The 72,089-nt window shown below is 37.4% G+C and overlaps 2 protein-coding genes across 2 annotated transcripts; both read right to left on the bottom strand.

Moving 5' to 3' along the window:
• Positions 1 to 975: 975 nt before the first annotated feature.
• On the bottom strand, positions 976 to 8,055 carry OSB1 (Primosome PriB/single-strand DNA-binding protein). The gene is made up of 4 exons (XM_010256831.2): positions 7,429 to 8,055; positions 4,678 to 4,816; positions 2,649 to 2,766; positions 976 to 1,508 (listed from the first exon to the last, which is right to left on the bottom strand). Exons 1-4 carry the CDS (start codon positions 7,758 to 7,760, stop codon positions 1,231 to 1,233), a joined length of 867 nt encoding a protein of 288 aa, XP_010255133.1. The 5' UTR covers positions 7,761 to 8,055; the 3' UTR covers positions 976 to 1,230.
• Positions 8,056 to 22,303: 14,248 nt separating this feature from the next.
• Positions 22,304 to 25,819, bottom strand: ASL1 (ASYMMETRIC LEAVES 2-like 1). Its single transcript, XM_088887026.1, has 4 exons — positions 25,472 to 25,819; positions 25,272 to 25,311; positions 23,289 to 24,246; positions 22,304 to 22,573 (listed from the first exon to the last, which is right to left on the bottom strand). The coding sequence occupies exon 3, from the start codon at positions 24,242 to 24,244 to the stop codon at positions 23,339 to 23,341; it is 906 nt and encodes a 301-aa protein (XP_088743152.1). The 5' UTR covers positions 24,245 to 24,246; positions 25,272 to 25,311; positions 25,472 to 25,819; the 3' UTR covers positions 22,304 to 22,573; positions 23,289 to 23,338.
• Positions 25,820 to 72,089: the final 46,270 nt, after the last annotated feature.

Below are 72,089 nucleotides of genomic sequence, written 5' to 3' on the forward strand. Positions count from 1 at the left end.
GGGTTAGCCACCTCGGGTCCTTTGACATTGATTCTTTGCAGGTCTCTAAAGAACGATGAAGCTCAACAATCAATCCAGCTCTCCAACAGGCAACTCGGCCCACTGGTCAGCTCAGCACCTAATAGGCAGCCCGACCCTCTGATCAGTTCGTCACCTAATAGGCAGCTCGGCACTGGTTAGTTCAGCCCCTAATAGGTAGCTCGACACACTGGTCAACTTAGCACTCTAGTCGGCTTGTCACCTGACCTGCCTAGCTCGGCCAGTCAACTTGTCAACTAACCTGCCTAGCTCGGCCCAGTCAATTCGGCACCTAACCTACCCAACTCAGCCCAGTTAACTCGACACCTAATCTGCCCCCAACTCAGCCTGATCAGCTCAGCATCCAGGTCCTCATCCAACAAAAATTCACTTCGACTTCTGAGCCATCGGCTATTTGGAAGCAGACCAAATGACGAGGTACTTGGCACAAAAATTGATACATCACCCAACTCAGCAAATCTGCAATATATTTCAAATTTCTGACGTGGAATGCAGTGTAGTTATCCAAAAAAAAAGAACTGTTTACATCAATAAATACTCTAAATAAATACTCTAGAAGTAAAAAGTCACCCTAGGAATAGGAGAACGATTTGGTGATATTGGCCCAAGCAGCTGAAAATCGATGATTTACTAGCAAAAGATTGATTACTAAAAAAATCTAAAATAACAAAAAAAATGTTAAAAACAGAGAAGGGTTATTAACTCAACCATTTGAACCGTTGCTGACCCAAACCATCAAACCACTAACCTAGAACCGGCGGCCAAAGCGGTTCCCTTTCCGGAATGACCCAGTTCTTAAAACCTTGTCAAGATGTATCAGAATGACCCAAGTCCAAAGAAAATAACAGGAGGAAGAGAACAAGGCAAACTCTGAAATATAAAACAGGCGGATGACACTCAACACATCATCTCCGATTAATCAACGGCTCAAACAACTTTTGTGACATAGAAAATAGGATTTATATCCGAATGGTTAAAAAATAACTTTGTACAATAATTATCTACAAGAAGGAATAAACGGTAATATGGGACAAATCATAAGTGGTATGGAGCCATATCCTGCAACAACAGAGTCCAAACTTCAATACTGTTACCATAAAGATATTGTTCCATAATTTCTGTTTTTCATTTGGTAGCCAAGACAACGGATAACTATAGCTGAACCGTTTATTTCAGCAAGATAAGCTCCCACTATTCAAATTTCCACAGTGTCATTCTGGGCCGACGATTCACCAGTTCCTGATGCCCTCGTTCTAACATTGTAGAGTCATGCAGCTGGAGCAGTCGTTTAACCCAGGGAGGGTCCCTTTCATCGATCCACAGGACCTCACCAGTATCTTTGTGCTTAAAATCTGGACTCTTAGAATTGGTTTTCCCACGCCTATTGTCCCACCATTCGTAAGTATTGGCAAAAAATACTTGCCACAAATAAAGACGGTCTCTCTTCTTCTGTTCCACGTCTGAAGAATCTAAACATAGCATCAACCGAATGAACATTTACAATATTAGTTCTTATCTCTCCCGTGTTTATACTTTATACCAAGTTTAAAAATATGAATCATAGCATGTCATATGATATGTGATGTTTTCCAGGGTCACCAATATGCTAATTTGTAAGAGTTTGGTTATTTTAATATCTGATGTGACGTTCCAACTATCATATTATCAAACAAAAAAAATAAGAGAATCGATTGAAACAAACTTTTGATACGCTAAGTTTTCATATCAAGACTCAAGAGTATCGGTACTTCGAACCATGGTTTTTACAAACAAATCATGAATTTGCTAGAAACACGTACTTGAGATGAAAACAATACACCACAATGAAGTGTAAAGCATAGAAAAAACTGTCACCAATGCTTGTACGAAATTGGTCTACACCAGGAGGGATAACCATATGAATACTTCTATTTGGGTGGTGGAGTAGGGTGAAGGCACCTAAAAGAAGAAGTGATCTGTTGCAAGTTGAAGGGACAAAGGCTAGGGGTAGACCAAAATGGACATGGGTTGAAGTAGTTAGGAATATAAGTGCCCATAATTTAACAATTGATATGGCTTTAAACAGAATGGAATGGCGAAACAGGATTTATGAAGCTGATCCCATATAGTTGGGATAAGGCTTGGATGATGATGATGATGATTAGGATGAAAGGCATATAAATCTGTGTGTGTAGGTGTACCTGAGATTAGGTCCTAATCCATTCCACCCTTCCCAAGATCCTAGATTGCTGGGACCTACATTGGTGGGCAGTTTATGGTCTCATGTCCATATCTGGAACTCCAGAGACACTACCAGTTTGGCAGGCTGGAAATCCTCAAAATTTCTAAAATTTCTGTTTTAGACAATGCTATAATGCCATGGAGCCGAATGCTGGAGAAGGTATATCGAATGAAACTGATTTTAGTTAATCAGTCTATTAACAAACTAGTTCCTCTGCTGATGCATGCCTATAATTGAACCGAACCTATTCCAGCTAAATTGGAAATTAGGATGTTAAGAGGTAATGGCTTGAGAAATTATGAATAATGAGTATGCTAAGGAATTTCAACTTGGAACTTGAATTAGTCATATATTTTAATAGAGAAAAACACCAGCAACAGAAACATACTCTTATCAGACATGCTAGATGTGGAGATTGTTTCTTCTTTTGGCCCTGATTTCTCAGGTTTCTGGCAGCATTGCTGTCGACCATTCTGTGCTACATAGTTTAATTCCTTTACAATTACCTGTGAGAAGTTAATAATATGAAAGAGTATTAACCTCATGAAAGCCATTTTAGGGAAAAATCTACAAGAAAGAAATGGAATCTAATGCAATTATAAGTTGAAACTTTAATTTGAACTTAATAACTCCATCTATCACACACAAAACAGGCTCATGCATAAACCAATGTCAACTAATTAAATAATTCTTAATATTGGCAGATGGATCGGAAGAGAGATGAAGTACAAGAAAGATGAGAAATGTTGGCAACAGATCATTGTTCCAGGGGGTTTATAAGGTACATCCAGAAAGACCACTGCAGACCATGACCTATCATTCTCCAGCAAAGTGTTATCCTCAACCACGTTGGAATCCAATAAACATTTATGAAAAAATTTGAGCAACAGAGGTTATATGGTAAGGCTCTTTCCAGCCTTGTGAACCAGCAAGGCTATAATATTCTGGGCAATAATAATTATTACAAACATTTTAGGACTTCATTAAGTGACAAATTTAACTAAGTGCAAGGAGTGGGAACTGAAGCATGGAGCAGAATGAAAAGATTGGAGTGAAATTTGAAAAGCTCAGAATTTTTGTAGTGGTGAAGAGCATATATATGTGCATAAACAGACATCTATGTATGTATTTTCTTGTAAGAATATAAATGTTAGTGTTGTCAAATTGATGGGTCAATGACTAGTTGTTTGGGCCTTGCTATGTGATGAATCAACTAGTAGGGACCTGGATGCAAGGTTCAAAGTATCGATAGGATACATTCGATACATATCATATCATATCTTGGGTTCAGCAATATGCTTATTTAGGGGAGTTAAAAGATTCCAGTTTTTTTTATATGATAAAAGGTGATTTGATAAGACCACTGTGAAAAGATATGGCAAGATAGATAGATAGATAGATGGTGAGAGAGTTTTAGGCAACACAAACTCGCAATACACACACAAAAAAAAAACAAAACAGAACAAAAAATGCATATCAATATGAACCATGCCTGGATGTTAAATAGTTGATTGTATGAAATAACTTTATGATCAGAATGATGACATGGGGCTGGTAGTCTTGTCAATCTACAACAGAATGGTCCAAATGCTTATAGTTGTCTTGGTTTTGGTGTTTATGTGCAAATTTTTTTGATGGATTTATGTGCAAAAATAATTAAAGGAACAGAGAGAGAGAGAGAGAGAGCATTAAGCATGTCATATGTTTCAACATACGGGCTATAGACAAGGTGGAACACTTTTCAAAGGTGGAACGCATTTCAAATTTTAAACCATCAGGAAATTCTATTTATGAACTGCAAAGTAAGGATTCTAGAAAATTCTTCAGAGACAATTCCTTTTCAGAACACTTGAGTCACGGATCAAACTAACTTGGCCCCTCATGTTGGTGGTCCCGGTCTCTAAGGATTTGGTCCACCATCATGAAAATGAGGATTTATCTCAGCAAATGCACATGTTCAAGGCAACTTTCTATGGCCAGAGCAGGCAGTGAATCATTAGGCTCATAGACTGGCAGTTCACGCTTCAATGTATTTCACTCTGGTTAAACCACCCAAACCTCAAGAGTAATAAGAAGACAAGAAAACAAAAAGAATTGACAAAAACAACACAGACAGCCTAACAAAGAAAATGGGCACCCTATATTGATTTTCCAAAAAAAAAGTTCACAGATGTTTAGTCTGTATGAATTGTTTGAACAAGTACTGCAGATAACCAATCAAAGAATCAAAAAAAAAAAAAAACCAGACAAGACTGAGCATGAGCCTAACCTAACCTAGGGAGTATGTCACATCTGAACACTTGGACAATCAAATTTGACGAAGGTTTTGAAACTCTAGTTCAAGGTACCCATATGTTGAATGAAATATAAATTCTAAATAATAAATGAAACAGTGAAAAATATTAATATTTGTTAACCTTGTAATACATTTTGAGCTCTCCATTTGCATCAACCTTTTTATAAGAACCTAATTGACCTGAAACATAAATAAGATCATTTCGTCTCAAATGTTTGTATGATGTTTCTCCCATCTTGTCCCACATACTCAGTAAAATCCTGTTCATAAACTGTACAAATGTTAGCTTGTTTTGTTGCAGCAATTGCAGACTTAAAACATAAAGGAAACCAAGTTCAAAGAAGGGATCTAAAAATACGGTGTATCCTGTAAAAGATGTAGGGAAAATATAATGGCATGTCACAGTCAATTGAAATTTGTACAAATGTACCAGCGATGATAATCAAGAAAAAGAAAATTCCTAACATAAGATAAATCTATGCACACTTTCAACTTGATGGATCTATTGTATGCCAAAAGCAAATTTGTAAAAGATGAAAAAGCATCCTCCCAGATAGTCTCAATATGAAGCTCAAGGAAAATGCTTCAGACCTCAAATCAGAAACTTACACCTTAAGGTATTGCACTTTTTGAGTTCCTTACAGAAATATACCTTAACCATTAAATAAATAGAGCTCTCATCATAAGATTGGTAGTTGCTTTTCTATTTTTTAATTGTCTAACAAATCAACAATTTTACTAATTCATTAGCAACAGTTATATATTTGAAAACCTTTGGGCTTCCCCAAGCTAAGAGTTTCTTCAAAAGGATTTCAAGGGTTTGAAGTGCAAACAATGCAGTTTTCCTCATGACTAGTTTCAACAATTTATTGAAATCAACATTGGCAGTTTCTATTACTTATAATATAACCAAATGATAAAACAGAATTGTTCTCCAAATTTTAGAAAAAAATGGAATGCTACTCATTATTCAGGCATTTCCTGCAGTTTAGCAATTGTTTCTAGTCTTTTATTTGATGGTTGGATCATTTAAAATCTTGAATAAATATATGGTTCCCCATTGCTTTCCTTGATTATACTATGTCTTCTCACTTTAATTCATTGTTTATTCTTGAAAAGAGATCCCATGAAGTTAAGTAACATATTTTCCTATTAAATAGTGGTCAAAACCTCAGTATTGCACTTTAATCTTCAAAATTTTCTTGCCCTAGTGTTGGACGGTGTAGAAAACTAGAAACAAGTTAGTAGGAAATGCAAAATAACCAAGATGATAAGCGCTCGGAATAGAGAAACCAAGACATACAATGGACAGATGGGGCACTATAAACAATTAACTATGAAAGAACAACTAATGATAACCAAATAGGAGTAATAAGTGATCAGTATTTGGTCACAACAGAGTATAAGAGTAAAATATTGTGTACCCAACAAATTATGCTCAATTTGAGAAACCACATCACACCTTGAACCTTCCCAACAACAAATTTTGATCACATAAATATTAAACTTAAACTGTGTAAGCATGCTGCCCTCTGTGGGGCCCAGGTTATCTTAAATGCCCTATGATACCTGGAAATCTATAAATAGATGTTGCATAGTTTATGAGATTAGATGCATAAAGTTGTTTGTGTGATAAATAAAACAAATTGCAAATGATCTGGTCAAGTCACGAGTAGATGGTTGTGATTAACCAGGAAAATACTTGTGGACAAGCTTGTTTCTGCTAAGAACTTTTTTTTTTTTTGAGAAAAGGTAATGCATTTCATTAAAACAACTGAGAGAGATCACAGACTTGCCCAATAAGTCACTAAGCAAGATAGGAAAAAAAAAACAATTTTATACATCCCCAAAGACCACTATTTATAACTCATACAAAAAGAGTGGTGTACTCAAAAAAGGAGCTGTAAGGACATTGTACCACAAAAAGGTCACTATCCAAAGATATTTATTCGGAATGCCTTGAGATTATTGAAGAATTTGTGGAGGTTCTCCCTCATTTTGTCAATGAGCTCAGCAATTCTTAAAAGATGAAAAAAAAACATTAGAAAAATGAGTGTGTGCCCTTGCATAGACTTAAAAAAAGACTGACCGTTTTAAGATAATATATTGTGATGAACGTATTTATTTCAATCCTGTGAAAGATTCCACTGCTATTAAAGGGGAGGGCAGGAAGTGAACACCTAAACAACTAATTTAATCAATCAATCACATTGAATTCATATATAATATATGAGGAAAAGAAAACTCAACTCAGCCTTAGACCCAACTATTTGGAGTGCTAAACAAATCCTGTCCTGCCATTATGTTCTATCAAGAGCCCTGTTTTCTGCCAAATTATAAGTCCATGAATCACATTTTCTTCAGTCTTCCCCTTGCTCTTTTAGAGCTTTCTACTTTCATTAGATACTCCTTACTGGTGCAATCATTGGTCATCTTTTACTTTTTTTATAAGTCATTGGTCATCTATGAACATGACCTCATCAGTCGACTTCCATCATCTTTTTGCTATTTGGAGCCACCTCCAAGTCCTCTCTGATCCATGTATTCACTTCTGATTCTACCCATTCTAGTCATTGCTACTCATCCATCTTAACATCCTCATCTCAGCTATTTTCATTTGTATAATATGGTATTTCTTGATTTTCAAGCACTCTGTCCCACGCATTAATGCTGGTCTAATGACTTTCTGGTAGAATTTTCCATTTACTCTTGTTTGTCACTTAGAGATAATCTCCAAGCTTGGCACTTCGAGCATATGACAAATATAAATAAATCAACAAATCGACAACTAAATAACAACTAACAAAGCATGCAATAATTATAACGGAATACGGCAAGAATGTAAACTAAAATTTGAGTAATGAGAAATCACCTGAATGAACGTTCCGGACAACGGGAGGATCTGACTTCGAGGAAGGTACAAACACCGAAACGATCAGGAACACAGATCTTCTTCAAGGGAAAAACGACCGACCCAATAAAGCTAACAGAATTATAGAACTGTTCCCGCCATTTGATCGTCGTCGGACGCTGAAACCGAAGCTTATGGCGGTAAACGGGGCTCCCACCGTCGGGATCATCGGAAAAGTAATCAGAAAACTTAGGCTTAACCACTGAGGAGGAGGATGAAGAGAAGGGGAGTAGCTTCCGCAGAGAACAGGGAGCAGCGTTTCTAAGTAAGGTGGAGAAACGGGACAGCTCCATGGCTTTGCTACGAGCGAAAACATTTTAGGGTTTCTTCTTCCTTAGGAAGAACCCATCGCTCCTTGAACGGTGATTTCCAGCGGTTTGGATAAATTTCTCGGCAATATTCGACGTCGAGAATTTTGGCGGCATTCTGCTGGGAAAGCAGTTGGTGTAATGGCCTTTCAAATGTCCGTTTATTAATGGAAAAAACCGAAAAACAGCTGGGACGAGATTCTTGTCTCTTGATCAGGAATTAGGGATTAGGGTTCTCATTTTCCCCGGCTTTTGCTAGTTGCTACTGTGCGGAGTGCCCGGGATCCGGAGTTCTCGGTATATTACATTCATCACCTTCTAAACTGGATTATTTACGTCTCTACCCCAGCGACAACGAATAATGCCCAAATCAATGGTTATGGTTTTAATGGGATGGGCCAGTTCGTAAGACTTCAGAACCCAGTTTGATATAAGGCCCATCTAGATCTAGTCTAGGTTCATAAAAATTAAATCTAAAATCTAAATAATAGTATACTTGTGCACTTCACCATATATCCACATATCTCGTTGTCCAATGGGGGTAAGGGATATATGACCTTTCTATAGATTGAGTTGGGTTGGAGGCCCGACATGACCAGTCCAAAATTCTGACCAATAATAATTATTTACGTTGTAATTTGTTCAAGTTGAGTTTGGATGGATTAAATGATTATTTTTAAGTATAATTACATAATAGGGGAATATGTATTTAGAAAAAAAAAAAAAAGAGAGAGAGATAGACAAATATACCCAGGTACGAGAAGCTGAATGTGATTGAAACATACACGTCTTGAGACTTCCGTTGTCCACGTCTTGTTACAATTTATATTAGGTCCAACACATACATGGTCCATTGAAACCCATACTTATATTCTGTTAATGGACCAGATATTGCTTCAATCTAACCCAGTCCAGTATAAATTCATCATGGATGGATCAGGTCCAATCCAATTCAATAAATATTTTGGAGTATTAAGTCTGGACTGGTCCAATTCAAAATGTCTTACCAATAAATTCTATAGGATTAATTTAGAAATAAAATGTATATCGCACATCTGAAACATCTTCTGTACTTGCATGTTTTTATTCATGAGAAGTTGTTCTGCAAATGCTTTGACGGTCTTTTTGGTCACAAAGGACAAGCCATGGGAGGTTGCCAAACGTTGATTATTTAGGTGTTTGGCAATTTTTTTAGACAAATCTTTTGATAATTAAGATGGTCAAAAGATGTAATGAATTTTTGGGGTTTTGTCTTTAAAAATTAAGATTGTTTGGCAAGTATTCGTCTATGTCTACATAACTCTTAAATGAAATATTTTAGATGCAGAAATACATGAAGTTTCATTTGAAGCTTCTATACTGTTTGGTCTTCCAAGTTTTGAAAAGTTAGAAAGACCACACGAAAAGACTTAGGCCTCATTTGGTACGTTTCTTCGCGCGAACTGTCAGTTTTTTAGAAGCTCGGCAGCCTGTGTTTTTGTCTTTTCTTATTTAGTTAGGAGAAAATCTATCCGACGAAAACTGAAGCCCATTTCAGGCTATTTTTGTGAAACTCCAAATGGAGCTTTTCGCTTTTTTTTCAATTTGTCTTAATGCAGAAAGATGCACGAAAAAACGCGTCTTTAAACAATTAAAATCTTAATGTAAAAACTCACATAATCATTTTGATTATCAGGTCTGCCAAAATCTTAAAAGCCTTGCCAAATGGCCCCTTACTAAATGTCACTTAATTAATTTAAAATGGTGTTGCAATTATTGGAAGATTGTAATTGATAACTGGATAATTATAATATTATAAAACAAGAGACGCATCATGCCATTTCTAATAAAATCAAAGTCATGTATTTAATGAGAGTCATCCCTATTGTAAATGAGAAACTGATTTCTACTTACAGCCACCTAATTCTAGTGGTAATCTTTTTGGTATACTTTCACTTATTAAGTGGCACGTGGTTTGTAAGTCTGGCAATGAAAACTTTCTAGATTTTCTCTTCCTTCAACTTTTGTCAAAAATAAATGTAAGTTAATATTTGGAATAACGAATCCAAGGTCACTGAGTTCTACTTTAAAATAACTCAGCTGACAGCTCAGATTATAATATCATGGTCTATTTATAGTTCATTCCTCTCTGATTTTTTTTTTTATATGCAACCCCCCTCCCCCCTTGAATTGTGATAAATCCCCCCACCCCCTGGTGGTCCGGTTGCATTAACTGAGGGACTGAACTGAAAAACTATAATAGAATAGGGACAAAATAAAGTGCAAATAAAAAGCTGCAAATAAAGAGTAACTCCACTTGAACTTGATGGATCCGACAACACTTGAACACAACTTTGGACTTCACAAAGATGATGATACAATCCGAATTGGGCAGAACCTTGTTGGAGGTTTTGATAGCCTTCCAATAAAGTGAATAATTTTGTTGGGGAGGGATTTGTGACTTCTGCACATTCCTTTTTATAGGCGATTGCCACAACGTCTCTCCTATGAAAAAGGAGATAAGAGCCGTTGCAAAAGATTTACTCACCAACACTTATCTTGTTCTATCCCTTCGGATTGAGACAAGTGTCTCAATGATCAAGGTTTTAAACCACATGATCACTCAGCCCATTCTAAGCCAAACATCCTCTTGCTGACTTAGTCAAAAGCTGAAATGGATCCAACTTAGACCCAATAACCACCCTGTGAACAAGTCAATAACAGTTTACAGAAAACAGAAGTATTTTTTTTTACTAGAAAATAAATAATAACATATAACAAAAATTATAATTGGTGTGTGTTGTATTGTGTTCACAGAGATGATATCATTAAGCTACTCCATCAACATGTGGCTTTTCACATGGCCAGTGGATTCTCCTACACGTTGATGATTCCAAATCGAGGGCCTATGGCCACCCGTTCCAACATCTCCCACCTGGCCAGTTAGGCCCGAGATGTTTGGTTGCTTCTCAATCCCATTGACACCACGTGCCTTTCAAAATCACTAACTCCAATGGGCTTTGTCAACGGATCAGCAACCATATCATTTGTCGGCACGTGCTCTACCAGGATCTCATTCCGTTGGTAGATATCATGAAGATACCGGCATTGCAAGTCAATGTGCTTTCCTTTTGGACCAATTTCCCCATTTTTTATCGTCTTGATGGCCGCTTCATTATCATTGAACATTCTAATAGCTCCTTCAGGTGCACCTGGTATTTTTAATTCTTCCAATAACCTTTTTATTCAAATTCCTTATGATGCTGCTGTGCTGCAAGCTATGAACTCAGCTTCCATAGTATATTTGGCTATACAACCTTGCTTTTTGCTTGCCCAAGAAATGGCTCATCCTCCCAGAAGGAAGATGAACCCGATAATAGATTTTCTATCATCCGGGTCTCCTGCAAAATCAGCATCACAGTAACCCATCAATTCTAATTGATCACAAGAGTATGTTAGTCTATAATCCTTGGTTTGTTGTAAATATCTTAGAATTCTTTTAATGGCTGACCAATGTGTAGTTCCTGGATTACTTTGGTATCTACTAACGAGACTAACAACATAAGACAAATCAGGTCTTGTACATAACACTGCATACATTAAACTACCAACTGCTTGTGCATAAGGAACATTCTTCATGTAGCATACTTCTCTTTCATTTCTAGGTGACATATCCTTAGACATTTTAGTTCCTTTGCAAATAGGAGTATCGATTCCATTACAATCTATCATGTTAAACCTTTTAAATATCATTTGTAAATAATTTTCTTGTGAAAGAGATAATGTTTTATATTTTCTGTCTCTTTCTATTTTTATTCCAAGTGCATAACTAGAATCTCCCATGTCTTTCATTTCAAAATTAATACTTAACCAATGTTTTGTTTCATTTATCATAGATATATTATTACTAGCTATTAGAATATCATCAACATATAAGGAGGGTATAATAAATGAACTCCCACTATTCATTGAGTAAACACAATGATCAAATGGATTTGGGATAAATGCAAGTTTTGTGATGGAATTATGAAATGTATAATACCACATCCTAGAGGATTGCTTTAGTCCATATAGAGACTTGTTCAATTTATATACTTTATTTTCCAACCCTTCTCTTATGTATCCTTCTGGTTGTGTCATATAAATTTTTTCATTTAGCTTTCCATTTAAGAAAGCGGTTTTTACATCCATCTGACATAACTCTAAATCAAAATGTGCAACTAAGGACATTAAAATTCTAATGGAAGTAAATTTTGCTACCGATGAGTAAGTTTCATCATAATCTATACCTTCAACTTATGTATATCCCTTTTCTATAAGCCTAGCTTTGTATTTTTCTATAGAACCATCTACTTTTAATTTCTTTTTAAAGATCCATTTGCTTCCAATTGGTCTTCTATTACTAGGCAAATCTATCAATTCCCACACTTGATTTTTATTTATTGAATTTAGTTCTTCATTTATGACTTCTTTCCATTTTTCTTTATCGGGTGCTTTCATAGCCTCCGAATAGCTTATTGGATCATCTATTGATTCTTCATTTAAGAAGGTATAATAATCTTTCAATTTGGAAGAGGGAAACCTTTCTCTTTGAATTTTTCCTAATGTATCATTCTTTGTTGTATATGTTTCTTTTTGTATATCTTCCTTTTCTACTTCAAATAATTGAGTCAAGACACTATCATTTTCATCTTTTATTTGGTCTTCTAAGAACATGACATCCCAACTTTCTATGAATTCAATAGATCCATCAGCTTTATGGTTTATGAATTTGTAACCTTTGTTGTTTTCTGAATATCCTATAAAGGTGCATCTTATGCTTTTGTTATCTAGTTTGTTTCTTAGTTGACTAGGAGTTCTAACATAGGCACTAGAACCCCAAATTTTAATATTATATAGGTATGGTTTTCTACTAGTCCAGATTTCATGAGGTGTCAATTTATTCACTTTAGTTGGTATTTTGTTTAGAATATAAATTGCTGTAGTAATGCTTCACCCCAGAAATGTGTTCCTAGATTGGAGTGTGATAACATTGACCTTACCATGTCAAGTAGAGTTCTATTCCTACGTTCAGCAACTTCATTCTGTTGTGGAGTATAACTCATGGTTAATTGATGTTTTATCCCATTTTGTATTCAAAAATCATTAAATAGATTAGATATATACTCACCACCTCTATCACTTCTTAATATATTTATTTTTCTTCCTAATTGGTTTTCTACCTCTAACTTATATTCTTTAAATTTTTCTAATACCTCATATTTTCTTTTAATCAAATAAGCACATCCATATCTAGAGCTATCATCAATAAAGGTCACAAAGTATTCTATTCCCTTGTGTGTCTTAACATTTAGTGGACCACAAACATCTGAGTGTACAATATCTAACAATTCTTCTGATTTTCTTCCTTTATTAAATGGTAATCTGGATAATTTTTCACTAAGACATGGTTCACAGTATTTAAAATTAATTTCCATCTTAGGTATTAAGCCACTTGAAGACATCATCATCATTTTGTCTTTATTAATATGGCAAAGTCTCATGTGCCATATATAGGCATTTTCATCAACGTTATATACACAATCAAAATAAGCAAAAGAGACATTCACTTTATTAATAGATAAATGATACAGACCATCAGACTTAGTTCCAAACAATAAGACTCTCCCATGTTTTCCAATTGACACTTTTCCTCCCCAAAAACGAACTTCAAAACCTTTTTCATCCAAAAAGGGTACAGACAAAAGATTCTGCCTAACACTAGGCGCATACATTACATCATTTAAGATCAGATTTGTATTTTCATTGATGACTATTTTCACTTTCCCAACACCTAGTACATCACAATAGGTATTGTTTCCCATGAAGATCCTATGTTCGCCAGGCTTCATTTCCTTCATCTCCATAAATAGTTCCTTGGATTTGCATACATGGTGAGAAGAACCCGAATCAATGCACCAATCAACATAATCAATATCAGTAAGTAATGATTCAGAAACCACACAAATGATATCTTTCTTTGCTGATTTATTATGATTGTTATCTTTATTCTTCTTGTTTTGATAACAATTATATTTGGTATGGCCTGGTTTCCCACAAATAAAACATTTGCCTTTAGTTTTCTTGAACTTCTTTAAAAAGTTAGGTTTATTATGATACTTCTTTCCTTTACTTTTATAGTTCTCAGTTTTTTCAGTAGTTTTATTAGTTTCAATTGGACTAGTGGCAACTATCAATGATGATGATTGAGCCTTTTTGCTCTTTCGTTCAGCTTCCAGCCCTAGCAAGGTTGGTAGGTTTTTCATATTAATGTCTCTTCCAGAAAGATTTAAGGCAACAACCACATTATCCCAAGAGTCTGGAAGACTATGCAATATAGTAGACACCTGAATCTTTTCGGGGATGGGATTCTCAGTTGCTGCTAATTATTTTGCAATAACATTCATCTTATTAATATGATCTATTACTGAATCTCCATCTTTCATCTTACAAGCATAATAGTTTTCTATTAACATTTGAACATAAGATTCAGTTACCTTTCCATAAGCTTCCTTAACTGCATCAAATAATTGTTTAGCATTCCCATATTCTTCAAACAAGACTTCAATGTCCGGTTCCATAAAAGTTAACAAACAAGAGCGGGCTGTTTTATTATCTTTTAGGTATTTCTTATAGGCTTTTCTAACAGCCAACGGTGCATCATCATCAGGAACAGAGGGAACATCTTGTTCTAATATGTATTCAACATCTTCTTGATCTAGTATAAGTCTGATCCTACGTTTCCAGAGAGAAAAATTACTACCGTTAAGTTTTTCAGTTTTGCTTAATTTATTTGCTATTGCAGATCCAACCATTATGTCTATGAATAAACAAGGAGGCTGCAAGCAAAAATAGAATGAAATTTATAGTGTAATGGTAAGCTAATATGAGCAAGCAGCTATTTTCAGTCAAGAAAATTGGTGAGATCTAACTATGATTAACAGTTAATTGAAAATCATAAAAAAAAATTAGCTTTCTTAAATTTTGCTCCATAAGAATGAGATTAATATTTTACCCAAGATAAAGCTAAGAAAATTTATAGAAGCACAAAATAAATGCTTAGCCCACAATAGCGTAGAATCGACTTCGGTAGATATATCAATCATACCAAGCAACAAGTATTCAGGAAAAAAAAATTATTAAACACTACCTGAATGTTTTCTCAAAAAAAAGGGTTGAAGCCCTAAATGTAAAGAAAAAGTTTAGAAAATACCCGGATAGATCTCTATAATAGAGATCTCAAACCTTTTATGCTTTCACCGAATCTCGATGTCGTTTCAGTAGACCGGATGTTGGAGTCGTAAATCAAATAGGGTAAGTTTTGTCCTTATTGATAACAAATATTTTCTTTTGGGAAGACAAATGTGTAAGAGTAGTGAAGAAGAGAAGACTCTTTTTTTGGGGTCTAAGAAAGAAAGCTGTTGAACCACTTTTGCTCTTTCTTTTTACTTGCCCATAGTCCCTTTTACTTTAAAGGACTGATATGGTGTAGCACATGCACATGCACACCATAGATAACAAAGCTCTGATACCAATGAAAAACTATAACAAAATAGGGACAAAATAAAGTGCAAATAAAAAACTGCAAATAAAGAGTAACTCCACTTGAACTTGATGGATCCGACAACACTTGAACACAACTTTGGACTTCACAAAGATGATGATACAATCCGAATTGGGCAGAACCTTGTTGGAGGTTTTGATAGCCTTCCAATAAAGTGAATAATTTTGTTGGGGAGGGATTTGTGACTTCTGCACATTCCCTTTTATAGGCGATTGCCACAACGTCTCTCCTATGAAAAAGGAGATTAGAGCCGTTGCAAAAGATTTACTCACCAACACTTATCTTGTTCTACCCCTTCGGATTGAGACAAGTGTCTCAATGATCATGGTTTTAAACCACATGATCACTCAGCCCATTCTAAGCCAAACATCCTCTTGCTGACTTAGTCAAAAGCTGAAATGGATCCAACTTAGACCCAATAACCACCCTGTGAACAAGTCAGAAACAGTTTACAAAAAACAGATTTATTTTTTTTACTACAAAATAAATAATAACATATAACAAAAATTATAATTGGTGTGTGTTGTATTGTGTTCACAGAGATGATATCATTAAGCTACTCCATCAACGTGTGGCTTTTCACATGGCCAATGGATTCTCCTACACATTGAGGATTCCAAATCGAGGACCTATGGCCACCCGTTCCAACATATCAACACAAAGGATTCCAAATAAAAACCCATTATTTCTTTTTGGAGGAAGGAATGGATAAATATAGGTTAAATTGGTTTAAGCTACATACTTATACAATCCTTATGGTTTCTGATTGGACTTAGATCTCCCCTATCAATAAAGTATATGGTCATATTTAACAGATTCAATAAAATAATATTTGTGCCCTTGTTTGCTCTTTAAATTTTTAAAGAAAACCACCAAACTGTAATCAAAGAAAAATACGAGACAGAACAAAGAAAGATAAGATTTACAAATCCAATGAGAAAATCATCTATCTTTACTAACACTTCCATGATGTTCTGAGAGATTAGGATCAAATACATGTCTTTTGATTATAAATTTTGTCGACGCTTCTGTTGCTTTAAACCAAGCCTGTTAGTCCATTGTTCAGAAAATAGAATCTTCTCATTTAATGGTGGTTTATTTCATGAAATGACGGCATGTTATTTTCTTTGATTGTTTTTACATCTTTACTACTACTACCATGTCCTGCAACGATAATTCTAATTCAAGTATTTATTTATTTTGGTTTTTTAGGTTTTCTGTTATCAAAATTAAGTTTAGAGACCTCTGACCCACCAACCAGTCCATTTTCTGAGAAATAAGCAAAAGAATTAATGCAATATGGTATAAGGTGGCCAATGTTAATCATCCGATCTTCTAGTTCCACCCATACCAACCTTAGGTTTTGGTTCGGTGAAGCGCCCTAGATTCAAGATTTACGCAATTAGCATAGGTAGAGTGTGATGCAGTCCAACTGGTTGGGTCCTCCCCAAAAGTTTGGATCAATTACAATACCTTCTATGAGTGTGAAGATGATTTGCTTGATGTCACGTATGAATCTACTAGCATCTCTGTTTCAAACAACGTTTTGGAACCATGACAAGGTTCATGATGATCAACTTTCTTTCTATAATTTCAATGCGTTCAAGCCGCTAGAACTCCAAATATAAATATTAGAATTTGAAACTGAAGGATTTGCTAATTATTTTGTTTAAGACAGAGTAGCACCACCATTGGCACATATGCAAATCATGGAAGATGCAAGAGGAAATTGTGGATAGATAAATAAATAGATAGATAGATAGATAGATAGATAGATAGATAGATAGATAGATAGATATAGATATTGTTGGAAAATGGGGTCACTATAACTTTGGAGGAGAAGCTCTTAGGCGCGTCTGAAGACACTGTCTTTACAACGTTATTTGTCCCCACTCAGTTTCACCGAGTTTGTTGTTGGGTTACAGGCAAATCCGTTCCCAATATACAACAAAGCCTTGGACGAGAATCTGCAACCAGCAAAGTTGAAGAATTTTCAAAAAACCTTCTATGAGACTGTAGCAGACCGGACTGAGAGAGAGAGAGAGAAAGTGGATTTCGAAATTGTGTGTTTTTGGAGTGTGATTCATGCTCCTTAAATAGTTTAAAAAGTAGTTAACAGTTAATGACTATTAACTTTGAATTGTGACTCTTGATCACACCTAATCGAATCATGGCCGTTGATCTCATCAACGGTGATCAATGGTTAGCATCACACCAAAACCAAAGTCACCCTTCGCGATCCACGTGGGTGCGCGAAGGACACATGCGTGTGTGCGCATTACGCAGTATCAAACCCCCATACTCTAAATCAGTTCCTATGAAAATACTGAAAACAAAGCTTATAATTTTCCAATGTGAGACAAGATCAAAACTGGATTTTGTAAGAGAAAAGTTAAATTTTCAATCAAGTGTGTAGGTGCAATTTCTCATGTAATTGACCAATCAAACCCATTGGATTTAATCCAATAGATATAGATATAGATATAGATGAGCAAAATTGGGTTTTGAAAAACAAAATTAACCAACACATAATGTGATGCACAAGCGGATCTTGATGGAGTGTTAACGGAAGGGAAGTATTTGTCCAGTGACATCATCCAATGAGGGAGGTCTTAATCCAATTTGAAAACACAAGAGATGTTTCAGTATTTAGGAGAAACCTTTAATGTATGAATGCAGTACCTAAGGGGGACTGAACAATAAAAATCTATAATTTCTTTTTGGAGGAAGGAATGGATAAATGTAGGTTAAATTAATGGGTGTTCTTAAAATTGTTATTTTAAAGAGGGTGATAGCAGAATCAAACCTTAGAGTTGGGGGTAGAATCTTGCCTTGGAGCCCATGTAGGAGGGATTTAGTTTTGATTAAGGGGGAATTTGATTTCTTAGTTGAATGAAAGTGCACATCAGCTTTGCAGGATATATATATTTTTTTAACCAAATATAACTTATAGGCTTTCTTTGTAGGGTCTACCTTGCAAAGCCACAAAAGCCATTGGATGGAAAAGCCCTCCCAAACAAACACCTCATGATTCTCATGTTGCTTAATAGAGTTTAGATCTATTGACCACAACACTGATGCAACTCAAATAGGATGAGAGAATGTGAGAAATTTGCTCAAAGAATTAGATGAAAGAAGAAGATTGGACGAAACTCTATTAATATGAGGCTACAAGGTTGGTGCGAATTTTCCCATCCAAGGGAGTTGAGGACTCATTCACCCAAAGAGAGGAGTCTCTCAACTCTCAAAGAAAGCTCTAGATTTCTCAAAACAAAGAAAAGAATTTAATGTCTCTCTAGCTTGAAACTACTAGGTTTTATATAGAGAACAAAATCTAATAATTAGAGCATTTAATGTAAAACTAGCTGTTAAAAAATTTAATGAATTAGCTATTAGAAGTCCAGTAACGAATAGAGTCATATGATTTCATGTTTCACAGACCATGATTATGGATTGCATCAAACACATCGATGGCCATGTTCGCCCATTCAAACATTGGAAACATCTCTTATACTTTATATTGCTAATATTCCCAATGTGTGGCTGGGTGCATATGACCAGCAATGTATTGTAGTCAGCACATCTGAATTCAGCCTAATAACTAGCGAGCCATTTGTGTATAGGTTTCTTTATATCCTTTTTGTTTTTTTTTTCCCTTTTTCTGGTCAACTTATCAAGCAATTTAATATTTTTATTAGCATTTGTACCATTTTCAAGTGCAGTCTAAACTATATTTGATATGGAAATTATTTACTTGAAATGTTTTAAGTTGATTAATACAAATTGATGAAAATATGTATTTTTTTCGAGAAATATGTATTGTTACATCACATATGAGAGTTGCTTCAATTAAAAAAAAAAAATGCATATATTGGAGCAGTTGTTGACATTTATTGTTAAACCATCAAGTTTTGATGTTTCAAGTAGGACCAACAAATTGTATTGATGAACCTAAAATGTAACATTTCAGGCAGAAAAAAAATGTCATCTTCACAAAGCTTATACCATTCAACCCAACATGTATGCATTAGGTAGAAATAACAGTGTTTCCAAACACAACAAAAAAATAAAATAAAATAAGCTTTGAACAATTGAAAAAAGAGTAACACATTCTTGCAGATAGAGGACAAGTCAACAATTATTAATGGGTAAACTTTTTGTACCCGCCCATTTATTTTGAATTTATTATAATTGTTGAAACAAACGAGCAGCCAACTGAGTCATCAACTAGCAGCTTCGTTATTAGACCAATCATGCAGCTAAAGGTCTTTCTCACAACATTTGAAATCTAATGCAGGACAGCTTCACGGCAGCACCGAAGGGATCCCATCCATTGGTTGGACTTGTTCACGTAGATGAGAGAGAAAGAGAGAGAGGTATTTTATTTTTTTCAGAGCATTGTATGAAGGATGGATGGCTTGGATTGGCCACACCCTCCTTTAATTGAGAGAGAGAGAGAGAGAGACAGACTTGTCTTTTTATTCGTTTGCGTTGCGTGTGGATGCACTTTAGCATGCAATGTGTGTTCATGTCTTAGGAAAGGAGTCCTCTTTCCTGTCTGCCATTGTAATTTGAAATTGATTTACGTTACAGTGTGTAGGCATATAGGGTTGACGCGGACCAAAAAGTCCAACCCAACGCACTGGTACAACTCTCTTTTTCTGCCCAGCTCAGCCCAAACAAACATCGTCTGACAAGGCCCATGGGTTGGGTCTCATCCCTCCGTGAGGCCACAGAAAAAAAGGATTCTATTCTATGGCCCATCCATGCATGCATGCCTTTTCTGATTGGAGTTTGCATCCTTCATATTTTGTATGTTTGAACAGACTACAGAGGATAATGGGATATGCCTTCACGTGTAGGTGGTGTAGGTGTAGCAACTTAGCACCCTTGATGCTTCAATCTTCATGATGTGTTTTTGCTAAAAGACGGGCCACTGAGGCCGAGAGCTCCACAGCCAATGCCAATCTCGTGTACAGCTTCAAAACCCAATTGGCCTGTCATCACCCCTGGCCCAGGCCCTTCTGCATGCTACGCTTTTGGACTTCGGCTCACGCTTGCTAGATGCTACTTGCTATCTCGGTTTTTATTTTATTTTACCTTTTCTTAACTTTAATGAGTTTATATCCCCGGTGGGAAAGAAATGCCGAAAAGACAGAAGTGAAAGTTTATATATAATAAGAAGCTTCCAACATGTCAGAAAGCTGGTGTGGAGTCATAAGTTCTCCTTTTTTGTCTCTACTGCCACCTGACATCAATTTTTTTTTTTTGTTCCATCATGTCCATTTCGTCTTAAAAACTTCGTTTGTTTACTAAAGCGATAGCATGTATGCAACACTCGTTTTGACTTTGTCTCTTCTTTCTTTACTTTCTTTCACTGATTTGTTGTGGAAATCCGTGCAAAGAAGCAACTCCAAACAATGGCTCTGTTCTGCACTCCTTTATATAATATAGGGGTTTTTATTGTTCAGAGATAAAGATTGAGAGAGAGAGAGAAAGAGAAAGAGAAAGAGAACCATCCCTTTCCCTTTTATAAAATTCAGTATTCCTGTCGTATAGTATAATACATCTTCGTCGTCCCAACTCCCGACCCTTCTCATATGCTTCCCAACTGGTTCCTCATTTCCAATCCACATATGCTGCCTCTTCCCATCGCAATTGCACTGCATTCGGTGATTATATAATACAATAAAAATATATAAGCGGCAACACCTGTGCCTTCTTAGTTTAATATATATATATATATATATATATCTATGATCCACTCCACAGCGAAAGAGGGGCTATAGATCGTATGGTAACAGCTTGGACCGTACAGTTAGTGCACATGCTTTGTAACTGCAGGAGTAATGCTAACAATAGACCGCTGGGATCAAAGTAACATACCTCGATGGCATGTTACCCAAGAAAGTAATAGAAACCAACGAAGTGTGAGACATCCTTCGCCATACGATCAATTGACTAGTCAAACATGGGCTTGGAGTAAAAACTAAAGTTGTGGTCAAACATGTACCAGCAAATTAATTACATCACATGGGCTGAGGTGGATTTAGAACATAGTGGTGGTTGTATGCTTTGAAAATTTTGCACTAACCCATGCAAAGGTGGGATAAGAAGGGATTGTGAGTTTGTGACTGTGACCTACCTATGTCTGCGGTAGGGGGTGACGGGGTGTGGGTCGGTGCCAAGGCATGGTACTGGGAAACAACGCACTTGGTAATATAATAGTGAAGTGTACTATCACATCATTACCATTTCGGTTTGCCATCCCCGGCCGCACATTTTTGAAATGATTCCAACCATCGCTTCAACCCTTGTCAAATTTTTATCAGGAAAATGAAGGGCATCAATATTAAAAGAACGCAACAAAATTCCACGACCATTCACTCACCGTTGCATGCTTTTGCCTTTCTGGGCTTTTATCTTTTTCAGTTTCCTTCTCTTTTTCTTCGCTAATACCTTCCTCTAATATATAAACATAATTAAAAAAACGGCATCAGCCATGGCTCGGTGCACTGTGCATACAACCTGCGCGCGTCTCTTAATACTAATCTAACTGAAAAGTGGAGGCAGACAGAAAGAAGATTTGCAAAAATTGTAACCAACTACAGATTAGAAGTGTCCAGAAAAAGAGACTTTTGTAACTAACACTAACAAAATCTCTTATGATGATCATCGATCAAAAGAAAAAGAAAAAGAAAAAAAAATAAAAAGGGGTGGTGAGGTTAAGGTCTAGTCTTCTTTAAAACAATTAAACAACCATTCAAAAAACCTACACGAGTCCATACGATATATAATAAAAGAAAAAAAGCAGGACATAAATAATGAAAAGAGATCCGCCGGTGACGTCAAGGAGAAGGGAGCGGCTACCATTCAAAGATGAGAGAGATTAAATTAATGAACGAATAAATAAAGGACAAAAGGATAGTAATTGAGATTGAGATCAGAGCAAACAAAGTAATTTTTTTTCTCTTTTAAACGCGTTTTCCAAGATATACCCTTCTTCTCCTCCTCCTCCTCCTTCCTTTCTTCAAACTGGTCAAAGAGAGAAAAGAGATATAATTATAAAAAAAATATATGTATCAATAGCCAAAACTCCAAAATATGCCTCTTCTTCAGAAGTCCAGCAGGATTCCGTCTTCATTGTTCTCTCTGTTCTTCCTTTGCTTTGATTTGTCCCTTTTGCCCCTGGAGCTGGGAATGTTTAATTTTTAACCTGTACCAAAGATATACAAAGTACCAGTTTATGTAACAGTTCCCATCAGATTCTTTAATTTACACAATTGCATATTAAGCCAAAAAGGAAATTCTATTAATTTGTGGAAATGGAATTTTATTTTGGTAGAAGCGGGTAATATCACTTTTTGAGTGTAGACGTGGAAACAATAAACACGTTTAGATCTTGAGAAATCAAGAGATATGGATTACCATGGTGTACTATTCCCTGATCACCACCACGTTTCTGCGTTTTAATTCTTCTCCTGTTTTTTCAAATTCAAAACTCAGGCAAGCCACAACAATATTGGAGTTCTTTATTATCTCTTCTTTTTTGGGTAATGATGTTATTTCTGAGATCCTGCTTTCTCGGTCTGGCATCTCATACTCATTAATCCTAAAATTCTAAACCAGTGAATATCGTGGCCCATCCCAAAATAATATTGGATTGGAATTTTATATTGGAAAACATTTTTTTCTCAGGAAGGGGTGCCCTGTTTGTGTAAGGAAAAAAAATGAAAAAAAAAAAAAAAGAGAACAACACCTTCAGGCTTCAGGGCATTCTGGTCAATTCATTGAAATGACGCACACATGCAACGTCCCAATTTTCTAATACCATCTTTTTTTTTTCACAGTGCACAAGGGCGGCGTAGTTGCAAGTGCAAGGGCAAGATTATGGAATCAAAAGAGTGAGAGTTCAGAGGCTGAGAGCATACCGAGTAGGGAGCAGATTTGTGAAAGAGGTTAAACCATGCTTCTGCTAGATTCAAGATGAAGGACCAACGCTCCTACCCTCATCGCTTCCAGTTCTGTGCTGTTGTTGTTGCTGTTGGTATTGCTGTAGGTGCGGTGGATGCGGTTGCTGTGGGTGCTCTGGTTGCGGTTGTTGAACCTGAAATGGGTTGTCAAACGGAACCAAAGCTAGTGAAGAGGGCAATGCCGCACTCATCTGATTATATCCACCACCACCAACCCCACTAGGCACGTCGGTAAAACCACCACCACCACTACCATTGCTACTACCCGCGCCTCCGGCCCCGGCGGGAACATCAAAACCGCTGTTAAACCTTACTAGGTCATGCTGTTGTTGTTCAAATCTCCTCATCATCTCATGCTGATCTCTCATAGGCATAACTCCTGCCAGTTGCTGAGCCTCGATCATCTGCTGTTGCTCCCGTATCAGAAACTGGGCCTGTGCCGAAGGACCAGGAGGCATGCCCATGCCAACCGAGGACATCCCGAACGGGCCACCCATGGACGGAGACGGGTGTTGTTGGTGGTGGTGCAAGAGGTGGTGATGATGTTGATGAGTGATGGGGAGCATCGCGGAGGGGCCAATGTAGTTGGAGAGTTCCTTCTTGGCATTGTAGAGGTCGTGTTGGACCTGTTTCAGCTTCTGTTGAAGGACGGAAATGAGGCCCACGCAGCCGTACACAGGATCGCGAAGACGAGCCTCCGCCTCATAGGCCAGCGAGTTCACGGCGTCCTCTCTCTGGGTTGTGCTAAGCTCGTTGAGGAGCTTAGCAACGTTGCTTGCTCCGAACACCTTGTGTACATTTGCAAACTTCTGAGGATTGTCAGGGGGAAAATAGGGGGCAAATACGCACTCCTGCGTACATTTGCGCCTGAGGAACTTACAGGCGGCACAGGGCGAATTTGACGACGACGCCATTGCTGATTGTTCAGGAGAAAAAATAAAACAAAAAGAAAAAAAAAATCAGTCCGAAAGACAAAAAATAAATTGGATAAGACTGTCTTCCCATTCAACAATCTTGTCAATTAGTCAGGTAGAACTTTGAGCGAGCAGCAGAAGAAATATATATATATCAAAAATTGCGTCTGCATACTTGCACCAGAAAGGTAGAAAATCACAAAACCCAATGTAAAGAAGTGCCATGGATAATCGGCACACACAGACACAAATGCAGAGTTGCAGACATTAAATAGTAAGAAGTTTTGAAGGAAAGCTTCATATTTTCTAGGTTTGAAGAGATTTATGTACCAATTTTAGCAAACCGAGTAGCCAAGGGTTTCCTATTTCCGACCAAAGAATTTTTGCCAAATGCGATCAACTAAATTACGGGGAGTGGAAGCGATATAAGAGAGCCGAAAAAACTCACAAGAATATAAACTTCTAAAGCACTAAAAAACAAAAAAAAAGAAAAAAAAAACAGGGCAAATATAGATTTTAGAGAGAGAGAGACCACGATTAGAAAACGAATCAAAGATGGCTTATCGGTATTAAACAGCGACGACGCTGGCCCTTTCGTGTATGATGTGGTGTTTGACGAAAGATCGTACATATCCCTAAAAACCGTTTCTTTGTAACAAATTTTTTTTCTCACCCACCTCTCTCTATCTCTCTCGCTCCGTGTCTGTAGAAACTCGCAAAGACATCAATTGAAAAGAGTAAGATAATATCGAAGGGCCCAGCTGGGAGATGTTTTTCTACTTCAACAAACCTCGCTCAAAACCTAAAGTTCGTATCTTTCTTTATATGAAACCTTGTTTCAGGATTGAAACGAAGAAATCATCGGACTCAAAAACCTTATCCTGTAAATTGAATTTAGAAATCACCGCCCGTAACTGAAATCAGATGACATATTTCCGTATCATATATGTTTCTCTCTGAAAATCTTTTATTTCATGCATCGTCGAAAAGGAAAAAGGAAAGGAAAATATCAAGATCTTCATCTCACCTCCTAGATCAAACTCTTGCTTCTAATGCCCCGAGAACATCTGCAATACAAGAACAAGAAATTCAATCCTACCAAAAATTCTAGAAATGAAAAAGTATATACAATAATTCCAAAGAACCTATTTTCATCCCAGATATCTCTATTACGAATCACTAATACGTGGTTAAATCTTCATCAAATAAGAACTGAAACAAACTAACAATCGATCTTTTCCCGGTCCAAAGAAAGTGATAGAGTCTGCGTCTCTTGATGGATTGAAAATGGCCTTAGATCGTCGCCTTTGTGTTCGTGCCGAGAAGCTTTGGTTCCGCAGAAGGAACGTCTTCGATCGGATCTTCCTCTTCGCCTCCTTTGAATGGAAATGGATTCAGACTTTAAGGATCCAAGCACACGAGAAGATGAACTCATCTAAAAAAAAGAAGGGAAAATGAAAAAACTCAAAATGAAAAAAAAAAAATTACAACAAGGTAAAAGAAAATGAGAGAAACGAAAATAAGAGAGAGAGAGAGAGGAGAGAGAGGAGAGAGAGAGAGAGAGAGAGCGAAGTCTTGAGCATCGAGTAGACGTCACTTTATATCTTGGTGACCTGATGTGGGACGCCAAAGTGCGCACTATTGTCCCTCGTCCAGATTTGCAGCGAGTCACATGGGCCGTCCGATTAACACCAGTATCTCCTATTTTTACGTCCTCCGGTACTGATTTCTGAGCATTTAAATGCGTGGCTGAGTTCCTAATTTGTCCCTCAGTTGTTCTGCTGCACAATGGCATAACTGCCCCCCCTCTAGGATATGTTCTTATTGCCTAACTACTGATTGTCTCAGTAGCCGTCTATTGCTTTGTGTAATTACCAAAATATCCTCTCTGACTCTCACCCCTAATTCACAATTCCTTACCCTCTGCGCGTGTGAAAGATTTTAATCTTTATCAACCCTTTGAATGGTGCAGGAAATTCTTTCATTGTTTCTTTGAGAAGCCTTAGTTTCTTGTTACCCAAGTAATAATTATCCACTTAATTTTAGGCTTATTTCTTGATATATTTAGGCTAATTAGAGGAAAACACAAGTGTCATAGTCACATGACACCCATTGATTAATTTTGATTAAAATGTTTCTTCTGCAACCCATTGAAAAGAATTCTTCCTTAGCAATTAACTTAGAAGCTTGTGGTCCATCTAATACTTAAAGTTTGTTTTATTAATTGCTTGCTACGTTTTCAAGTAAGTTCTCAAACCTTGACCAATAATCAGAAATTGTTTCCAAATGAAATCATCTTGAATCAAAATCTGCATATGTCATGATTCTCATTTAAGTCGACTTGAGAATTCATCTCTCCCTTGCTTTTTCATCCAAATTTGCTCTCTTAAGAAGATTCCTAGGCATTCCAAATACAAATAAATCTCATTGACTTTGCAACTTATGGCATCAGAGTGTCCAATAAGAGAGCCTAACACTATTGCATGCCTTAGAAGATGAAAGACATGCTTACTTAAAATACTTTGTAATGATGAAAGAATTGATGTACATATTTGCTAAATACTTTTCAAGTAAATCATCAATTTTTATATACAATAAGATGATTTGTTCACAAGCATATAACACCATCATCACTAAAAATAAGGTTTCTTTTGGTGCATTTTTTTTGAAAAGATCTTGTGGTAATTTTTATATGTAAAAGATACATTGAGTTTTTGCATGAAGATCTGAGCAGCCCAAAGCACATTTGGCAGATGTGTGTCTTTCCGCAAGAAATTAAAATGCAAAAGACGTAAGAAACTTCATTTGGAGCTTCCTGAAATCAGCCCAAAATGGACTTCTCGAATCTTTTCAGTATTCCATCTTTTGGCGATTAGATCTTTCGCGTGCCAAATAGAAATAGACAAAAATCGGCCTTCGTGGCTTGTAAACAGTCAAATGACCGTGCAAAAAAAAAAGCACCAAACGGGCCCTAAATGATTTGTTACAATTTAAAGTGGTTAATAGGGCTCGGGGTGGACTTATATAAGTAGAAATAGTAATAAATGCAGGTGAACGAAATATGATTAAGATGATGATGATGATGATGATAAAATTAATTAATAAGCACTTGGGTCCGAGAAATAATGTTAAATTTGCTAAATACTTATCTAAGAACATTTCATTCATCCGTCTGAGTTAGTACATCAGATGCAACAATGCATGCTAGGAAATCAGGACAACTAGAGTAAGTACAAGGTCTAAAAAAAGTAGTAGCAATTCTAGCTAGACAATGTGCAGTTCTATTAGCAAATCTTAATCTTCGATTACAAGAAACCTAAGGCTAGTGCATTAGCATACTGTAGTAGTGTATCCTTCAAAAGTCACATACTGTTGCGACAACTCCACCGAAAACTTCACACCATTAGGGTCCTTCAAATGATCAGCTGCAATTAGTATGTTATATAATGTTTCAATGGATTTTCTTTAACACCTTATATTTGCACTTGTATGGTGTAATACTTGAAGGGCTAAATGTCTTTAAATTGCAATCTTTCATGAAATTAGTAAGTTTATTATCAGTATAGGGCATTAACCAAAAAAAAACATTGAAGGCATAAATAAATTAAAAATTTATTATCATCTTTTTCTTATTGTATAATTCTGATATCGTCTTTAACCTCACATTAAATGGAATAATCATCTCCAAATTTTGCTTGTGTTTAGTAAGAGTGCAAATGCATAAGCAAGGTGAATTTATACTTTGATTTTTATTGCAATTGTTTGGTAAGAATAAATCTTTATATTGAAAATGAACGCTAATTTTTGTATTCAAAGTTGGTCAATATGAAAAAAGTACATTGTATAGGTAATGATGAGGAGCGATTTGGCCATCCAATGACATGATAACACATGGCACCTTAAATATCTCACACCCGCCTTGATGACCTCAGCATTATTTCGATAGGCCAAAATACGAATGGCCTAACGGCCTGGCAAGACATTAGGTCAGTGTAAGAGGCAACCTGCTTCTATCGACCTGACTCAAGTTCGGTTAGCAACCTATCTAAGTGCTGGATGACCACCTCCACGAGTGGGTTATCGCTTTCGACTTTCTCGGGATCACAATGCCATAATTGGAAGAACTGGTTATCACCATGCCTGTTTTAGGTGCAACTGAATACGCATTACCCGCTTACATAGAGTCCATCTTTATGCATGAAACCACCTCCGAACTAAACGGGCCAGAGATCTTGGACGCTCTTCGTGAGCCTCATGACAGTTAGCCTATATAAGGGCATCACCATTCACAGAAAAAAGGTAGGCACAATTTAGCTCTCACAGACTTAGGGGCGGAGCTAGGGGGACGCAAGGGAGCCATGGCCCCCTATGGTTCAGAAAATCTCAACAATAATATAGTGTTCTATGTAAATTTTCCCCTCTCCCCACTCTCCACCTGAATGGTTGCCCCCCCTCCCCCCTTCATACTTCATTTAGGTTTTGGCCTCCTTATAAAAATTTCTTGTCTCCACCCCTGTACACACTCTAACTCTTTTACATTCTTGCAATCATCTTATTCGTTTACTGAATTAAGCATCGGAGTGTCCACCCCAAGTAAAATAATTCGAACACTCTGATCACTTCTTTCTCACGGTGTAAGCAAAATCAATATAAAATCTATCAATGCAAAACTAATCCAAACTTGCATTTACATTCAAAAATAACCTTTGTGACACAAGCAGAAAAAAAAACTTTAAAAATTATTATGCTCGAAACAACAATAAAAAAAGGCAACAAAATCTACTCAAAAAAAAAAAACGAAACAGGAGGGTATTTTGGTTATTTAACCAACCTTAAGGGTAATCAATCTCCCTCATTAGGCTAATATCGTAATTAGGATCTGATAGGCTAATCGTCTGGATCCTCTTCCGAGGGGGAGAAGGGTATTTCGGTAAAATAGTCTGACATGAGCACATCGTTTCACGGTTTCGTCCATTTTGATACAATAATACTTTCCCCTTCCCCAGTTCCGCTTCCCCTTCGCCTTCCCTCTACTCACCACCAGCGAGCGATATATCTCATGCACGGATTACGAAGGACATAGAAGAAAGTTTAGTGGGACTTGAGACCTGCTATTCCCGGTCAGAATCCGTACGGACAGACAATGAGTACCGGTTCTTTTTGAACACCTGCGAACAGTCTCTTTGATTGACCTGTTTCCGAGCTGCCTTTTCATTCAAGTCGAAGTGACAAAACCTTAAGCTTCCACCCTCCTCACTGGGAAACCCGTAGCCGTCAGGTCTAAACACCACCACCCCTACTACCGGTTAGCCTTTCAGCATTGGGTCATTGGGTGGAGTATATATTTTCCACCAAGGATCCAACTAATCGCCGTTTCCGGTTTTTTCTTTCCTTATTTTTCTTCTTCAGTTTCACCACTATAACGCGTCCGACTTAAATGCCACGTGTTTCATCTTTCGTCGGGCTATTGACTTCATTCAAAAGAAGAGAGATTCAGAGATTATTATATATGTATCTTATAAGTTCTAATATTCCAGCCAGCTTAAACTTAAACCATGTAATATTATTAAAATGAGTCAAGGGCCTGCTTCTTGACAATGACAGATAATAATTACAAGGAGAAGGAAAATATCAAAATGAAAATAGGTGGGCCGCGAAGGGGGATGCTTTCCTTGGACGGGAGGATATAATGCTGCGGTATCTGTGTGGGGTGTATGGAGTGGTGGAAGTGGAGGAACTAGCTAGCGAAAGGCGAAAGGCGAAAGGCGAAAGGGCGTCCGTCAGCTGCAAGCGAAGATGGCGTCAGATGGGAAGTCGTTGTGCCTTGATGTCGGAGTGGGACCCACATTTGGGAAGGGACCAGACACCAGAGAGACGGCCAGACTTGGGGGGGACAAAAGAGAGGGAAGGAGGTGAGAGGACAGACTGCCTCACCCTCACCCACTCACCCACTCACCCACTCGGCCTGCACTGCAGAGTCCCTGATGAGCCAGTGTGTTGGTGAGCTATTGCGTGCAGGAGGGTGCATTCTATTTAATATAAACCCCCTCCCAAAGTACAATCGAGATAATAGATGGTGATGGTGATGCAAGGACACCTCCCTCCCTCTCTCTCTCGTTCAATTCTTCTTTCATTATTTAACCCATAGAGATTATAGATAGAACAACTGGTATGTTAATTACTAAAATATCCTTTTTAGTTTTCTCCTCCGTGCATACAAAATACCTGAAAGTTGAAACCCTAGTGTAGATTGAGACTGTCATTGTTGATATAAAAAAAAGATTAATAAGAACATTACATAGAAGAATCCTCCCCGGAGACACAACGGAGTGCCAGTTAATCAACGACAGCTAATAGCTCCACGTGTTGTCTCCATTGTTTATGCACGCGTTTTCTCTGAGCATATTGCACAAGCAGCACCAGTTCTCCTAAAAAATTAAATCACAAGCTAACTCTTTGACAAAACTCATTCACTAGAGCCTGTTTGGGCTTTGGATTGCAACGTACAGTGAAATCATCTTTTACTGTAGTTTTGCTCTACGTACTAGAGCACAAGTCATTAAAAACTCTCATGTTTGGTGCATTTTTACTCTCTAATTATCGTGTCAAGTCTTTTCTCGTGCATTGGATGCACCCTACCATGCCACTTTTTTTGTACAAATTTCTATTAACTTTATGCATCTTTATTATGAAGTTCAGTTCTACTTCTTAGAAACTAAAATTTTTCTGCTTCCACGGGCTTCAATTTCCACACACTCTCTATATATGTTTTGTTTTTGTGCTAAACATGATCCTGCATGCGCAACTACCTCTCTCTCTCTCTCTCTCCTGTGTTGACACAATGAAATTCATTCCTTAACTACTTTGCACATATCTTCACCATGGTACATCTCCTTGAATTTACTAGAAGCAATTACTGTGTACCTATAAGTTACTTATATACCAGAATACCCTTTATAAGAGGAAGGTCAAACAAGTTACAAGATTTCCTAGCCAGTCTCTATCCATGGAGCAACTTCCAACCAAAACACTTGCAACATGTACCTAATCTGAGCCATTATCCTAATACCCTTACGCTTTCTTGAATTATAAATGAAGAGGAATTCAAAGAAATCAATATTCTCCAAACTATCATGGATAGGGAAAGTGAAAACATGATTAATCTAAGATAGCTCCTTCTTTGATGGATGGCCTCTATGAATTGGACACATCCGTCCTACAAATTAATGACATAAATAGGGTAAGAAATATAGGGATATATATATATATATATATATATATTCTATTATTATTATAACAAAATGTGAAAATGGGCTTCAAAACTTGGAATGCAAGGGTGTTTTGCTATTTCTGAAGTTAACATTACGAATATCAAAAGCATCCATCTAATATGAGAGGGACCTAAAAACTAACTTGAGATTATATACACCCATGTTGAAAACTATATATTAGTGATGACATAATGTTGCCTCAACTCTATCTTGATGAAGACCTTAATTTTGATGCAATTGGGGCAATTATCACTCACCCATTTGACATCTGATAGTCAAATTAGGTAAATGCTCTACAGGTTGACAGAAAGCAGGACTTCATCTTGGCTGCATTTCTTGGAATGAATCACAATATATACACAACTACTTGAACCTCACAACTTGTAGAAAATTGCCGGATTAGAATCTAGCCTTATTATCCCAAATTCTCCCAAGTTCCTATCTGTGATTCTCTGTGTCGAAATTTTTTGAAATTTCGTTGTTATGGTTTTATATCCCAAAATTTTGGACCACAAAATAACTGCAACCAAAATCATGTTTAGAGTTTAGACTTAGATTATTCCGTCGATTTTTTTTTTTTATCCTTTGCATTAAAGAGGCATACGCCAATTTCTCTTTTCCTGTCCCATTCACTACCCACAACCATTTTCCTATTGTTGTTTTTATTTGAACTCATCTATCAATATGTATTAGTTTCAGTTTTTGAAAACAACCCTCCAATTTTTCTAAATAAGAATAACATTTATATCCATTAAGGCTTTGTTTGGAAAATTAAAGAGTACAAATAGAAATATAAATATGTAGAGTGCAAAGCCTTGTATTTTGTATTTGTAAACTGTATTTAATTTGCACTCCTTCCAAACTAATTAAGAAGAACTGCCTGAACCTGGCAAAACTTGCATATTCAATTAAAGTGGCATACTAATTACTAAATAATACCCCTTTTCCATGAGAACCCAGAATTCTATGATGCAAGAGCAAGACCAAATTATTTTCCAGGGTTGATAAGTGTAACTGCAAATAGCTTAGGCTCAAATGAAGGAACATGAATGATTTCCTTGGAAAGAGATTTTTTCAATAAGAAAATAAATCATACTGTTGAATTTACTCGATCGGTGCATTGCTTGACTTGAAAAACAAACCTGAATACTTGAAACATAATGGAGGACCAACCTTTATTTGAAAAATGGCTTACATAAAATTGGAAGGAGTGTCACTTTCCTTTCAGAAAATGATATCATCAAACATGTTCAAGTTTAATTTTAGTAACCATGAAATTTTGGAAGAAAATAAGCCTTTTCAAGGAGAAAAAAAAAAGGGTGCATTCATCAATGTCCATGTCCAAACAACCTAAATTAGATTTTTCTGCCCTTTAAAACCTAATTAGAAAAATTGCATTAATTTTATGCATGGTTGATTATATTCATATCTTCTCTAGTAACAATTAGAATATAATGATAAGAAACAGTTGATCAATATCCAGTCTGAAGATATATATTTTGATTCATCATATTTTCTCTAGTATAACTTGATTGGTACTTGGTCCAAGTTCAGCGGTTGGGACCTAACTGATAAGCAACTTACTTGGAGCAAGGGCCCGAGTCCCACATTAATTCCTTCATTCCAATAGTTACACTCCATTAGTCCTTTTCGTTTGTTGTTATTTTTTTTTTCTTCCGTAAGTACAAAACAGAGCGAGCACTTAACAGTCTTCTAACTTTTCTCTATCCATTCGATCTCTTCCTCGCAGAAAGACCATGGCTTCTTCAATTCATTCTAATCTTTCCCCTTGTTTCTCCTTTCTCTAGCTGCTCTCCCTCTTCTCCTGCATTTGTTTATTACCAGAGGACAAGGGACGCTAGTCGACATCATGTCAAATGAGTGAACTAGGACAGTGACTTTGTCAGCATAATAAGAGAGAAATGATCCAAAATTGCAGGAAACATAGGAATTAAAGAAGAGGAGAGAAGGAAGAAGGAAATCATACTTTGTCGTCAAATGTAGCAGAGACAGCGTCATGGGGTTTCAGAGAGGCCTTCTTGAGAGTAATTAATAGACTCAAGCTTTGAGTACCCAATTACTTCAATGAAGCACACAAGTTTGTTGACGCAGAATCAGCGATGAAGGCATTCTTCAACAAGATGGTCTGGTTGAAACTTGAAACTATCGTCCGCGGCCATGATCCCAAACACCCCAAGACGTTGCCCCTGTACTAGTTTGGCGAGCACTTCCAATCATACTTCAAAGAATCAATAGAGAGATTTATAGAGATTTTCTGTTCCAAGTTCCAAGTATATATAGCACAGAGAGATCGAAATATCGAGGGAGTTGATACCAGTGAGTCGGGATCTGGATGTTTGATGGACGCCATAAGATTTTTCTCTTCACCTTATAGACTTTCCATGTGGGAATGCAAATATATGCCGGAGAGAAGAGGTGAGGACAAAGGTAGATGCGGACTCAAATTAAGAGTTGTAATTTTTCATGGTGAGAGAAAAAGGATGACGACGTTTATATTATTAAAGTCAAAAAGTCAAACCAGATAAATGGGTATCCCCCAGCAATGTCCATGGGAGAGATTCAAACCTTTTTGGAGAACAGAAATGCAGAATCACGACGTAAGAATTCATCAGTCAGCCTAGTTATAGTGGATGTGACAGAAGTTTAATTCCAGTTCGAATGGATCTACGGTCTACGGGGCCAATCATGATGCACAACACCAGCCTGACGTATGGGACGGGACCCACTTGATACGGAGATGACGTGGCTTATCATGATTGACGTGGCTTATCAACCTGCAGTAGACTTTTAGCATTTCTCTCCCCGTCTTCAACTTGCGAAACGATTCTCTCAACAGAAAACACAATAACACAGTTCACGGTATCCTGAGAAGCAGCTTATCGGCTTCCTAGTTCCTTCGTTGTAACCATACGCGCTTGGTCATCGAATCAGAAAAGGCGAATGCACCATGGAGTTCACGGTATCTTGCAGTTGCGAACCTCCCTAGTCCCTAGTCCCTAGTCCTGTCCAAACGAAACCGAACCTGGCCACGGGAGCCAACCAAAATGTTTTTCAATTAAATTACCCAATCCAATCCAGCCGAATTTATGATCAATGGACCATAGCTTTCTACCTAATTCTTACTGACGTTTCGGTTCTGGGTCTATTCCAACGGATTTACCCAAACCACCGAACCACATTAACTCACATAACGGAGCTGATGTCTGAATTCAGTGTCTTTATTCCAACCCCAATGGCTACCCCAAAATGGGCAAATTACTTATTAGGCTCTTACCCAATTAAATACTCCGCTAGCGAGTATTGGTAGGTAATGGTCCATGGAGAGAAAAATGAGATAGTGGACACAATTCAAGTAGCCCAAATTGAAAAGAATTGATGGTGTTGCTGAAATGTATCGACGCTTGTTTCTCTTTATATGCCTTTTAGGCCCCGTTCGATTTTTGGTAAGTTATTTATTTAGGTAAATGCACTTATCCAGGTAAGTAAGTATTTCTTACAAAAGTTTTATCTCAATAAGTGCATTTATTCATGTTCTTTTATTTCCCAATTAAATAAGTCAATGACCATTTTAGCCATTAAAATTCATTATTAAAAGGAGTATTTTTGTCTCATTCAAGTGACAGTGACTTCCTTCCAAGGTGGGAAAGTTATTTACCCACCTAGGAGATGGGTAGTACTTACTCGGGTAAGTGGTATCCAAGAAAATAAACTTTCCCTAGTCCCCACATAAATCTGATAAAAAAAAACTTCGAATTCTTGGTGAATGGGAGCCAAAATCTTATGACCAACTTTCCCCCTCTCAAAATCCAAAAAAAAGAATGCCCCCTTAGGGTTGAATAAGATTTTGATATGTAATTTAAGCAAAGTTAGCAAATTTCTATTTCAAACTTGAAAAAGAAGTAGTTGACCAGAAAGATAGTAATGCTTTTATACCAACGAATAAAACAACAAACACCCAACAAACTTAGCTTTACACAATTTTCCAAATACTAGCGGGGACCCATGCGGTGCACGGGAAAATGAAATGCAATTTTTAACAAATTATTGCAATTTATTCAGGTTCATATTATTTGATAATTTGAAGTAATTATCACCCTAAGTTCTACTAATTTTTGGAATTTAATGGTTATTTATACAAAGTAATACTAATTTCATCTATTTTATCATATTTTATGGAAATTAGTGGTTATTTTTCCCTAAGTTCTACTAGTTTCTTGTAATTTATATTGTATAGTAATTTATGATAATTCTTGGTAAATATAATATTTTATGGAAATTGGTAGTTATTTTTGGCTAAGTTTTACTAATTTCTGGTAATTTCCATTATACTAATTTAAGAGAATTATTGGTCAATTAGTGGAAATTAGTTCTATTATATAATTTCTACTAATTTCTTGTAATTTCTATTATATATTAATTTCTTGGTAAATATATACGAATGTATTATATTTATTATGTGATAGTTTATTGGTAAATCCTAGTAATTTATTGATTTTATGGAATTTAGTTGCTATTTTTGGACATTTCTACTAATTTATGATGATTTTTGGAAAATTATTTTAATGTATTTAGGATTATATTATTTGATAATTTCAAGTAATTATCATCCTAAAGTCTACTAATTTGTGATAATTTCTTTTGATTTATTTTTAGTAATTTTTTATAAATATTGGTAATTTATGTCTAATAATGGAAACTTCTTTTAATTTATATTTGATAATTTTTATAATTATTTGACAATTGTTATTGTTACATTATTTGACAATTTTAGGTACACACTTATCAAATTTAAAAAAAAAATCAAATAGCAATATTTTTAACTTACGATATGTAACAATCTTCAAAGCACATAATCTATAAATGTAAAATGTAAACCAAAGCAATTCAAGGTTCAAAGTATCGACATGTTTCAGCTCGTATCGGTCAAGACGTATCGTGTCAGTGGCTTCCTGATACGCCCCTACAAGGGTTGTATCGGGTCAGCCACTATTTCAGATGGTAGCCAGGCCTTAAACTGGCCCCTCTGAACCGATTTCGAAAAAAATAAGTAAAACATAAAAGAAAGCACCGACATGGGGCATATCGGCTTGTATCGATATTTAGAACCTTGGAGCAATTCATTAAATGCAAATAGCATTTTTAACTAACATTATGTAACAATATTCAAAACACAAAACTCAAAAATATAAACTAAAGAAATTCAATAGGCAAAAAGACAAGCAATATTTTTGCTAATTTTTGTTAATATTATTTATTAAATATTTAATTATTAACAGCATTTATCAAGAATAGTAAGTAATTATAATATTTCATTAAATAATCAGTAATGATAGTTTTAATAATATTATTTAGTTATTTTTAATATAACCGTAATTATTTAATTTATGAATAGGATTTATTAACAATATTCGTTAAATTAATAATTACCAAAATTAAACTAAATTAACAGTATTTATCAATAATAGTCTGTAATTGTAATATTTTATTAAATAATCAATAACAATACTTTTAATAACGTTTTTAATTTTTTTAATATAACAATATTTACTAAATTTATTAATAGTATTTATAATTTTAATTTAAAGTAAAACTAAAGTAAATATCTATTTATTAATTATTAATAAATAATTAATAATATAACAGTAATTATTAATTATAATTAATTATTTATAATTCCAATATTCATAATACCTATAATTGTTAATTATTTATAATAACAATACTGATCAGTAATTAAATTACTGCCATTTGACGAAAAGGGAGACCACCCTTTCGTGTATATATATATATCAAAGTTATCAACATTCTTTTCCCTCGCAAAGTTTCACTCTATGTTGCTCATGAAATCTTCAAAAGCTTAATTGTCTTTCCTGAGGCCGTTCATCACAAAAGACAAACGGACAACTCGTAATTAAGCAATCCTCTCTGTTGGGCACCTCAAGAATGACATAGATGCATTTATTTGTCTTTGTTGAAAAGTAAGTAATTTACCAGTAAAATTTGGGAAAATGACCCGAATTCCATGCCTTCTATATAATGGACTATTGGAGTCCAAACTCCAGGTATTCCAGCGTTCATATATGAAGATTTAATAATATTCTGTAAATATCATTCGATTTATTTGTTTTCTTATATTATTTTATATTTATGTATGCATCACGTACATGATAGTTTCAAATAACAATAACAATAACAACAATAATTATAATAATAATTTTATTATCCTTATAATTAGAATCCATAAAATAAAGATAAGTAATAAAAGATAGTGTGATGGTGGATTTAAATTTTGTGTTCCATTTTCATTATCAATAAAAATATTAATTCTTGTTTGTCATATTTAGGCTCTGTTTGGTTTGCAAGAATAGAGGTTTGGAATCGGAATCGGAATGGTTTATTCCAATTCCAACTGTTTGATTGGGCGGAATCGAAATCCCACTCTCATTCCTGCTGGAATGGTATTCCCCCATTTGAGGGAATGGCCATTCCCTGTCTCTCCCTTGGAAATGAAATTCCATTCCTGTTGATTTCAATTCTCATTTCCATTCGTGTTAGAACCAGACAGATTATGGAAATGGACCATTCCGATTCCGATTCCAATTCTGGCGGCAAACCAAACGGACCCTTACTTTTGTTTCAATATGACAAATATATAATTTCAGAGGTGTGTTCAATTTTTTTCTATAATTTTTTTTGTATTTATTTTGCTTTTATTTCTATATTTTTTTTAACTTTGTTATAAAATTATGATGTCATGAGTTAACCCATTTTACTCAAAAGAAAAATGCTTTCATTTTTGGGTGGCTTTAAATTTTCTACTTTGTTTCCTTAATTTATAAAAGTAATACTATATGTGCCCAAAATTTTCACAAAAAAAAAATTATATTTTTAATATTTTTATTATTTAGTTACGACATCATGTATTAATTCATATGATCCAAATGGTTGAACTACTTACTTGTTGACAAAAAATGGTTTCATTTTAAAGTTAGCTTTAAAAACATAAGTTTTTTTTATTGTTAAAATTTTTGGATATAGATTTAAGTATAGGATATAATGAGGGGGAGTAGGAGTTAACAACATAAACATAGAAGCAAATGAAAAGGAACTTAATGAAGTGAAAAGTAGTGCTTTAAATTGCATTCTTCCATCATAGTTAGAGAAGGATCAGATTCAAATGTGGAAGTATTTTAGTTAACAAAAAGTTCACCAAGCTAATTTATTTAATATCCATTAAATATAGGACTTAATGAGAAGGAATGAGAGTTTTTTTTTTTTTTTGTGAGATAAGGAATGACTTAAATATAAGACTTAATTAGAGGGGATAGAACGTACTAAAAGTAGTAGCTCAAATTATTTGTCCTGCCCTCATATTAATGATAGACCAAATTCAAAAATAAGGATATTTTAGTCAAGTAAAAGTCCAGAAAATGAACCTCTTCCCAAATTTTTAATAGTAGTATATTTTATAGATAGATATAAAGTATGCATTTATTTCTATGTAAAATGGACCTAAAATTTTGCAAACTGGCTTGAAAAAAATGTTGCAAACTGAAATATTTCAGCTGTTACTTTCCATCCCTTTGGCTGCAAAAAATTTGTTTTTCACCTTGCTAATTTGTTCTGATGGAAATGAAAAATAAAACAAAAATTTCATTGTAAAAGGGTGAAAATATAGCTCAAGTATTCCAACTAGAAAAAAAATATTTTGCCCTATTTTATTTTGAAATAAATGCAACCAAAGGCAGAGTTTTCTTCTAACAAAGAATTAAGGAAGAACATTAGGTAGGGATGCAAATATTATCCATCTGTCTAACCTTGAATTCAAATTCAATACCTTTAGGTTAAATATTTGATCCATTTATAATTGGATCCAATATGGATCCACCCCAATCTAATAAGTTAATATTTAAATATATATTTTTATACATTGAATTAATATGCATCTATTAGTAAAGTTGGTTTAAAATAATGAATGGTTGCTAAATAGTCATGGTTCAGGTTTTGTCAAAACTATTTTTAAGTTATTTTGTTCATGATGTACAATATCCAAGTCATTTCTAGTTCACTTTATTAATGATATATGATATTCTAATCTTTTTAATTAATCTATTAATGATAACATATAAGATGTGGGCCCAATCTCTCTCTCTCTCTTCTTTTTTTTTTATTTTTTGGTGGGGGTGGGGGAAGTTGCCCAAATTACTAAAGCAGCTATCTAGTCTATAATACTCTAATAAATATGTATATGATAAAAACACAATGAATGAAAACCATATGCAATATATAAAACCACAATTAAAAGGACAAAATTGTTGAACCGAATGGCCTATGGTCCTTGATATCATCCTCGACATGTAGGACCATTTGTATGCCAATGGGAATAACCACACGAGTGGTGGAGTATTTGTTCTATGTGGACTATCATGCACACATTATCAACACCCTGATGATGATGATGATGATGATGATGATGATGATGATGATGATGATGGTTATTATTATTATTGTTGTTGTTTAAACTTGTCCACTAGAGTAGTTATTGGTTGAGAAAATGTCTCAACAAGTTATGACACAAGTGTCTAAAGCTATTTAAAGAAATTTGTGGGCAGTTCCCATATATTAGAACAAACCCTACAGTCATATATAGAATGATCTATAAATAGAACCCAAATTAATGAGGAACAAGGAACACACTTATGCTACTGAGATCTTATTTCCCTCTTAGCATATTCTCTTTCTTTTATTAATTCTTAGCAATTTTAGTTGTGGAAAAACATTGCCTCAACTTGGGTTCTTGAAGAAGTTTGGACTTTCAAACTTGATATACATACACACGTTTTTGGGATATCACCAACACCGTCAAGGTCTTTCAAAAATAAATGTAATACAATAGAAAGATGATCAGCTCATATTAAACTGAAATTGTTAGTAACCTTTCCTAAGTTAAGAAAGAAAAGGTAAGCATATTCGTATGATATAATAAATACATACATTTACATAGCTTTCTGCTTGCCATGGCTTTAGCATTATAATAATATATAATCACAGCCATATCATTAGCAGCAACACCACCACCGCTACCAAGTTTTCATAAATTATGGAAAATTTATTCTTGAGTAATGTCAATGAATATATAAAATGTGCAAAGCTAAGGTTGCATTTGGCATTCCTTATTTTAAGGTCTTATCTTTTTTTAGCTGTTAAATACTTAGTATTCATAGAGGCATTTTATCCAAAACAGAAAATAAGTCCTTAAAATAAGAAATTCCGAATGCAGCCTAAATAAATTACTTAACTTGGGGAAAATCATAGACCTTCACCATAATGAATTGAGAGCTGTTTTAGCACTCTAGCCTTTGTATAGTTGGTAGAGTAGATGTATAATAATCAGTGTCAGTCTAGGGAAAATAATCGGGGTGAATTACTACTCAGCATGTTAATGAAGATATATAACTTGCATAAGTCCCTTGTGGGATACAGTGTTGTCAGTGTAATGGAGAATTGGAATCTATTAGGCATTTGTTTTTTGATTGTCCTTTTGCTCAAACTATTTTATTTGCGGCCCCTTGAAACATTAATTTACAAAACATCTTTCAAGCATCCTGGCTAAATTGTTTGAGTAATTTGTTTTCTTCTTTGCCTGATAGAATTTTGATGCAGGAAGTCATAAGTTGGTATGATATAAGGCCTTATTACATCTGGTTTGCTAGGAATGAAAGATGCTTTAAGGATAAACAGATGCCAGCTCGGTATATTTTGCAAAAATTAACAATATTTTTCAATCTTCTCATTCCTCTCAACAATTTGTTGAATGTCATGGGGTCTATGAGTCCAATGAATCAACATAATGTCTTGCTAAGGTCTCAACCAAACATTGATTTAGTCAATTTTGCTGATGGAGGTAAGCTATCTTCATCCTAAGGAACATTTGGAGAAATTTGTCTATCTCTCTCTCTTGCCTTGGTACTGTAGGGGGTATGTCAAAGGACCTGGGCACTGTGGAAGAAGTTGAACTCAACTTTATTTTGTGTGGCATTTTGTTGGCAATCGAGTATACAAAAATGGGCATCTGCTGATTTGCTTGGACTCAATCTCAGTAATTAAAGCTCTTGAAATGAAATCTTCTCTCCCCTGGTCGTGTTGTTGGTTATTATTGAAGATCCAGGGTTGTTTAAAACATTCTCAATTTTTAGATTTTAGTCATTTAAATAGAAACTTTAGGCCATGTTTGGTTTAATTCTCATTCTTTCTCATTCTTACCAAGATGAAATTCTAAAATGGAAAAGAATGGGTAATAGGCAGAATGAGAAAATATTTGTATGAACCAAATACTTTTTTACTAAAATGAATTCTTTTCAGATTGACAAGTGTCCTATGTTGCTCATTTTCAATTTTCAAAAAAAATTGTGTATTCACAAACCGCCAGTTTAGGTCTACAATAGTCAATGTTTACCAATTGGCATAGATGTTTTGTAAAAGTGCTTTTATAAAAGTAATTTCGTAAAAATTCTTTTGTAAAAGTGTTTTTCTACATTCATAAAAGTGATGTCATAAAAGTACTTCCATAAAAGTATTTTCGTAAAAGTACTTTCATAAAAGTGATTTTATAAAGTACTTCCACAAAAGTGCTTTTATAAAAATGCTTTCGTAAAAATACTTCCATAAAAATGTTTTTATATTAGTACTTCCGTAAAAGTGCTTTCATAAAAGCACTTCCATAAAAGTGTTTTTATAAAAGTATTTTTGTAAAAGTACTTTCATAAAAGTACTTTCGTAAAAGTGTTTTCATCAATGTACTTTCATAAAAGTGCTTTCGTAAAAGTGTTTTAATAATGTACTTTTATAAAAGTGTTTCCGTAAAAGTGCTTTTATAAAAGTGCTTTCATAAAAGTGCTTTTATAAAGGTACTCTTGCAAAAGTACTTCCGTAAAAGTATTTTATAAAAGTATTTTCATAAAAGAGATTTCGTAAAAGTACTTACATAAAAGTGCTTTCGTAAAAATACTTTTGTATAAGTGCTTTCACAAAAGTAAACATCTATGGTAACAATTTTATAGGTTGAGTTTCCTCAAAAAATGAAATGAGCAAGATGGGGCATGATTATTTTTCATGGTGCAGGTTAATCAATTTTTGTGCTATGGGGCTGATTTTTCATTCTAAAAAGAATGTGGCCCTTGTCATGAATTTTGTAAATACTCTAATGTTATTCATTCTTACCGAGAATGAGCAAAAATTAAGAGAATGAGGCCTAGAGCAAGGAACCAAACATGGCCTTAATGTCCTAGCCCATCTTGTAGCTCAAAGCCTCAAAGGTCTAAAACTTCTTCCCAGGATAGTTTTTTCTTTTCTAATTACCCCTAGGGTCCCTAATGTAAGGTCTTTTGCTATTACTAGTAAAAGTGTATATGCGTTGCACGTGGCAATATCAAATGATGATGATAATAAAAGTCAACAAACAAATGACCTTATTGGTTGAGCCATTAACCTACTTAACCAGGAAAATTGACTATGATTAAGACATTAATTCATTTTTTTCTTTGTATTTTAGCCATTTTTATCTTTACAAACAACAATTCTTATTTTTCAAACATATTTTTGTTTAATATGAAGAATATATAATATTAATGCATGTTCAATTTTTCTATAAAATTTATAAAAAAAAAATTATATTTTTTTATTATTTAATTTATGAGATAATAAAAATTACTTATTTACCAAGAGGAAATGCAATTCCAATATATTGTTTGAATTTTGGTTTTAATATTGTGGTCGAATCAATTATATAATATTATATGTTATTTATTATTTATTTATAAATACGTTATTTATATTGCATTTTTGTAAACTTCTTATTTGATGAAAATAGTTGAAAAATACTTATACTTTTTTTGTTTTTCTTTATTTCAACTATTATATTTTCTTTTCCTTTTAATAATTTATTATTTTTTAAATTAAATCGGATTGTATCAGATTTAGATATCCAACATCTTGATCGGATTCAGATTCGAATCAATATTTATGAGATCCAATCAAATCTTTAGATCAAATCGAATTTGAATATACCCTGATTCAAATCCGATCCGATCTGTTTGCATCCCTACCAAATCACTTGCCTACAATGACCTAGCTAATTAAATCATTGAACCATTTGACATGGTTAGTGGGGTCGTGTGTTAGACATTATGTTTTATCCTAATTTTTATCCCATTTCTATCATTAATGAAAATAATTCTCATTAATCACACTTTTATTTATAAGATGAATATATAATATTATAAAATGACCCAAAATTATCTACAAATTTCTACGTTTTGCAGAATTTTATGTATTTTATTATTTAATAATAACATCATGTGTTGATCCATTTGGCATGGACAATTGAACCACTAATTCACCACTTTGATGGAAAAACCATTTTTCTTTTTCAATTGATTTTAAATCATGTATTACATTGTTATCATCAATAAATGTAATTCTTATTTTCGCATTTATTTTTGCACATGGCAATATCAAATGATGATGATGACAATAATTAGTAATCAAAGGACCTTACTAGTTGAACCATTAACCTATTTAACCAGGAAAATGGACTATGATTAAGACATTAATTCATTCTTTTCAATGTATTTTAGCCATTTCTATCTTTATTAACAATAATTCTCATTTTTTCAAACATATTTTTGTTTGATACGAAGAATATATAATATTAATGTATGTTCAACTTTTTTTTATAAAATTTCTATATTTTACTTTTTATAATTTAATTTATTAGAAAATAAAAATTACTTATTTGCCAAGAGGAAATGCAATTCCAATATATTGCTTGAACATTGGTTTTTAATATTGTGGTCAAATCAATTATTTATATATATAGTATATATATTATTTATATATAATATATATGTTATTTATTATTTATTTATAAATATGTTATTTATATTGCATTTTTGTTAACTTTTTATATGATGGAAATAGTTGAAAAATACTTAAATTTTGTATTTTCTAATTTCAATTACTATATTTTCCTTTTTCTTTTAATAATTTATTACTTTAAAAAAATAAATCAGGTTGTATCATATTCAAATATCTGACATCTTGATCGGATTCGGATTTGAATAAATATTTATGAGATCCAACCGAATCTTTGGATTTGATCTGGTCTGATCTGATCTGCTTGCATCCCTACCAAACCACTTGCCTACGATGAGTAGCTAATTAAATTATTAAGCCATTTGACATGGTTAGTGGGGTCATGTGTTAGACATTAATGCTCTTTATTTTTTTATCCTAACTTTTATCCCATTTCTATCATTAATGAAAATAATTCTCATTAATCACACTTTTTTATATAATGGATATATAATATTATAGAATGTACCCAAAATTATCGACAAATTTTTACATTTTCTAGAAATTTATGTATTTTATTATTTAATAATAACATCCATTTAACCATGATAGTTTAATCACTAACCCACCACGTGGATTGAAAAACCATTTTGCTTTTTTGGTTGATTTTAAATCATGTGTACCATTTTCATTTATTTATTTAATACTTGTTACTTAGTTATGATATCATAGATTGACCCATTTGACCCAGATCATTGACCTACCTACCATCTAAATATGGAAACGATTTCATTTTCAAACTGGTTTTAAATTTTGCATTTCGTTTATATCATTGATAAATTAATTATTGTTTACCAAACTTATTTTTGTTTATATTATTAGTATATAATATTATAGATGTGCCCAAAATTGTTTCATTTTTTACTATTCTATTTTAAAAAAATTATTTTTAATTATACATCATGGGTAGACTTGTTCATGGGCCAAGTGGCTCGATGGGCTAGCCCGGCCCGACAGCTATTAAGTCGGGCTTGGTCATAATTTTAGGCCCACATGCTTGGGCTCGGGCTATCTCAAAAAAGCCTGGCCCGAGCCCGACTTGATACCATATATTAAATAATAAAAATATATTTTATTTAATAATATATATAATATTTTTCTTTGTTCTTCTCTTTTTTTAAGTAATAGTGAGATGTTTATTACTTTTGAGTTTTGGAGGTTTTTAATATAAATAAAACACTTTTTTATTGAATAAAAAAATAAAAAAATCAGTTTTTAAATTTCTGGCTGGGCTCGAGCTTTGGCCTGAGTGTATTCTGTTGATACATATACAAAGCCCAACCCGAACCCGGCCCGGCTCAACCCATGAACAGGTCTAATCATGAGTTAACATATTTGACCTGAAAGGTTGAACCACTAACCCACCACTAGATTGGAAGATGGTTTAATTTTCGATCAGTTTTAAGTTGTTTATTTGATGTCCATCATTAATAAAATTATGTCTATTTTATCATAGTTATTTTTTTAATATGGCAAATATATAATAATATAAATGTGTCCATTTTTTTACAAAATTTCTTTTTTTTATATATTTTTTTATATTTCTAAATCTGTATTATTTATTTATGACATTATGAAATTATCCATTTGATCCAAATGGTTGAAGTGCTTACCCAAGACCTAAATGGAAAAGTCGATTTCATTTATAAGTTTATTTTGAAAATATAAAACCGCATTCTATTAATAATTATTGTGTATGGATTTATTACTGAAATTTAGTGATGATAAACAAAAGTATTGTTTATATTTCTAAATTTGTATTATTTATTTATGACATCATGAAATTATCCATTTGACCCAAATGGTTGAACTACTTACCCGCCACCTAGATGAAAAATATGAGTTCATTTCTATGTTTATTTTAAAAATATAAAATTTCATTCTATTAATAGTTATTGTGTATGGATTTATTAGTGAAATTTAATGATGATAAACAAAAAGTATAAATGTTGGATTCAATGAGAGAGAATTTGATTTTTTTAATAACTTAAATATGAGACATAGTGAAATGTAATTGAATGTACTTAATGGTATTCTTTTAATTACATTTTCTGCCCTTTCAATGGTTATGAACTTAATTTAAGAGGAGTATTTTAGTAAAGAAAAATTCTAGAAGCCAATAGCTCCTCATTCACACTTTTATAAGTAATATAAATAATATAGTTTTTTTACCCAAAAAAGGGCCAATTACTAAAACACCACCTATAGTTTCATGAATTTACTAAAACCTACCCTATAATTTGCAGTTAATTTACTTAATCAACCTTCCATTAGATGAAAGCGGAAAATGACAGTTTTAAGAGTAACATCCATTCAAATAAATTTAATCAAAAGAAACTAAAAACCAAAATGCCATTGTTACCCCTAGTAAAACACAAACGATCACTCTATTTTTGTTTGTTTGGTCAATTTTATTTTCTATACAAAAAAAAGTGTCGGGGGTTCTTTTGGAATAAACAACCATGGATGGATCCATACCCTTGAACATTTTCCACTTAGTTTAGGGTACTTTTGGAATAAATAACCATAAGTTCATGCCCTTAAACATTCTCCACATAGTTTAGGTGATCATGTTTCTATTTTCATATAACAAAACAAATAGTTCTTAATGAAATGTCGATTAAGTAAATAGGTTGCAAACTATAAGGGGTGTTTTAATAAAATGCAAATGATAGGATAATTTTAAATAAAACTATAAAACTATAAGGGGTATTCTAGTAAATGACCAAAAAAACAAGAGCCAAGCTACCCTTTTGGTTTTGTGCAACAGAATGAACCATAAAAGACACACCTTAATGCATTAATGCTAATGCATGTATCCCAAACTCGTCTCATCACCTGCATATAATAAATGTAGACAATGGACATATCAGATGGGAGACTTGGAATGGAATGAATCGTCTCTTCTCTGTCTCTCTAGGTCATATAGCCTTATGGGTCTACGAGAGGGGTGTGGTCAAGTGCTCAACTACCCACCGTATCCCATTAGGATTTATAGATATAAATGTTAGTTTTCATTCTCGCATCAAATGTTTCCTACCTTTTTTGTTAACATACATTCCTACTTGAATTTGTACATCATTAGTATGGCCCAGCTAGAAGAGAGAATAGACCATCCGATCATGGATTTACTTCTTTTATTTGGTAGGAAGTAGAAACTAACTAGACTATATTAGCCTTCCATCTCAAGTTCAAGAGTGCCTTTTTGTCATACTTCTGGATTCTGGTTGGGCTGGGCCGAAGTCTATGCCCAAACCAGTTTATGACTTTATAAATAGGTGTAACTCATAGAGGGACGGGATCAGCTGCTCACTGAGCCCACCCGACAGCCCATCCCATCCGTGCATTGGGAGTATTTCACCAGGAGATGTTTCCAGTGCACGGAAGGGATGGGCTGTGGCACGCACTCTGTGGGCAACCAAGCAATCCAATCGCAGTCATAGAAACTATTGTGGTGTTGGTATTGTGTGATCGTGTTTGTTTTCAGTAGAAACGGGGTGTTAAGAGTTTTGCGGGTATAACCTTTGGCTGCATTTGGATGCGATGTAAGTCAAGAATTGTGTAAAATTTATATTGGTTCGGTTTTATAGGCGTTTGGAAAGAGGGTGTAATTATTATCAACATAAAACTCCACTCTGATTCAGTTTTGCATGTATTTGAATGAAGTGGTATTTGACGTCGATTATCGATGTAAATCCTCATCAGCTCTAAATTTTACATCGATTTTATCGATGTAAAACTTTACACTCTTCTACCCATCACTATTTTTAAAAAGTAACGGTCATTTTCATGGTTCAGTGTAAAATGTCATCGGTGTATTCTTACACCGATGACATTTTAAAACTGATTCCAAATGTAGCCTTATTGTCACATAGGTGTTTTGTAGAAAAGTGAGAGGGAGTTACAAAAGTCAGGAGTGTTTCAAGAAACATTAAATCGATGTCTTTGCTCTAAATGAAAACACATTTCATATTAAGCACATATTACATGTGTTTTGACTTTTGAGTATAAACAATGTCTTTTTTAAGTTTTAGCTCAAAAACACTTGGGGTGTGTTTGGAATTGATGTAAATCAAGAATAATGTAAAAGTTTACCCCAGTTTGAATTTGTTGACGTATTTGAAAGAAGTGTAAATGAATGTCGAAATAAAACTTCACTTACTCCGGTTTAAATTTATTGGTGATTGGATGGAGTAGAATTTTACATTGTGAATGATGATGTAAAATTTCATCAAGCATACAGTTTTACATCTATTTCATGAATGCAAAACTTTATGCTTTTTATCATGATTTTCAAAATATAACGATAATCTATCATATGGTTCACCTGATGACGTTTTACACTACACCGAATCCAAATGAAACACAATGTATATAACCGTGAAATAATAACAAAAGGAATAAAGTTGTGCGGTTGCAGTGGATCCGTGAAGGGTACAAGGATTTGAAGAGAGTCCGATAGAAACATATAACAAATAACATGACACAAGTTCTATTTACGTGCAAGGAAGAAAAAATTAATTACTGAGCGAATTTCAGGACAATCAATTATGGTTAATACTGTTGAATGAGGTGGGTGGGTGAAACCACCCTCAGGAAAACAGGGCATGGTACACTTCTTCAAGACTGCACTTTGAACTTCAATTTAAGACATGAAAAAGCATTTGCAGTTCAAGGGCAATATTGGAATACAAAACTTATTGGGAGGATTAATTATAATTAATACTATTACATTGCAGATGAGACAAAATATTAATAAAAAACTGCTTATTATTGAAACGGTTTTTAACTACTTTTAGTGTAACGAATGCTATTAATTTTCCCATGACACTTTTTTCTTTGTGTAAAATACTTGCGTTAGGGGTAGTGACACTTTGAGTCCGCGTTCTCTGCACCGGACACGTGAATCCGCCAATAGGATGCGTGTACGTCACTCTTTGCACCAATCTTAATATAACGGGTGTTTAATGTTAAATTCTATTCGTCCGTTGGAACTGGACGCTAAAAGACAAAAATGGAAGGAAAACCTCGTTTTGAACGATTTGAACTCTCCCTCTCGTATTCTCCCATATTCGAGCCTAACTCTGGCCAGTAAAAAGACCACCGGCGATTTTCCTGCGCAAGCAACATCAGATGGCGAGGAATCAATCAGCAGCAAAAAAAAAATTAACCGGTGATAAGTCAACTAGTCAAGGGACCGCTACCAGTAAGCTAAAGTGAGGACTAGACTTTTTTAAGGTATGTCGGAAAACCATCTATGCGTTAATGCGCCAGATTTGACGTTTTAGCTTCTCGCCGATAAACTGGCTTTGGTACCATAGTGGTTTCGGGCTGACGATAGAGACAATTCAAATAATAATAACACTAAGGAAAAGGGAAAAAGGAAGGAAGGTTGAGAGACGAAAGATTTTTTCTCCTTCCTGGTTTTTCGGTGCAGCAAGTGAAGGAGCCGTAACCACCATGGACGAAAGATTTTTTCTCTATGCGTGGTGTAATTTTATGGTTTTCGATTGATTTCTTGATTTTTATTCCGAGTTAGTTGCTTCCATTTGCTCCTCTCCTTCTCTTTCCCTCATCTATTACTCTTTGGAATAGACTTGGTTGAATATTTACGCTTGGGGCAATCACGCATTTAAAGAGGTGGTCTTCTCACTGTCGTTAGGAAAATCGTCGGTGGTCTTCTCACTGGCCAGGGTTAGGCTCGGATTTGGGAGAATGGGAGGGAGAGTTCAAATTGTTCAAAACGAGGTTCACGCGTTGGCCACCTGTTCAAAATGACAGTGAGGAATATTTGAATGTCGCCGGTGGTCTCGACGTTGAAAAGACCACCGTCGTTTTCTTCTTTTAGCGCCTGTGGTCAAAACAGGGTTGCCTCTGTTTTGAACGTCGTTGGTGGTTTTCTCACTGTCGTTTGTGCAGGAAAATCGCCGGTGGTCTTTTTCACTGTGGTTTTCTTCTTTTAGCGTCCGGTTCAACCAGACAGATGAAGTTAACGTTAAACACCCGTTATGTTAAGGTTGGTGCAAAGGAGTCGACGTGCACGCTTCCTATTGGCGGGTTCATGCATCCAGTGCACCATGGGTGCACAGAACGCGGACTCGTGACGCTTTGGTCCCAAGAGAACAGTCTAAAGAAAAAAAAAAAAAAAAAAAAAAGCTATGCTAAATTGAATCAAAGTGGTCCATGGATGATGACAATGACCATAATAATAATAAATGATTTGTTTCTAAAATTTTTATAATTTTTATGTATATCTATGTCTATAAAAATTATTCTTATTTGTCCTACTTATTTTTGTTTAAGATGAATATATAATATTAGAGATGTGTTTAAATTTTTTCTATAATTTTTATGTATTTTTTTATAATTTTAAGTGTTTTCATCTTTTTAAATTTGTATTATTATTTAACTATCACATTTAGGACTGACACATTTGACCTAAAAGGCTTAATTTTTAACTCACCACCAAAAAAGAAAACAACTCTATTTTTTGATTGGTTTTAAATTTGAATTTTATTGTGATTATCAATAAAACTAATTATTCTATATTACACATGTTTTTCTTTAATATAGGATTTAATGAAAGAATAAGAGTTTAATATAATAGTTAAAATTACATTTTGTGCCCTTAGAGATGAACAAAATTCAAAATTAGGGGTATTCTAATCAAGAAGAAGATTAAATGAAGGTTAATGGAAATTAATACCCTAAATATGAGATTTACCAAGAGGGATTTTAATGAGGAGAAAAGTTATTCAAATTACATTTTCATCATTACAATTAGAGATATACCAAATTTTATAAAAAAGGGATATAGATTTTCACACTATTATTTTAGTCCAACAAAAGTTCTACACTATCATTCACAGTAATATACACTTTTAATAAAACTATATTTGGTTTGAAAGAAAATGCAGGGAATAGCCGAAGCCAAAGTAGGGAAGTAGGGATATAAGTCATCCAACTATGCCGTGTAAAGTCCCCAAAGCGTATGGCTACAGTGTTGTATGCTTGGACTGAACCCAGGTTCCCTCTGGGCCTCCGACTCGGAAAATGAGGCTAAATAAATTTTTTTTTTTGCTTTGAAAAAATGAAAGTTAGTTCATTTCCTTTAACAAAGTCAAATCTAAGGGTTCATTTGGTTCGTAGTCGGAATCGGAATCGGAATCAAAATCCTTTGGAATTGGAATCGGAATTATCCATTCCCATAGTCCGTTTGGTTCAGACAAGAATGGAAATGGAAATTAAAATCAGCAAGAGTGGAATTTCATTCTTGATGAACGAAGATTTGGCCCGACCTCGCAAATCACGCCACGTGACAGAAAACAAATAGCTCGGCACTTAAAACAGCGTACCGAGGGTACAAACACCAAAGGGAGAGACCAGCGGTCCGAACTCCCTACGAGGAGCCCGAACTCCCTACAAGGTGCCCAAACTCCCTACTTAGAGCTCGAACTCCCTACGAGGAGCCCGAACTCCCTACGAGGAGCCCGAACATCCTACAAGGGATCCGATCTCCCTACTTAGAGTGCGAACTCCCTACGAGGAGCCCGAACTCTCCCTTTGGCCCCGAGTCACACAAAGCGGAGACCCGAACTGGCCCGTCTTATGACAGTTCGGGCCCCCCTATCCGAACTCAAGGCTTTGCCTCACGCACCGCTCCAGGCACTTCGTTTTCAGAGCATTGAACTGGACGAACCACACCGTACCTGACACCGAAGGAGTCCGTATCCAGGGGCGGCACACCTGACTGACTTGGGATCTGACGCTTGACGGCCGCACTTCAAATGGCCACATGCCACTGTCACCTGTCACCGCCACCTCCAGTTATAGAGACGGCTCCGACAAAAAGAGCAGTGACGGTTCTACCCCAGCAGAGGCGATGACGCCCGAACTAGCAGAAGCACGAAAATAATCATTCCCGACCTGACAAAAGTCTAGGAGTGAGTGCGCGAGGTGGTTATAAAAGGCTCTCCGCACCCCCAAAGAGGAGGTATGTAAACTTTGCGCTATCTGGTTTTATCTTGCCTTTGAAGGATTCTAACTTAAGCTTCGGAGCCTTTACACCGGGTTCTCCCCAGAGCTTCCTAACCTCCTCCGTTTCAGGTACCCTGCTACTCAGTTCAAAGGCAAGGTCGTTGACAGCTAAGACCGGCCAGATTGCGCATCATCAATTGGCCGTCTGTGGGAACGCTTCAAAAAGCCTCCCTCCAAACTCTCATAACCCCTTTTCTTCAAAAAACCCAACACTCATGGACTCCTCCACCAACGCCGGACGTGGCACAGAGACAAACACCACCGGGGAACAACTTCAAGTCCCCGTGGTGTGCGTTGGACAGTTCACCATCCCCCTTTCGGTGGATGGGATCCCAAGCTTGAATGGCCACAAACAGTGGCGCCCATAAACCTTCCTGCCACAAGCATCCCCTTTCCTCCCCCTATTGAGACAACCTTTACCGAACCGACTGTCGTCCCCCTGGCAGCCAGCCAAAACCGGTTGGACGACCTGAAGCAGTGCATGCGGGCAATGCAAGCCCAAATGCAACAGTTCCAGCAACACCAGCTTCACCAGCACCAAGTGCTGCACAACATCTCCCACTATCACTATCAACGAGAGTTCCCCCAATTGCCAGTGAACCAACCACTACTTCCACCTCGCCACCTTGCTCCGAGGCCGGTCAAGGCCCCCTCGCAGGATGGACGCCCCCACCAAGGAAAGGCCTCCCGGCCCCGGAACCCCCCTAACAAACAGGCCTCGTCCCCAGGCCGAAGAGAGAAAAAAATCATCCCCGCTTCGCAGCTCGCAGGCGGTTCGGGAACCTCGCCCGCGAGATCGGCACCTCGGCGCTCCAAGCCCGAGTTTTCGCTCACGGAAAACCGATTCGGCGCCCTGGCGGCAGACTACCAGCATTCCGAGCCCATCGAGCTCGGCAACACTGAGGCCAGCATCGCCAGTACAAGGCCCACTCAACAACGAAGGCGCCGGCGAAGTCGCCGAACCACCACCCGTGTCTTGTCAGAGCTCAGAGGCAAAGAAGAGACGAGCTCGGACGAGGTAGGAGCTGCCCCGATTCTCTCGGTTCCTTCCCCCCTTGCATCAGAACTCCTGGCGGTCCCCTTGCCTAGAGATTTCAAGCTCCCACCTCTGGACAAGTACGACGGGTCCTTCGACCCCAACGACCACGTTGACGCTTTCCAGTTCCAAATGCACCTCGCTAGGGCCAGCGAATCATGCATGTGCGTGGCCTTCACCACCACCTTCAGGGGGGTAGCACGCACTTGGTACAGGAACCTGGCCCCCAGGTCGATAAAGTGCGGGGCCCAGTTCGTGCAGGTCTTCACCGCACACATTGTCACCAGCAAACGGTGCCCCAAAACAAAAGAAAGCATCTTCGAAGTAGTCCAAAGGGAAGGAGAATCCATCCGGGGCTACATCAAGCGATTCAATGAGCATGCTTGCAGATACCGCGGTGCAGCTCGCGGCGGCCAAAAGAGGGGTAACGCACAAAGAATTCAAATGGCACATGGTAGCTAACCAGCCCGCAATTGTGACCGAATTCCTCAAGCTCGCGGACAAGTTCATGAGGACAGAGGAAGAAATCAACCAACGAACCGAGGGCGGGAACGAGAAATGAAAGAGGGAAGGCGAGCCCTCCAACCCAGTCGACATGAAAAACCCGGCCCGGGAGCCGAAGCTGAACCAGTCGTTCCGAGCTCCCCTAGCAGTTCAAACGGACTACATGCCTTTAAACACAAGGCGGACCGAGATCTTAATGACGATCAAGGATGCCCCATACGTGAAGTGGCCACCTCGCCTAAAGGGAAATCCGAACGAGAGAAAAAAGAATTTGTATTGTAGTTTCCATAGAGACCATGGTCATAGTACCGATCAGTGTAATAATCTCCGGGACGAGATAGAGGGGCTCATCCGTCGCGGATACTTGAGAAATTTTGTACAACACAGCAATAATAACAATAAGGCAGGTCGGCAAGGGGAGTACGAAAAGGATGCCCCCGAATCTAGCAGCAGACCTGCTGAACCGTTGCAGCGACAGCCTCCGGAAGAGAGGCCAGTTCGGGGAACCATCCATGTAATTGTAGGAGGTTCGGTGGTAGCAGGGTGTACCTCGGAAGCAGCCCGGACTTCAGTTCGCGAAGCGGCTCTCGAGGAACGGAACCCCCCAAAAAGACCAAAGACCGAAGAACCAATCTTCTTCACGGAGGACGATGCGCGAGGGGTCCACTACCCCTACGATGACGCGCTTGTCATTAAACTAAGGATCAACGATTTCGAGGTTAGACGCGTACTCGTAGATTCAGGCAGCTCAACGGACATCCTCTTTAAATCAGCATTTGACCAGCTACAACTACAGAGGAGCGAGCTGAAGCCCGCGAACACTCCCCTAGAGGGTTTCGGCGGAGAGGAAGTCAAGCCCCTCGGAAAAATAACAGTACCTGTGGAAGTCGGCACATGGCCTTGTGCGGTCAGACTCAACCATGATTTCCTGGTGGTCGCGACCCCCTCCCCATACAATGCCATAATAGGGCGGCCGATCACGCATATCCTACGGGCGGTGGTCTCCACCTACTATTTGGCCATGAATTTCCCTACGGTCTTCAGTGTGGGGGTAGCGCGGTGCGACCAGCTCGAGTCCCGCTAGTGCTATGTTGCCGCCCTGAAGGGAAAAACCAAGGCAGCCAACCACCTCGAACTGGAGAGGCCTGCGGAGCAAGGCGAGAAACGAGCTTCGCCCATAGAGGAAACGGTCGCAGTCCCGACTTTGGCTACGGACCCAGCTCGCACACTTCAGATCGGTGCTTCCGTCAAGGAACCCCTACGAACCAAACTGGTGAGTTTTTTACTTCAAAATTTAGATATTTCTGCCTGGTCCGCGGCCGACATGCCCGGTATTAGCCCCGGCCTGATAACTCACAAACTTAATACTGACCTTGTAGTCAGACCCGTTAGACAGAAGAAATGCAACCTAGCCCCAGAACGCTGGAGGGTGGTCGACGAGGAGGTCGAGAAGCTCCTCGCAGCAGGCTTCATAAGGGAAGTCTATTACCCGAGCTGGGTGGCCAACCCAGTGCTGGTAAAAAAGGCGAAAGGCAAGTGGCACATGTGCGTCGACTACACCGACCTGAACCGAGCTTGCCCGAAAGATTGCTTCCCCCTCCCCAGAATTGACCGCCTAGTGGATGCGACCATAGGACATGAGTTGCTAAGTTTCCTGGACGCCTACTCGGGCTACAACCAAATCCGGATGGACCAGTCCGATGAGGAAAAAACCAGCTTCATAACCGAGTTCAGCCTGTACTGCTACAAGGTCATGCCCATCGGATTAAAAAATGCCGGGGCGACCTTCCAAAGACTTGTAAATAGGCTGTTTCGGCCCCTGATTGGCACAAAGATAGTGTTATGTAGACGGCATGGTCATCAAGACACAGTTTTCACAAGAATTAATACAAGATTTAGATTCTGTCTTCCAAATCCTGCGCCGGTTTAGCATGAAATTGAACCCCAACAAATGTGTCTTCGGCGTCACCTCGGGCAAATTCCTAGGCTACATTGTCAATCGGCACGGTATTAAGGCCAACCCGGACAAGATAAAAGCCATCCTAGATATGAGACCACCTCGGAAAGTAAAAGAAGTTCAGAGGCTAAACGGCCGCATAGCCGCTCTAAGCCGCTTCATGTCCAAATCAGCAGGCCGCTGCCTACCTTTCTTCAAAGCAATCAAAGGCAAAGGGTTCGAGTGGACCCAAGACTGCCAGCTCGCGTTTGACGAGCTAAAAGGTTACCTCGCTAGCGTGCCAACCTTAGCCCGGCCCGAGGAGGGCAAGGTCTTAGAACTGTACCTCTCGGCAAGCGACGAGGTGGTCAGTTCGGTACTAATAAAAGAAACAGACCGGGTCCAACGACCCATCTATTATGTTAGTAAAATTTTGCAGGGAGCAGAGACAAGGTACCCGCATATAGAAAAGCTAGCATACGCACTGGTGATAGCAGCTCGGAAACTCCGCCCGTACTTCCAGGCTCACACCGTCATTGTCCTGACTGACAAACCTCTGAGACAAGTTTTACTCAAACCCGAGGTTTCTGGTCGATTAACGAAATGGGCCATCGAACTCAGCGAGTACGACTTGCAGTACAAGCCAAGAACTGCTATTAAGGCCCAAGCCTTGGTAGATTTTATCGCCGAGTGCACGTTTACCCTCGAAGCCCCTGAGTCGGTCGAGCTCGAGATCCCCAGTTCGGGCGAGCTCGGAGCTCCCAAGCCAATAGAGTCTGAACCCCGTGAAGTAGCAGCCAGTGTAGCATCTCTCCTGGTTAGACCAAACACGAACTGGGATGAGGAGCCCTGGATCCTTCACGTAGATGGCTCCTCGAACCAGCAGGGCAACGGGGCTGGAATAGTGCTATGCGGCCCGAGTGGAATAAAGTTGGAATACGCACTACGCATTGAGTTCGCAGCATCCAACAACGAGGCGGAGTACGAGGCACTGATAGCCGGGCTGAACCTAGCACACAAGGTCGGAGCAAAGCACGTAGTTATCTGCAGTAATTCCCAGCTCGTGGTCAACCAAGTTACAGGCGAGTACGAAGCACGCGAGCTCACTATGATTGCATACTTGGCAAAAGTAAATGAGGCTCTGCTCAACTTCCAGTCACACTTCATCAAGCAAATCCTGAAGTCAGAGAGCACTGAGGCCGACGCCCTGTCCCGACTAGCCAGCATGAGTCACAACGCCATGAAAACCGTGTACATAGAGGACTTACCTCGGCCCAACATTCTCGATGGAGCAGAAGAGGTCGCTCCCGTCTCTGAAGTAGAGCCGAGTTGGATCGACCCACTCGCGAGCTTCCTGCTAAATGGAACCCTCCCTGTGGACCACAATGCAGCCAAGAAGGTGCAGCGCCAAGCAGCCAAATACGTCGTAATAGACGAACGATTGTACCGACGATCCTACATGCTCCCCTACCTGCGATGCTTGCGACCGGCCGAAGCCGAGCTCGTACTCCGCGACACTCATGAAGGCTTGTGCGCGGACACCTGGGGGCAGAGCCCTCGCTCAAAAGGCACTTCGACAAGGATACAACTGGCCAAAGATGAAGACAGAGGCCGTCGAGCTCGTCAGAAAATGCAACAAGTGTTAGAAGCATGCCAATATCCACCATCAGCCTGCTGCCGACCTTAAGTACCTCACCAGTCCATGGCCCTTTGCACAATGGGGCATCGACCTTCTGGGGCCATTCCTGCCAGCGACAGGTGGGAGAAAATTCCTAGTGGTGGCAGTAGATTACTTCACAAAGTGGATAGAAGCTGAACCTCTGGCAACAGTTACAGCCCGAAACATACAGAACTTCTTTAGGAAGAACATAGTATGTCGCTTCGGGCTACCTCGGGTACTGATCTCCGACAACGGCAAATAGTTTGAGGATATCAAGTTCCAAGAATGGTGCCAAAGTATGGGAATTAGTCAGAACTTCACGTCGGTCGCACACCCGCAGGCAAACGGTCAAACAGAAGTAATGAACAGAGCCATCCTCCGCGGATTGAAAGCACGACTAGACCGAGCTAAAGGGTTGTGGGCAGACGAGCTACCAAGTGTTCTATGGGCTCACCGAACCACGGAAAAAACCGCCACAGGAGAGACCCCTTTAACCTCACCTACGGCACCGAAGCGGTAATCCCGACAGAAATCGAAGTACCTACGCTGCGACTAGAAGCATACGATGAGCAGACAAACGAAGACGAGTTACGCACCAACCTCGACCTACTGGACGAGGTGAGAGACCTCGCGCACATCTGAACTGCGGCCTACCAGCAAAAGGTAGCTCGATACTATAACGTCAGAGTAACGAAGCGGATCTTCCGCATCGGCGACCTGGTTCTCCGTAAGATCATGGTACCCGAACCCGACGTAGGAAAACTCGGGGGGGCATACGAGCTCGAAACCCTAGAGGGAAAACAAGTACCCTGAGCATGGAACATTGTCAACCTAAGACGATACTACCTATAGACCGCCAAGCAAAGTGGATAAAATCACTACCAAGGCCTATAGGCTAGGATGCCGAGCTAACGAAGGAACCTCGGCACAGGCAAGCAAGGAAAAGTCAGCCAAAGGCGAAACGGAGACAACGTACCAATAGGGACATCGATAACCCGGGCAAAAAACAGACCAGACGTATGGTCAGTTCGGCAAATATGCTTAGTTCGGGAGAAAGAATAATCAGCACTTAAACAAAAGTCGTTCCATTTGAAAAGTAAGGTAGTACATAAAAATATATATATATATATATATATATATCACAAGCCTGGAGCTATTTCTTCATCATCAGAAGGCACTTCAACAAAACCCGAAGGCCCCGCCTCGCCCTCGGAGTCTGGCTCAGCGTCAGCAGCATTAGCCATCTCCTGAGTTATGCGCGAAGTGGATATGGCGCTAACATCGAGCTCGGGGTATGTATTCCGGATCATCCACCGGCTTAGTTTAAAACCCCTCCTATATGAATCCACCATCAGATCATCAAAGCCCGGCAAAGCAATGTACTCATCGACGACCTTCTTCTTGGCATCTTCGATACCTTGAGAAAAGATCTGCGTCCTCTCTCTGATGTCCTCCTGAAGGTACTCGACCTGATGCTGCAGATCCAGCCTCAAATCCGCCATGTGCTTCACCACCACTCCCATGGCCTCGGCATCTCTCTGAGACCTCGCTTGCCTGATCCGTGAAAAACGAGCAGTCTCTTCGGCAGCTCGCACCTGCCTCGAGCTCCTCTCCACCTGAGCCGCCAAGGCGTGAATAGAAGAATTCACCTACCAAAAGAGACCGATTGATCAAAATAACCAACAAAACAAAAGCCAAAGAGCTCTAAAAAAGGGAGAACACTTACCACCATGGCGTGGGTAACGGCACGGCAGGCCACTTGATGCAGAGGGAGATCAGTCAACGCCGCGACCTCCTCGGGGAAGATAGCCTCCTTACTCTTCTGAAAAGCATGGGTCGGCGTCAACACACTCCTGAAATCCCCCGGGGGCCCCGAGCCCGAGGGCCCACCTCGCGTATGAGCAGACCCGGAGTAAGCAAGAGCACTGGAGTATGTAGGAGCCCTTGTGTATGTAGTCTCAGCATAAGGACCCCTGCCGGCTCCTGCATCGGAGGGACCACCTCGGGCTCCTTGGGCGGATCTTCTAACTGATAGTCCAGTACCTTGGGCTCCGCACCCTGCGGCATCTCGGCGCGAGTTCGCTTGGCAACCCGCTTTCTCCTCTTCATACCTTGAAACAAGTGCCCGCCCCGGGTCCCTCGCGAATCCATCACACCTGCGAAAAGAAGTTCGCCATCAGTAAAAGGCAAGGAAGACAGCAAGATAAGAGTCTCTAAGTGAAGAACCTACCCGAACTCAGGCCGGCTGCAATGAGCTTGGCCTCCGTCAGATACTGTTGACACTTCAGCCCAAGCCGCGCCCATTGCCGGAGGCCCTTCGCCGTCTCTTTGTCAAGCGTGACCCCGGAGTCAGGAGCGGCCATCCCCCACCCGGTCTGAAACGGCCACCCCAGCACACTTCGCACCCCGAAATAGTCCCGCTTCCATGCTGGGACCTTGTTGGGGAGCTCGTGTAAAAGCTTAAAGCCCGGGCGCGGAGACAGTTAGTAAGCCCGCTTACGCCCAGGGAGGGGACCCGCTTGCTTCTTAAGCATCAAGATTGAAGAAAAAATCTCCAAGTCCAAAGGAAAGCTCTCGTCGCAAAATAAGGAGATTGTCCCCACCAAGTTTCGAATGGAATTTAGGTGAAGCTGGCCGACCGTCACGCCGAAGTGATTCAAGACTTCGACAAAGAGGGGATGGAAAGGCAATCGCAGCCCCGCGGCGAGCTGCTCCCGGAATATCACGATCCCGTCAGGACCATGTTCCCAAGGAAAGCTACCCGAAGGTATGAAATAAGCGTACTCCCCGGGCAAGTTATAGTAAGTAATGAGGGATTAGAGGCCCTCGGGCATCATGGTCGAAGGGCCGAACTTGTCTAACATCCGACCCCGACGAGAGGTGAACGCCAGACTACCCGAAGCGCCGCGGCCTACAAGCTCGAACTCTTCCTCGAGCTCTACCTCCGGCTCGCTAGGGCTATCGGAGGATGCAACTCGGTTCGTAGAACCTGCATCAGACCCGCTGAAAGGACTATCTGAGCCATCCGAGCTAGACATCGGGAGTGAGATGAGATTCAGGAAAGTACTCACCCAAACAAAAGCCGTAGACCACAGGAGCTCGGATGAGCGGAAGACCTTGAGCGCGAACTGAAAAAACCTGGATGCGAACTGGATGCAAGCTGAAACTCAGACGTGAGCTCGAGAGAAATACAGAAGTGACAACAACTGGGGTCCCCCCCCCCCCCCCGCTATTTATACTCACAGTGACCGAAAGGCAACGGCTTAGATCAAAGCCAATCCGACGGCCTACATCCGCACTGACCGCACGTCCCCCGAGATTGAGACATGATTGGCGCACGTCTTCCTGAAACTGACAGTGCCGGCGCACATCTTTTCGAAACTGACGGAACGCCAGCGCACGTCTCCTCAGAAAAAATGGCAACAGCACGTCTTTTTCAAATTTGAAAAGGTGCCCGCTATCGCGCCCCCCCAAGTGGCGTGCTTTTTTTGAAATTTTGAAATAAAGCGCGCGCCGCCACATCTATCAGCGTTTAGGCAGGCCGGCGCACTTCCCGCCTAATGGACGCTCGAAAGAAGCCCAAGAAACCCGGACAATGCACCTCGTGCCGGCAGAACCAATATTCAAAATGCAGGGCACATCTACCTGACACCTTCCGAACTCCCCGCGCCAGGGCAAGACCCTTAGCACGAGGAGTGGGGGGCAATTGATGAAGGAAGATTTGGCCCGACCTCGCAAATCACGCCACGTGGCAGAAAACAAATAGCTCGGCACTTAAAACAGCGTACCGAGGGTACAAACACCAAAGGGAAGAGACCAGCGGTCCGAACTCCCTACGAGGAGCCCGAACTCCTTACAAGGTGCCCAAACTCCCTACTTAGAGCTTGAACTCCCTACGAGGAGCCCGAACTCCCTACGAGGAGCCCGAACTCCCTACAAGGGGTCCGAGCTCCCTACTTAGAGTGAGAACTCCCTACGAGGAGCCCAAACTCTCCCTTTGGCCCCAAGTCACACAAACTAGAGACCCGAACTGGCCCGTCTTATGACAGTTCGGGCCCCCCCCTATCCGAACTCAAGGCTTCGCCTCACGCACCGCTCCAGGCACTTCACTTCCAGAGCATTGAACTGGACAAACCACACTGTACCTGACACCGAAGGAGTCCGTATCCAGGGGCAGCACACCTGACTGACTTGGGATCTGACGCTTAACGGCCGCACTTCGAACGGCCACCTGCCACCGTCACCTGTCACCACCACCTCCAGTTACAGAGACGGCTCCGACAAAAAGAGCAGTGACGGTTCTGCCCCAACAGAGGCGATGACGCCCGAATTGGCAGAAGCACGGAAATAACCATTCCTGACCTGACAAAAGTCTAGGAGTGAGTGCGCGAGGTGGTTATAAAAGGCTCTCCGCTCCCCCAAAGAGGAGGTATGTAAACTTTGCGCTATCTGGTTTTATCTTGCCTTTGAAGGATTCTAACTTAAGCTTCGGAGCCTTTACACCAGGTTCTCCCCGGAGCTTCCTCACCTCCTCCGTTTCAGGTTCCCTGCTACCCAGTTCAGAGGCAAGGTCGTTGACAGCTAAGACCGGTCGGATTGCGCATCATCAATTCTCCAGGGAGGGACAGGGAATGGCCATTCCCTCAAATGGGGGAATGCCATTCTAATAAAAATGGGAATGAGATTTTAATTCCGCCCAACCAAACAATTGGAATCGGAATAGCCCATTTCAATTCCGATACCAAACCCTTATTTCTGCAAACCAAACGGACCCTAAAGTAATTTTCAAAGTCAAATAAGAGACCGGCCGGTTGTAAGGCTTTTTAAGAAGTCAGATTGGCGTGAATTACATTTTTTATTTAAGAAGTCAAATGAAGTAGTTTGGGTGGATTTGTCGAGCATTCATTAAAATTTAAATTGACCCATTCAATGGCCCAATTGCCCAAACTCCATGCTGTCTACATCTTCATCTAATTTAGGTTGTGTTGGATAAGCTTAAAGTAAAAGGGCATACAACCCCAATTTTAATACCCGTTTGGGAGGGTTTTCATGTAGCAGCTTCTCACTTCTGAGTTCTGAGTTTTGGAAAATAGGTCTCACACGAGAACTTTAAATATGATTTTCTTCAACTAATATATTGGTTTTCTAACGAAACTAGTTTTTGTAGTTTCTTGGAAGCGGCTCAGTAAAAACAACTCAATTAAGCCCTCTCAAGCAGGCCCTTTGAAAGCCATGAAAGTATTTGATGAAAAACTAGGAAAGTCCAATAAAGCTTACATTGAATTGAGAAATTAACTTTGTAGTGAAGCTATTTTTGGCATGGTTTTTAAAATTGGATCGGACCGGACGATCAGATCGAAAAAACCAATAACCGTTCAGCCCCTTGGGTTTGGTTTTACTATAAATCATTATTTATTAAAAAATGTTGAAAAAGTCCAACAATCGTTGACTCAGGCAGTCAAACCGCTAAACCATTCGATCCAACCAGCAGTTCGTGGGTAGCAAAATTCATTTTCCCTCATTTAAAAAAATGCCATTCATGTCCCCAATCCCTCGATTCCAGCCTTGCGTTAGGGTTAGAACAAAAATGAACTCACCCTTGCTACTACTCGCCGAATCCCCACATCATCCCCGTTCGGCATCACATGAAGTCGCCGTCTATGAACGTCATTTCTATTATGATTCGCTTCGTGTCGGAGGAGAAACGACTGGCTGCTGCTTTGAAGATTCAAAGCTATTTCTGGGGATTCTTGGTTAGAAAGAGCGTGAAGAAAATTGTTTAGATTAAGAAAGAGTTAGATGAAGTTGAATAGTGGATTTTGATGAGGGAGATGGTGGATTTGGTTCGTACGGATGCGAAGGAGCAGTTGAGAGTGAATGAGACTCTAATGGCTTTGCTTTTTTTGCTGGATTCAGTTCGAGACATTGTTTTTAGGGTTAGGGAGTGCTGGAAGAAGGTTATCAGGAAGGCTATTGCCTTGCAAGAGAAGGTGGTTCAATAGAAACAAGTTCCCCTTCCTCCCTCCATTTGTCTCCTTCTCGCCACTTTTTTTATTATCCATCCTGCCCCGCACTGCTTACAGGTGATCAGATTCTAGAAGGTGTTGGCCATGATCAAGCTGCCGTTGTGGTGGATGGTGTTGGCTCCAATGGTCAGATTCTAGGAGGGGACGACGACATCGATTCTTCTTTAGGTACATCCAAAACTTTTGCTAGTGATGGTGATCGATTCTTTTGACCGATGTGAAGCCCCTGTTTTGCAATTATTTTTTACTTGTAAATTTTCATTTATAAATATATATTTTATTTTTAATTTATTTATGATATCACAAGTCAAACCATTCGACCCAGATGGTTGAACTGCTTAAGCAGAAACCGATCCCCTTACCGGTTCTATTTCTGGTTCATTTTTAAAAACCTTGATTTTTGGTAGCTTTTTAGAAGTGATTCATTAAATGCAGCTCATCAACACTACTGAAGTGCTACCAAAGGGGCCTTTAGTGCCTATTTGGAGAGCTTTCACGCTTTTGGCTTTGTGAAGTGGGGCCGCACCCAGACAGCCCATAAATAATGTTTGGTGAAAAATATAAAAAGACCCAACTTAACTGTATTTCAGCTAAGGCTGCAACTTGGGCTGGGTTGGCCCTAACCAAACCCAAAAAAATTGGGTTGGGTTAGGGTTGACCCTTGGGCATCCCAACTCAATCCGAACCCGGTTTCATAGTGTATATCATATATAAATATATATTATATATCACACATTGATTTTTTTAGATGTACGATAGTTGTATTGCCCTCACTACATATTATCATGCCTTTCTTTTAAGATAATCACTTCACTTAATCCTAAATGAAAGAACTAAAACCTTAATAACATATTTTATGATTTTTGAATATTGTATTCTTCATCTCTTCAAGCCCAGCCCAACCCGAAGTCAATTTCGGATTGGGTTGGGTTGGGTTATGGTTGAAAAATTTAGTTAGGTTAGGGTTAGGGTTGGATAGATCGTGTTGAAGGTCAGGTTGGGTTAGGGGTTTAGAACTTAGGGTTGGGCTAGGTTTGGCCTCAACCCGACCTAACCCAGCCCAACTTGCAACCCTAATTTCAGCAAAATAAAAGGGCCTTCCATGAAGCTTCTTTTAGCGGCCAAAGCAACTAAATAAAGTGATTCAACCGAAGGTTCAGCCCTCTCCGACGGGCCCTTCGGCTTTGTGCTTCTATACCTATATATTAAAACTAATGGGACCCGTGCAATGGCCTAGAGATGGCAATTTCACCCATTCTCATGGGGGCCCACCCTGCCCTGACCGGGGTGGGTTTTTTTACCATTTATTGGAGTTTAGGGCGGGTTCTAGGAAAACCCAAAACTCCGGGGTCGGGGATGGAATTTGTCCACCCCGCCCCAACTATATTTTAAAACATTATATATAATTATTAATGTATACTAATATCTATTTTATTATAGTATTATATTATATTGCATTATATAAAATAGTTCTAGGTAGGTTTAAAAAAAATTAATTAATATGTATACAAGTAAAAGTGATCGGGGCGGGTAGGGCAAAGTCGGGGATCCTTGTTCCCTGTAGGGATGGGATGGGGTTAAGATTTTTAGCCTCATCGGGATTTTGGGTTGGGACGAGGCAAGGAATTTGAATTTGGGGTCGACTACAGGTAGCGGTGGCAATTGGGCAGGTTGGGTTGATCTTCAATCCAATCCATCTAACGCGCTCTACACAAGTGGTGAAGGTTCAAATCATATTACATGTATGTTATTTTTATACAAGCGGTGAAGCCATTTGACTATGTTCAGATTTCAGGTTTGACCGAACCACTTAGGTTCAAACCGATTAGACCAACTTAAACTATCTAATTGGATTATCTTTGAACTAGATCAGTCTGGTCGGATCGGACTGGACCATTTCAGGCTTGTGCACGGGTTTGGGACCAAACTGACTGACTCAAAGCAGGTCAACGTAAGTAAATCGGGTTGGTCCAGATTCAGGTCGGGTTGTGTGAATACTAGTTGGATGGACGACTCAAACCAAGCAGAGAAATCTAACACCGAACCATCTCGTCTGTGGCCTATTTCGAATTCGGGTCGACCCGAATATGCTTGTATCAGGTCCAGTCGGATTTCTGTGGATAGTGGTTTGACCGGACGACCCAAACCAGACAGATCAAGCAGTACTGAACAATCCTACCCGGGGTTTACTTCGAATTCGGGTCGATCTGAATCAACTTGTGTCGGGTCTGGTCGGGCTGTGTGAATACCGGTTGGACCGAATGACCCAAGCCGGGCAGGTAAGCGGTACTGAACCATCCTGCTCGGGGTCTATTTCGGATTTGGGTAGACCCGGATCGGCTCAGGCCGCGTTGAACTGGTCTGAACTTGGGTCAAATTGATTTGGATTTATGTTGGGTGAAGTATGTCGATTCAAGACAAAACTAAATTTAGTCAATAATTAATAGAAAGTTAATACATTAATTATAAATTATTTAATTCAAATGAAGAAAATTTAAAAAAAAAGGCTAAAGAAATAATACTTATATCTATAATGGTTAACCCAACAGTTATCCCCAACCCAACCCATTTAAATAGACGGATTGGATGATAGGTTGATCTCACAACCCACCAAATAAATGGACGGATTGGGTGGATTAGATATTGGGTGGATTGGGTGGGTTCAGCGGGTTGGATGAAAAATTACCACCCCTAATTACGGGGTAGGCAAAACCCGACTCCACCCCACCCCGTTGCCATTCCTTTGCGACACATGGGTTTCATCAAGCAAGACTTAAACAATAAAAACTTATATTCCGATTTAAGAGAATCAAAAGAAAAGGTCCAATCATTATACCCATTTTTAATGGGCCATTGTGAACTTGTATCTATGAAATGTTCCTATCATCTTCTTCACCCGGACATTAAAATGGGCACCGTGTCGACCCGGATCATATGAGACCTTTTTTCACTGTTTTTAAAATTTTTAGGTGTTTTTTTTATTTCTGTTTTTCAAAACTTATGCATTTATTAAAAAAAAAGTGAAGTTTGATCTCCTACTGATGTTTGGAAGCATTTGCAACTTTGGATAAAAATTTAAACCGTTAAAAGTCTAAAATGTTTATAGCTTTGTAAGATAATCTGAAAATTTTCATTCAGAGTTTAGAACTTGAAAACATTTGAAACTTGTAGATTTGAATCTTTTTAACCCAAAATATACCTTCTAAGGCTCAAAAAACCTGCAAGAGTTTGAAACCTCAAACCTGTTCAATAACTCCACGTCATTGCTACGCTCTGATCTGTTCTGTGATGCAGAGATTTTATTAAGTGAAATTGAAGTAGAAGTGTTATGACATTCTCATTTGGGTAGAGCTGGTCCCTATCCATCCAAACGTTATTTTTGGGTAACTTATTTGTCTATGATTAATTTAAAATATTTTTAACTTTAGAACTTAAGTTGTATGTAATTATTATAAATAGCACTTAAATGGATTTTAGATCAAGAATAATTAATTTTGTTTCTGCCATAAATAATAATTAATTTTAAATTACTAAATTTTAGCATTTAATTGAGTTTTATATAATTACTATTATTAATATATGATTATTAACACTTAACTTAATGTGATCATATATTAGTACTTAATTTGCATAAGTTATAGATGAAATGTTAACTAATATTAATATAACGTATTTATATTAATTAATTAATTATACTTTTAATTTTCTGAAGTTTTAAATTAATTAGGTAGTAACCTAGTTTGTTGTTCACGTTAATTAAAGATTTTAATTAAATTTTATATCAAATCATATTATTATGATGATGATGATGATGATGATGATTATTATTATTATTCAATAACTAATATTATTCCATGTTAATTCCAAAATAGGTCTAAGTTAAGCTAATACACCACCTAATGGCCCAATTGGCAAATCTATACTACTTTAAAAAGCACAATTGGTCTTAAGAATATTTTTGGAATTTTCTAAAGACTCGTGCCTCTATATTTAAATTTATTGACAAAAAAATGAGGGCAAATACGATCAGAGATGTGCTTAAATCTTTTCTACAATTTTTTTTTTTGTATTTTTTTATACTTTTAAGTGTTTTCATCTTTTTAAATTATTATTATTATTATTATTTAGTAAAGAAATACAAACTTAGCAATAGCAAGATTCGAACCTTAGACATTAGGCTTTAACAACTAGAGGTTCACCACTAAGCCACGCCCATTTGCTTGTTATAGGTTTATGCATTTTTATTTTTAAATAAATTCTCTTTTTTTTAGTGTACGCTTATCAATAAATGTTAGAATTAATTATTAAAATTTATGTATTAATAAATATAACAATAAATTATATTGATTGTTTTAAAACTAATATATATCAATATACATTTTAGTTTTTTTTTTGTTTTTTCATGTTTTAGTTATTCCATCATTTGTGAATAGTTACTAAGTGTGTCATGATATCTAGAATTTTATATAGACCATTAAATTATAGTTTTCTACTTTTAAATAACTTATTTACAATCATATAAAACTCGTAACTATCGTTATTAATATATTTTTAGGATTTATTTGAGTATTTTAGGCATATTTATGCGTATCTTGATTTTTCGTCCATATCTATACGTATCCAAAGCGTATCCCGATACGTCTCTTAAAATTATCTTTCCGATACACCTTAAGTTTTTGATACTTTAAACCTTGCTTAAAGGCTTCTAACTTTTAAGAAGTCAGATTGGTGTGAATTACATTTTTTTATTTAAGAAGTCAAATAAAGTAGTTTGGGTGGATTTGTTAAGCATTCATTAAAATTTAAATAGACTCATTCAATGGCCCAATTGCCCAAAACCCATGTTGTCTACATCTTCAAATCGGGTACCCAATTTAGGTTGTGTTGGATAAGCTTAAAGTAAAAGGGCATACAACCCCAATATTAATATCCGTTTGAGAGGGTTTTGATGTAGCATCTTTTCACTTATGAGTTCTGACTTTTGGAACTTAGGGTTGGGTAGATCAGGTTGAAGGTCAGGTTGGGTTAAGGTTAGGGTTGGGGGTCTAGAACTTAGGGTTGGGCTAGGGTTGGCCTCAATCCGACCTAACTTGTAGCCCTGATTTCAGCGAAAAAAAAGGGCCTTCCATGAAACTTCTTTTAGTGGCCAAAGAAACTAAATAAAGTGATTCAACCGAAGGTTTAGCCCTCTTAGACTGGCCCTTCGGCTTTGTGCTTCTATATCTATATATTAAAACTAATGGGACCCATGCAATGGTCTAGAGATGGCAATTTCACCCTTTCCTGTGAGGTTCTGCCCCGCCCTGATCGGGGCGGGTTTTTTTTACCATTGATTGGGGTTCAGGGCGGGTTTGAGGAAAATCCAAAACTCTGGGGTCGGGGACGGTATTTGTCCACCCTTCCCCGATTATATTTTAAGACCTAATATATATGTAATTATTAATATGTGCTAATATATATTTTATTATAGTATATATTATATTACAAGTAAGAATGACCAAGGCAGGGTAGGGCAAAGTCGAGGATCCTTGTTCCCCATGGGGATGGGGACGGGGTTAAGATTTTTAGCTAGGGCTGTTCATAAGAATGCCCAACCCGACCCAACCCAAGTCAGCCGGGTTTTCATCAATACCGATTGGTTTCAGGTTGGGAAAATATTTAAACCGATATATCGAGTTGGTTTCGGTTTTCTTGTGTGAAAACCGAAACCAACCCGACTCGAACCAAACTAGTCTTCTACTAGTTCGGTAGTTCCTAGTTTAAGTAATTTCCTACTTAACTATAACTAGTCTTCTACTAGAACTAGAAGGCTCATTAGGCAATTACAATTAGAATAGGCAATCTATCCTAGTTTCTAACTTTCTATAATCTTTTACACCAAATAGGCAACCCATTAGACAATTACAATTAGAATTCAATTAAGTGTCCTTTTGTACAAGAGCAAAATCAAAACCAACCCAATCTGACTCAAACCGACCAAGTCGGTTTAGCCTATCAGTGGGTCGGTTTCGGTTTCCACCTCAGATAACCTGACCAGGTCGGGTCGGTTGGGAAAACCCTAATAAACCGACCCAACCCGACCCATGAACACCCCTATTTTTAGCCCCATTGGAATTTTGGGTTGGAACAGGGCAGAGAATTTGAATTCAGGGTTGGCTACGGGGTAAGGCAAAACCCGCCCCACCCCACCCCACCCCACCCCACCCCGTTGCCATTCCTGCATGGGTTTCATCAAGCAAGAGTTAAACAATAAAAACTTATACTCCGATTTAAGAGAATCAAAAGAAAAGTTTCAATTATTATAATGATAACCATAATGGGTTGAAATAGACCCATTTTTAATGGGCCATTGTGAAATGATCCATTAAAACGGGCACCGGGTCATATGAGACCTTTTTTCACTGTTTTTTAAATTTTTAGTTGTTTTTTTTTTATTTCTGTTTTTCAAAACTTATGCATTTATTAAAAAAAAAGTGAAGTTTGATGAAGCGTTTGCAACTTTGGATAAATTTGAACCACTAACTCCACGTCATTGTTGCGCTCTTATCAGTGCTGTGATGCACATATTTTATTAAGCGAAATTGAAGTAGAAGTGTTTTGACATTCTCATTTGGGTAGAGCTGGTCCCTATCCATCCAAACGTTATTTTTGGGTAACTTATTTGTCTATGATTAATTTAAAATATTTTTCTTTAGAACTTAAGTTGTATGTAATTATTATAAATAGCATTTAAATGGATTTTAGATCAAGAATAATTAATTTTGTTTCTGCCAAAAATAATAATTAATCTTAAATTACTAAATTTTAACATTTAATTGAGTTTTATATAATTACTACTATTAATATATGAATATTAACACTTAATGTGATCATATATTAGTATTTAATTTTAGTATTATTTTATAATAATTAATTGTAATTTTAATTTGCATAAGTTATAGATGAAATGTTAACTAACTTATATGTAGTTATATTAATATAACGTATTTTATATTAATTAATTAATTAATTGTACTTTTAATTTTCTGAAGTTTTAAATTAATTAGGTAGTAACCTATTTTGTTGTTCACGTTAATTAAATATTTTAATTAAGTTTTATATCAAATTATATTATTATTATTATTTTTTTATTACTATTATTATTATTATTCAATAACTAATATTATTCCATGTTAATTTCTAAATAGGTCTAAGTTAAACTAATCCAGCACCGGATGGCCCAATTGGCAAATCTATACTACTTTAAAAAGCACGAATGGTCTTAAAAATATTTTAGGAATTTTCTAAGGACAAAATTTATGCCTCTTATTGACAATAAAAATGAGGGCAAGTAGGGTAATCAGTTCTTTGATATTAAATGAATTAAGAATATGTAATTTAAAGATATTCAATTCATTCAATTCTCTCTCATTAAATCCAACATTTAAGTTATTAACTTGCATTCATGTTCACTGAATCATATATTTAAGTCATTTTTGTTTCTTTTCATCATTAAGTTCTATTTATTAAATTCATACTTAATAAAAATAATTCCAATAACATAAAAGCTTATACTTTTAAAATCTACCTATCAAAAATTGTGTTTTCATCTAGCTGGTGGTAAGAAATTAAATCACTTTGGATCAAATGCGTTATCATGTTGCCATGATTAAATATTAAAATTAAAAAATAGACAAAATGGAAAAAAAGGAATTACAAAATTGAGAATATTTTTAACATACATATTAAATAATAATAAGTATGATAAATAAGAAATGTTTTTATCAATGATGGAAATGGAATGCAAAATTTAAAACCAAATGGAAATAAAAATATTTTCCTATTCACTCTCATTAAATCCTATATTTAAGATGTATTTTTCTCATCATTAAATTCTTGTAATTAAACCCACAATATTAATTTTAATAGTATAAAAATAAATATTTTTGAAAAGTAATTTGAAAACAAAACCATTTTCTTCCCTCCTAGGGGTGGGTGTCAATTCGACCATTTGGGGTCAAATGGATTAATAAATAATGCCATAATTAAATAATAAAAAATTAAAATAATTAACTATGAAATGTAAGAAGTATTTTTTTAATGATGAAAATGGAATTTCAAATTCAAAATCTACCTGAAAATTAAATGATGTCATAGTCAAATAATAAAAAATTTTAATAATAGAAAATACAAAGAATCACAAAAAATAAAAAAAAAATTAGAGAATTTTAGGCACATATCTAATGTTATATATTTATAAAAAATGATAAATTGGGTACATCTCTAATATTGTGCATTCATTATAATGAATAAAAATAAGTTTTATACATAAGAAATAATTTTATCAATGATGGAAATGTAATACAAAGTTTAATGTCATCCTAAAAATCAAACAATTTTTATTTTTAGATAGTGATTTAGTGGTTTGAGTCAAATGATACCATAGACAAACAAAAGTCAAGT

The sequence above is a fragment of the Nelumbo nucifera genome, chromosome 5 (genome assembly GCF_055504915.1).
Source record: "Nelumbo nucifera cultivar China Antique chromosome 5, China Antique-T2T, whole genome shotgun sequence".
NCBI lineage: Eukaryota > Viridiplantae > Streptophyta > Magnoliopsida > Proteales > Nelumbonaceae > Nelumbo > Nelumbo nucifera.

What these genes read in the sequence shown, in the direction of transcription:
- OSB1 (XM_010256831.2), bottom strand. Translation starts at nt 7,760, where the DNA reads ATGGAGCTGTCCCGTTTCTCCACCTTACTTAGAAACGCTGCTCCCTGT. An exon ending in TGTCCGGAACGTTCATTCAG is followed by an intron (nt 4,817 to 7,428) that starts GTGATTTCTCAT and finishes GTTTATGAACAG; the next exon opens with GATTTTACTGAGTATGTGGG. An exon ending in ATCTAGCATGTCTGATAAGA is followed by an intron (nt 1,509 to 2,648) that starts GTATGTTTCTGT and finishes TGCTATGTTTAG; the next exon opens with ATTCTTCAGACGTGGAACAG.
- ASL1 (XM_088887026.1), bottom strand. Translation starts at nt 24,244, where the DNA reads ATGGCGTCGTCGTCAAATTCGCCCTGTGCCGCCTGTAAGTTCCTCAGG.